Below are 64,662 nucleotides of genomic sequence, written 5' to 3'. Positions count from 1 at the left end.
TCAATAATGCTAAAAGGCATAGTTGATGGTACTGCAGATGAATTAAGCACTTTTTGGATTTCCTGTCTATTACAAATGATCACTGTATTTCCCAGTTATCATCAGAAAACCAAGGGAGGGACAATTCCCTAAACGGAGTTCTTCCTGGAATGGAAAGAAAAATGCATTTTTAAATAAATTGCTAAAAATCTTTATTTTAGCAAATTACACTGAGATAAGAAGAAGCTGGTCACAGCAGTATGAGCAGCATCTTCTTTCCTCAGCCCCCCTAGTATCTTTGGTATTGGATCTATTGGATCATATAAACATGGTGGACAGCAGTGTGAGCAGCCTCTTCGTACCTCAGCACCTCTGCTGTCCAGTATTACATCAATGAGACGGAGGACAGCAGTGTGAGCAGCCTCTTACCTCAGTACTCCTGGTATCTACAGTATAAGATTAGAAAGTAAGAGTGAACAGCAGAGTGATCAACTTTTTATTACTTTAGCACTCCTGGTATCTCCAGTATTGAATCAGAAAGACAGGTTGAACAGCAATGTGAGCAGCCTCTTCTTATCTCAGAACCTCTGGTATTTCCAGTATTAGAAAAGATAAATGGGGTAAACAGCAGTATGAGCAGCCTCTTATTATCTCAGCACCACTGGTGTATCCAGTAATAGATAAGATAGTCCAGATGGACAGCAATGTGGGCAGCCTCTTATTATCTCAGCAAAACAGGTACATTATATCCAGTATTAGATAAGATAGACCAGGTGCACAGCAATGTGAGCAGCCTCTTATTATCTCAGCACCTCTGGTATTTCCAGTATTAGAAAAAAATAGTCTGGATGGACAGCAATGTGAGAAGCCTCTTATTATCTCAGCACTAGAGATGAGCGAACCGGTCGTGGTTCGGCTCGAGTTCGGTTCGCCGAACGGAGGTCTCGGTCGAGTTCGGTTCGGCGAACCGGTTCGGCGAACCACTCGAACCGCATAGGAAACAATGGGAGGCAATCACAAACACATAAAAACACCTAGAAAACACCTTCAAAGGTGTCCAAAAGGTGACAAACAACTCACAACACAAACACATCGGAAAGTGACAAGGACATATACTCATGCGAAAACAAAACAGCGTTACGAGGAAAAAGAGGAGACACAGATATATGAGTATATGCAAGGGAACATCGATGCCATTACTGTGCAACTTGAGTCTTGCTCATTTTAGGCTTCCAATCTGGATAAATTGTCTGAGCTCGACACGTACGCCTTGGGGATCTTGTCGTGTCCTGCAGCCAGCGTTCTCTCGGAACCTGTCTTCAGTGCTGCTGGGGGTCTGCTGGCAGATAAGCACACGTGTCTGTCCACTGACAATGTGGACATGGCTCTCAGAGGACTTTTCTTCCCCTGGGTCAGCCAGGGGAGGCAAAAGGCACGCGTATTTTTGAGAGTGCTTCATGCAAAGCATCTTTTTCATTTTCAAAAGGGGGGTCAACTGATGACAGTCAAGTGGGGTGTGTGTGGCCCAATTAGTGGCAACGAGGGAGACTGTGGTTGGAGTCCCCTCGCTGTTTTTCTAAAAGAACCAAGATGAACAAGTCATAGCTCTCAGAGGACTTTTCTTCCCCTGGGTCATCCAAGGGAGGCGAAAGGCACGCGCATTTTTGAGAGTGCTTCATGCAAAGCATCTTTTTCATTTTCAAAAGGGGGGTCAACTGATGACAGTCAAGTGGGGTGTGTGTGGCCCAATTAGTGGCAACGAGGGAGACTGTGGTTGGAGTCCCCTCGCTGTTTTTACATGATTTTCGAAGTGCATGACATGCCTAAGAGGTTTAGTTTCAGCATCTCAAACTTGTTGGCTACAGAAAGGCTGCCTTTACACCCTTTTGTCACCGAGCATTTTCGAGACCTTATGCCCATTTCAGTGCCCCAAGAGCCGATGGCCATTCGCCACTCCTTCTCCAAGAAAGGGGTGCCCGCGCTAACACAGCAGGTCGCACACAACATCACCGCTTCCTTGAGAAACTCTGTGTGTGACAGGGTGCATTTCACCACAGATACTTGAACCAGTAAGCATGGACAGGGGCGTTACATGTCGCTGACTGGGCACTGGGTAACTATGGTGATAGATGGAGAAGTGTCTGCTGTACAAGTCTTTCCGTCCCCACGAGTTGTGTGTTTCAATCCTTCCTCTGTATGTACAAGTTCCTCCACTGCTTCTGCTTCATCAACCTCGTGTTGTTCCTGCATCTCAGCCCAAACCCTGTGTGGTCAGGCCACCCTTCCTTGTAACTGCGCCCAAGGAATCCCACACACCTCCTTACTATGCTGGCAGCAGAGCTCAAGGCCATCAGGCGGTCAAATGTTTACTTTGAAATGTAGGGGAAATGTGAGACACCGCTGAGGAGTTGTGGACGGTTAGCTCTGTAGCGTGAGACCGAGTTTCATCAATGGTTGTCTCCACTCAACCAGCAGCCAGGGAATGCCAGGTGCGACAATGATGCTAAACAGACTGTGGCCCTTCTTCAGGGAAATGTAACACACGTGCTTTGTATGGCTCACGTGTTGAATCCGAATCTCCAGCAATTTTTAAAACACTATCCCGGCCTACATGTCCTTCTGTCGAGGGCACAGTGTAACGCCAGCCTGGATCGACACACTCAGACGGGCTGTAAGGGATAGGCTAGAGGGAACCCACTCACCAAGCTGGACCCCCCAGAACCCTGAAACCCTTTAACCCCTATACAGTGATTTTGATGGACACAGGGTCCAAGTTGATCAATACCTGTGGAAGACTGCAGTTCCAGAGAATAGTAGTCATGCAGGGTCAAAACATTAATTGAGGAAGAGGAACAGAATGGAAGGGACAGGACTTAATCAGAAAACAAGCAGAGGTGAAATGGAAATCGGCCATGAGGTACCTAAACAGCAAGCAGGAAAAGTAGTCAGGTAACAAGCACACAAACTCATAAAACTAAACTGGGGGTAACAGTAACCAGAGGTTCATAGCTACAGTGCCTACAAGTGGTATTCAACCCCCTGCAGATTTAGCAGGTTTACACATTCGGAATTAACTTGGCATTGTGACATTTGGACTGTAGATCAGCCTGGAAGTGTGAAATGCACTGCAGCAAAAAAGAATGTTATTTCTTTTTTTTTTTTTAAATTGTGAAAAGTTTATTCAGAGGGTCATTTATTATTCAACCCCTCAAACCACCATAATTCTGTTTGGTTCCCGTAAAGTATTAAGAAGTATTTCAGGCACAAAGAACAATGAGCTTCACATGTTTGGATTAATTATCTCTTTTTCCAGCCTTTTCTGACTAATTAAGACCCTCCCCAAACTTGTGAACAGCACTCATACTTGGTCAACATGGGAAAGACAAAGGAGCATTCCAAAGCCATCAGAGACAAGATCGTGGAGGGTCACAAGGCTGGCAAGGGGTACAAAACCCTTACTACTTGTAGGCACTGTATGTCTGGCAGTGGTCTTCAGACAGAAGGGGCCTAAAAAAGGGTGTTGTGTCTTCCCATTGGTTGTAGCTGAATGATGGTACTTCATCTGTGAGATACCCACCACCTGCATTCAGCCATTGGTTCTGCATATGTCAGGGTAACACAGCCCAGTGGGTGAGCATAACCTGCGTCCACCTGCGCCGCTGGCGTCGACTCCTCTCCCATCATCAGCACTATGCACGAAAGGAACACGTCAACTTGCGACAGGAGTACAAATTGACGTAGCGGACTACGGTGGTGACTTAACAGCCATGTGCGGCAATGATGCAAACATGGCAGCGTGCCTTCGTCAGGAAAATGTGACACACGTGACTTGTATGGCTCACGTGTTTAATCTGATTCTCCAGCAATTTTTAAAACAACATCCTGGCCTACATGGCCTTGTGCAGCGGGCACGCTGCTATGTGCTCACTTCCATCGTTCGCACCCAGCAGCTCAACAACTTTCATCGCTCCGGAAGTCTTAAGGTCTGGCGGTTAAACATCTGAAATGCGATGTTCCGACACGCAGGAATTTGAATCTGCACATGTTGCAGCGTCTGTGGCAGCACCGCAGAGCCCAGCTGAAATACGTTATGATGTATACCCTAGGCTAACTTGATCCAGAGGTGATGCAGATCACGCTGCTGGAGTGGTGTCAGATCAAGGACATATGCACCGTTCTACACAGTTTACAAATGTCGACGCAGATGTTTAACACTGGCAATGACATTCTCAGCGTGACAATTTTGATCATCTACATGATGGAGCACACTGTAAGCATTATTCGGAGTCAGGTGTTGGTCCAAGAGGAAGCGAGAAAGTACAGGAGGAGTCATATGCGATGCGGAAGGGATAACAAGATCTACAAGGTCCAGACAGTCAGCGGCACCTAGGCGGCAGTCATGGTACGGTGGGTGAGAGGGATTATCAAGGGCGCATAGTACCAGCAAAACAGTTGAGGAAGGTGCAGGAGCCCATGAAGAAATGGAGGACGAACTGGCGATGGGCATGGAAGACTCAGCAGATGAGTGAGAGCTTGCTCACATTTTGGTTGTGCGAGGTTGTGGGGAGAGGGCAGAGGAAGGAGGCACGATTCTCACCTCTCCGCCACCAACACACCAAGGACTTGGTCCTCCTGGATGCTCAAGACACATAAGCGCCTACTTGCTGCACTACCTACAACATGACCCTCGGATTGTACGAATTCCAAGTCATGCTGACTACTGGGTTGCCACACTCTTAGATCCCCAGTACAACACAAAATTTTGCGAAATAACTCCTGCCATAGAAAGGGACGCACGTATGCAGGAGTATCAGCAGAAGGTGGTACGCAATCTTACATCTGCTTTTCCACTAAACACCAGTGCTGCACAGAGTGAATCTCAACGCTTTTTCATCAATAGGAGGAAATGGACTTTTACTTGTCCACATCTGAGGGACCGAGGGCTGGCTGCTGTGCTGAGACGGCATTGAGTACGGTGTCCCTGCAGAGTTGCACTTTTGGTCAACACAGGGGCCATTGGTTACGCTGTCCGTGTGCGTATGGGACACACCTGTGGACAGCAGGCGCATCAGCAGCAGCAGGCCTGTTAATGTCACTGGGCTGCACAAGCAGGAATTGTAGGACAGGAGCTGTTCTTAAACGTTCTGCGTTACCAACTGTGGTGGCGGCCTGCATCGATGACCTATCCCTGCCTACCTCTGGCCTAAAGCCGCAATGGGTTCAACACATGGAGGTGTGCTCCAGCCCCTTTTATAACCTGTGTCCGCCCCAAACCAGGGTGGACCACAATGCACCTCCTGGAGATAAAAGCAGAGTGACACGTCATGAGTGGCATAACTAGCGTCCTATTTTGAACCGCCACTTGAATGATGACCTCATGGCTGCCACAACCAAAACACCTCAACAGTCATCGTCTGACCAACAACAATGAGGTGACAAGTCATAGGGGCGGGCCTCTGCAAGCCTGTTGGGAGTGGCCTGGCCAAATTGTCAGGACACCTGATGCCCTGTGGTCTATATGGGCCCCCCACATCAGGGCAGGGCCAAAGAGTTCATTACCTGACCTAGCCTCTGATGCAGTAAGTGCCTGAGCATGCTCAGTAGCATGAAATACAGTTTCTGAAAAAAAGACTATCCGCTTCAGCATGCTGTCTAGGCACAACACAGGACTTAGACCCGGCACGGAGTGCAAGTACCTGTGCAAAGAGGCTTTTCTCAGTCAGTGTGAAGCCCCACAGGTGTTATGTTGGTGCATTACCTTCAGGGACTCCACGTGGAGGAAGAGTCTGGTCACACTTAGGTTGCTTCTTTATATGTATTTTCGTGACGCCACTCTCGGTATTGCGGTAAGTGGGGACCACCACTGCAGTGTAAGGGGACACCTGGGACTGATGTTGGGTGCAGTTAGTTTTAGTGGTCTCCCGAGAGTGAGTCAAGCCCCAGGGCCCTCTGTAAGTGTGTTGAGCCGCAGGTCGCAGAATGACTCAGGCACAGTCCAAACGAGCATGCACTGTAGCCCAAAATTAAGACTTTGCCTCAGGAATGACACAGTCAGGCAGAGCATACTCAGTTGGCGAAACACTGGAGTTAGGCTGCGGCTGGGGTAAATCGGCACACAGGAAGAAGCAACTGCGGAAACACTTCGTTCAATTGTGAGGGGAGTCATTTTGGAGTTTGGTGAGGAGTACCGTAACGCCAGTGAGCAGCATCCTGTGCCACAGACCAACATTCTTCCGGTGCTGTCTATACTGTTAACCATGATAGGAGCGTAAAGTCTGTATTTATGGCAACTGGACATCACAGTACCCGGGTACGGTAGGCTGTGCCCAGACAGTAATGCGTGCACGCAACACTTTGTTTTATTATGAAAACACATATCTGTTCTGGGTAGGACGACTATATAGATAATAAGACTTTCTGCCTCTGCACTGTCAAATTGTCACGTACAGTTAAAATCACAGAGGGACAGCGACACATGTTTGCATTGAATGTTGCTTTTCAAGATTTCCATAACTGTGTTGCAGAGCTGTGTGGTTTGCATTCACACTGTTATCATCTGCCTTATCTGTGAGGCTTCAGCTAACAAGGGTATTCAGGGTGGGTGATGTGTTTTGTCTATGTTTAGGTAGATAACTTGTAAGCTCTTGTGATGCGCCACTAGTAAGTTGTCTTCGCACACACACACACACGCACAAACACACAATTACTGCTGCTACGCAGAGGGCTTACCAAGCAGTAGGCAACTGAATAGATTGTTCTATTATTTCAATTTAATGCATGGTTCTTATTGTTTGTTTTGGGAAAGTGAAACAATCATTTATGAACCCAACTGCATACAGTGCTTTTCCTGTTGCCTGGTTTTGCTGCATACTGTGGATCCCACCAAATACAAGACTTAAAATGAAGCATAAGTCGCAAAGGCAATTTCACTGTGCTACAATGCAGCCTAGCGTGCCTGTGCAACCACCGCCTGCCCCATCACGTGCATCTGCATGCTGTTCATCCTCTGTGACTATGGGGACAGCAGTCACACATGCTTTTTCACACTGAACTTCCACCCCGTTACCCGTAAGCGGGAGTGTGATTGGCAGGTCATCACTTGTTTTTTAAGTGCAAACAGATGGTATTGTTGAGCTGTCAGACATCGAGAAAACCAACATTGGATGAAGGAAACATTATATCCGCGCCTGCACCTTCGTCACAGATTGGCTGGACTACCTGCAGTTAATTATTGCGTTCCACAAATGGAAAGGAGTGTAGAATGCACATGTGTTGTACCTTGCTTGGCAGCAAAGGAACAATAAGTTAATATTCCAGACAATTTTAGGATGGCAGAAAAAGTGTCAGCTCTTTGGGCAAATTAAATAGCGTGGCAAAAGTGGGCAGGTGGGTACAGTGGCCGTGTTCTGTGTGTGCCAGGACAGTAAAGGAAGCCTCACTTTCTATCCCTCCTAATGATCAAATGCAGCAAGGAATTCCCTGAGTTTGCTATTAAAATAGCGTAGCTAATTGAGCAGGAAGGTGTCATGCAGAGGTGCTGGAAATAGCTTGGCACCAGTGGGGCACAAATGGAGTACAACAGCCACTTTCTGGATGCCACTAACTGGCAGCATTTTTTGCTATTATTATAGCTTATTAAAAACAAAGCTTGAGTGTGCAATGCAGAGGTACTGGAAATAGCTTGGCACCAGTGGGGCACAAATGGAGTACAACAGCCACTTTTAAGATGCCACTAAGTTTCCTCAGTGTTTGCTATTATAATGGCTTAGTAACAATGAGTTTGAGTGTGCAATGCAGAGGTGCAGCAAATTGCTTTGCACCAGTGGGACACTAATGAAGTCCAACAGCCACTTTTAGGATGGCACTAACTGGCAGCACTCTGCAATTAAAATGGCTTTGCTAAAAAGGGCAGGAGGGTACAGTGGCAGGGTTGTGGGTCAGTGTAGAGGAAAGGAAGCCTCACTTTCTATCCCTCCTAATGGGGAAATGCAGCGAGGAAGTCCCTGAGCTTAGCCACACAGACGCTCTTATCTGTAGCTGTTAAAATCTCTTTCCACTGACCTGACTGTCACCTATGGCTCTGAGCCTGCTGTTATTAGCCCTTACAAGGGCTAATAGAAACTTCTATCCCTATTCTGTATAGCGCTGTGTGTAGAGCGTACACAGTAGTATCGGAGACAGGAGCTGCACCTGCGGTGACTGACACCCAGACGCAGAAGGCAGATAATGGCGTCCAGACGGGCAGATACCCGTTTTTATAATGCAGGGACATGTGACATGGACATCCTATCACACATGCCGTAGCTTCTCTGGCTAAAAGTCCACTTAGCTGTGTGTGTGTCTGGGATTGGCTGACATGCTGGCCCGCCCCACTACACATGCGCTTAGGGAGGGAAGGAAGAACAGAAAAAAAAAATGGCGATCGTCATTATCCCAGCAGCAGTGATCTGAACGCGCAGTCCCCACACACTACACGCTGAAATTTCATAACAGTGTGAGTCACAGAGTGACTTACACTATTACAGCGAAAAGCCAGCTAGTAATTAGCTTGGCTTTTTGCTGCTAGAACCGTTCTCGAACGTAACTAGAACTATCGAGCTTTAGCAAAAAGCTCGAGTTCTAGTTTGATCTAGAACAGCCCCCAAAATCACTCGAACCGCAAACTGGAGAACCACGAACCGCGCTCAACTCTACTGGTATTTCCAGTATTAGATCAGATAGGCAGGGTGGACAGCAGTGTGAGCAGCCTCTTCTTATCTCAGCATACCTGGTGTATCCAGTATTAGATCAGATAGACAAGGAGGACAACACTGTGAGTAGCCTCTTCTTATCTTAGCACCACAGGTATAGTATATCCAGTATAAGATAAGATAGACCGGGTAGACAGCAGTGTGAGCAGCGCCTTATTATCTCAGCACCACTGGTATAGCCAGTATTAGATCAGATAGACAAAGTGGACAGCAGTGTGAGCAGCATCTTCTTACCTCTGCAAAATAAAGAATACTGAAAATATTTTAATTTACACTTAACAAAGCTCAGTACAAAAGCTACCAAATGTAGGTACAGCAAATAAATACCACAGATTCTTTTAATTTCATCCTTAGGCTAGCAAATTTTTCATGCAAGTCACTGTGGGGTGTGCACCAATTTAAAACTTCAGTGATTGTGTTACATTGAAATTCCTCTTCACAAATGGCTTAGGTCAAAGGGTCATTTCTTCTAAACTAAAGCATGGACCCAGTGGAGATGTGATATTTTACTGTTCAGGAGCTGGAGAAGTGTCTGCAGCCTATCGCACAAGTGGTTGACAGTTCCTAGGGGTGTGTTCTGCATGAGGACTACATCTGCTGTAGGAAACTTCACACAGCAAAGACTTCCAAGTCTGACTGCAGAACTTCTTGACATCTCACTGAAGCCGTCTTAAAACCTGAAAATGAGACACTGTCTGGCTGCTTCCTTACAATGGGACATGTTCTCAAATCTTGTATTAATTATATTAACAGCGCACGCTTTCCCCCAGACGGAGATGAAACTTAGTCAAGGTGAGTGCACTTCATTTTTATTTTTCAGGACACTAAATATTACGGTTATATTGTACGATTGCGTCACGTATCATGAATATGGATGTGGTGCATTTGATTTAAGAGGTTGCGCCATTGTGACCTTTACGTTTATTTTATTTTTGTTTAATGCAAATTACTCCTATATATGGGAAGATGTTATTAGGATATTTCCAATCTTCTCCAAAAAGCTGCAAACATTAGTTATATCGGTATAAATCGTTAGTTCCAAAAAATCAAGTGATCCCCATACATAGGATAGAGAATAACTTACTGACCGCTGGGGTGCTGACTGTTGAGACCACCGGCAATCTCATTGTCTATGGACTGCCAGAAAAGATACTCATGGAACCCTGTTTTCGTGATTGCTGGGGGTCCCAGAAATCGGAATCAAAGTAATTAGCAAGTTATCCCCATTTTTCGGTAATTTTTTCTGGCACTTGTGTAACTTCTTTAAAGTTGGAACTGAGTAGAAAAGTTTCAGTGTCTTTATTCTTGCCCCCTCTAAATCACTATCATTTGTTTCACTATCTATATGCAATTAAGACATAACAGAGAAAGGAGGAAACACTGGCACCATTCAGCGAGCTAGCCGCTCAATCTTCCTATTTCAGGTTTATACACGCATTATGTAGCTTGTAAAATTCCTTGCATTCTTGCCACGGTGCTCTTTCCAAAAGACAACAATCCATACAGTCCATGTGAAAAGAGACGGAAGGCACTCACCAAATATGCGGTAAAAAAAAGCTGTTTTATTCGACCATCAGGTCAGGGGGAAAGGCATGAGGGAGGTGGGAACACACAATCCGTCGGACGACGGACGTTTCGCGTCTTTACAACTGACGCTTCCACGAGTCCATGGACTCGTGGAAGCGTCGGTTGTAAAGACGCGAAACGGCCGTCGTCCAACGAATTGTGTGTTCCCACCTCCCTCACTCGTGGAAGCATCAGTTGTCGCTTCAAGCGACAGGAGGGCCATATTCTTTTATGTCAACTGTTTGTTATTTGTGATAAATTATCACATTTTAGTGGAATTATTAAAAGTTAAATTTTAAAGATTTTTTTTCCGGAGTAAGTGAAAAATTTGCTACTTATCATTTGATAAATTGTATCTATACCCAGTGGCTATTTATTTTTTTTTATTTTTTTTGTACGCCTCATTACATTTTCGGTAAAAAGTAGAATGATGTACTTTACTAAAAAGTTCTATCTTGGTCTCATCTGTCCACAAGACGCTTTCCCAGAAGGATTTTGACTTACTTGTATACATTTTGGCAAACTACAGTCTAGCTTTTTTATGTCTCTGTGTCAACAGTGGGGTCCTCCTGGGTCTCCCGCCATAGTGTTTCATTTCTTTCATATGTTGATGGATAGATTGTGCTGACGCTGATGCACCCTGAAGGACAGCTTGGATTTCTTTAGAACTTGATTGAGGCTTATCCACCATCCAAACTCTCCTGCATTGTAAACTTCTTGATTATGTCGCAACGCGGACAAAGAAACATCAAGATTTCTGGAGATGGACTTGTAACCTTGAGAGTGTTGATATTTTTCAACAATTTTGGTTCTTAATTCCTCACACAGTTTTCTTCTCTTCTTTCGATTTTCCATGCTTAGTGTGGCACACACAGACACACAATGCAAAGATTGAGTCAACGTCTCCACTTTTTATCCATCCCGCCTACTTTGTCTGAATTGGGCGAAATTTGTAGATCCAATCCACTCCATATTGAGCATGCTCTGAGCGTGCATATCAGTACTTTCCAAGTACAACAACAACTGCACAAGCTCTATAACCACTAGAGTTTAGACGTGTTGAGAAGTTTTGCTAGGATATTTGCTGGCAAAGATTTGAGGATTTGGGTCTTTCCCAAATTTGTCACCATTTCAATAAGGAATATTGGCAGGGGTGGAGATGACATGATGTCATGTTTCCTCAATCTCGCTGTCACCTATTTATAATGCCTGTGAAATAAACCTAGGGGAGGAAACAAGTCTTCTTGACCTACTTTGCTCAACGCTCCTAAGCCAAGTACTTCCGATTGGCTCAAGACCCCCTAAGCTATAAACATTCACTGCATTGTATGAGGACGGTGCGAATGCCCCCAACAGATATGGCATATAATTGTTGGGGTATATATTCTTGATATACGGTAATTTGAAACTTTAAATTGATATTCCACAGCACTTTAGACTTCTTGATCACTAATGACTTCCTATCAGTATATCTATAGAGAATAATTCGGAGTATCAGATGGAAACCCACCAAACATGGGGAGAACATACAAACGCCTTGTAGATATCCTTGGTGAGCCCTGTGCTGCTCCATCACTATCAGAAAATTATAGCAAATTCACATACCCTTCTACCCTGGCAGGAGAAGATGTCAGGGGGGCAGTGGTAGTGAGGGACATTCCGCAGACGCCTGAGACTGCACGGTGTAGACCCAAATCCAGGACTGTCCACTGTATCCAGGTTGGTTGGTACTATATCTGAGAGGATTGATGCACGGGTTTCTGGTCCAGGCCAGTGGTGTTCGGCGGCTGGATGGGAGGCTGCAAATGTCTTACCTTCCGGCGTCCCCAACCTGGCTTTTGACTATCCAGGGCTGGTGCAACATCATCTGTGCGTCCTGCTCATCTTTTGCTGGGACCTATGGATTTATTTTTTGTTGCTTCATTCATAGTCGTAGCAGCCAGAATGTACTCATTTATGTGTAATTTTCACTGTATCACATTTTGCTTTTTTCTATTACAAAATAAATAAATGAATGAAACAGTAGGGCCCTCAAAACTTTAGTATTAAAGGGAACCTGTCAGGTGCAATATGCACCCAGAAGCACGAGCAGTTCTGAGTGTATATTGCTACTCCCTGCCTAACTGTCCCTGTATCTAGTAGCATAGATAAAGAGATCTTTAGAAGAAGTATTTCTAAAGATCCTTTATGATATGCTAATGAGCACAGGGACTAGTCGCAAAGGCATTATTTCCCTCGACTAGTCTGCCCTCTTAGCATGGTAGTACACCCTCATAGGTTTGCTAACATGCTATTAACGGAAACCTGTCACCAGATTTGGTGACTGTAAGCTGCGGCCACCACCAGTGGCCGCTGTGTAGAACGTAAAAATGACTTTATAATACTTACCTAAACGGTTGGTACGGTGAAGACTGGTCAAATGGGTGGCTCCGTTCTCCAGGTGCGGCGCCTTCTCTTTTGGCCATCTTTGTCCTCCTTCTTCTGAAGCCAGAGTCTCAGGGCAGATTAAAGAATTTTAGTGCACCTGCGCAGGACCTCAGTGTCGGCTAGTATGGATGACATGTCATGTCATGCACCCAGGCTTCAGAAGAAGGAGGACAAAGATGGCCGAAAGAGGAAGCGCCGCACCCGGAGAACAGAGCCAACCATTTCACCACTATGCAAAAAAAGACAGTTTGCACTCTGATAATGCTAAAGTATGGAAACCATGAATGTGTGAACATGGACCTGCATTACCGCTAAGGAAAATCTAAGAATAATGAGATATTTAGCATATATATATTGTAAGTACCCAGTTACGAGATATGCCGTGAAGGGGCAACTGGGCAGTTATACAAATGGCCATTTTTATATGCTAAATATCTCATTTTTCTTAGATTTTCCTTAGCAGTAATGCAGGTCCATGTTCACACATTCATGGTCTCCATATTTTAGCATTATCAGAGTGCAAACTGTCTTTTTTTGTATTTTATGTCATGTTCAGTTATGCACCTGTTCACACCTCAGTTTGGTGAGTGCCGTCAGTCTTTTTGTCTATATTAAGAGGGTCATACCTTCTGACTGTGCACCCCTCCCCCACTTGCCACAAAAAATATTATCCTATATAGCAGGTAAATACTTGCCCATACACAGGAGGTTTTTAACCCAGAGAGAGGCTTCAGCATAGTGTAGGTACCCAGTTACGAGATATGCCATAAAGGGGAAACTGGGCAGATATACAAATGGCCATTTATATATGCTAAATATCTTATTTGTCTTAAATTTTCCTGAGCAGTAATGCAGGTCCATATTCACACATTCATGGTTTCCATACTTTTGCATTATCAGAGTGCAAACTGTCTTTTTTGTATTCTATGTTATGTTCAGTTATGCACCTGTTCACACGTCAGTTTGGAGAGTGCTGTCAGTCTTTTTGTTTATTTCACCACTATGCACCGCCCCGCCCCTTAGTTTACTATTATAAAGTGATTTTTACATTCTACACAGCGGCCTGGACTCTTCTATATAGTATGTTAGAATGCTGTATATAGGAGTCCACTGATCGTGGCCGCAGCTTACAGACCCCAAATCTGGTGACAGGTTCCCTTTAAATGCCCATTGCCCATTGCCCAGCATCATCAATGGTGATGTGTCGCGGGCGGGAAAGGACGCCGCTGCGCTGCGCTCGCTAACGCTCGGTCCAGCGCTGCTGCGATGGCTGCTCGGTGGCTCGAGCGGTGGGCCGGATCCGGAGACTCGAGTGGCGCTCCTTGCCTGTGAGTGAAAGGGGATAGTTTGGTTTGGGGGTTTGGTCCGTGACGCCACCCACGGGTTGTGGTGAAGTTCGGCACCACCGCTGCTGGTGACGGGGATCCCGGGAGCGATGGCAGGGAGCAGCTGGGATGTTGTTTCCCCCCTCCGTGGGTAGGGGTTGGTGGTCCCGGGGCCCGGTGAGGTGATGGGGAGGCAGGGTTGGCAAGGTACAGGGTCGCCTGGACTGCGCAGCGCGGTCTTGGGTGGCACGGTTGTACTCACTCAGCCACAAATGTACACAAAGTCTCTGGTAAACCAAACGGCTGGATGGACGGGTCCCGCAGCCGGCTGCTGTGACTTCTCCCGGACGGTTGGTGGTGGCTGCCTTTCCCTGCACCTTTGTGTATGTTCGGTCCCGATGGATTCCCACCGGTAACCCGCTCCCCAGCGTGTATATGTGCTGGAGGAGCCCTTTTGCCCGCAGGCTCTGGCCCTTGGAACTCTAGCTGTGGCGGTAGCTGTATTTCCTTTTGCTGGTCGGACGGTTGCCTTCAATCGGGTCTTGGCTGTTAGGAAACCCCTGGGGTTCCGGTCACTGACGGATTTGACCTCTAATGGCGGCTCCAAGCCTGGTCGGGGTCCGCAGGCCCTGCCTGTGTGTGCTGGCTTCACTTCGCTCCCCGGTTCGGTACCGGCGGGCCACCGCCCGTCCCCGGTCCTACGGTTCCGTGTTGATCTGCCTCTCCTGCAGACGGCCACCACCGTCTGCCAACCTTGCTCTTAGTGCCTGGGCCACACACCCGGACACGGTCAGTTTGCTCCTCACTTCACTCCTCTCTCTTCCACTTCCCTAACTGATCTCCTCCCAACTCTAACTGACTTCCTTTTCCCGCCTCCAGGGCTGTGAACTCCTCAGTGGGTGGGGCCAACCGCCTGGCTCCACCCCACCTGGTGTGGACATCAGCCCCTGGAGGGAGGCAACAAGGATTTTGTGTCTGGCTGATGTGCCTGTCTTGGGGTGGGGGTGTATGTTGTAGTACATGTGACGACCTGGCTAGTCCAGGGCGCTACATTCCCCCTTGGTTAAATGCAGACCGTCCGCGGGCTGCCCGTCCATCACCGGTTTTATTTTTCTTTTTAACTGCAAAAATATAAAAACATCAACAGTTTATGCATTTTAAATCTTCCCTTACGGGAGGCAGGTCACTTGAACGTTACAAACCACATAAATTTACATTTTTAATAACAACGGACGGACGGCTTCCGCTCTCCCGCCCAAGCAACCTAGCCCTGATGCTGCCCCTAAGAAGTGGGCAGCACCCCTTGACCCCAGTCCAGATCGAAGCTGCCCGAGCGGGAACGGGTACGGTGTCTCGCACCCGGCTGTCATTTCAGGGGACCCCACGTCCATGGGGGACCCCTGACCCCCAGAGGATGGCCACCGGTCCTGGTGGTGGCCGGGCCCCAGCCTCCTCTGCTGCAGGCCCTTCCTCCAATCTGCCTCTCCGGAGGCGGCAACGGAAAACATGCTCCAACTTATTTACAATCCCACTAGTTCGTGGGTGTCCTGCAAGTTCTCAGGCATGTCCATGAAGAGTTCCTCATGCCAACGGTACAAAAAGTCCCTGCAGGGACAACTTGCCGGCAACGGCCGGATCAATCACGGTGTCGATCAGGTTATTTTCTCGGTTGATTCATTCATTTACTCATTTACTTAACAGGTTACGGTACTGGTGGTCCCAACGGGGACAACGGTGCAACGGAGGGACCGCTGCCTTACTTCAAGTCCACACCACAGGCCAGAGGAGGGGACTGGTCCGGCTCTTGGGCCTCCTCTCAGCTTGGCATCAAGGGCGAACCAGCCCCTCTCTCCACAGTGCCGCATGTATGTCACTAGATCGCCTGGGAGCAAGTTACGGCCCGGGTGGCCCTCTGGTAGGTGGGCATTGACATCCCGGCGGGCCACAAATACCTCGGCTTCCAGGCCCGGCTCGAAAATAAATCCATACCCCCGGCGGGGGTCGAATCTTCGCACCTGACCCTCGTATATCGGGCCCCATACCCGAAAGGTGGCTCTGCGGAGGTTCTCCTTTTCCTGAATCGTGCGGGCTATCAGCTCAGCCTCCCGCTTCTCCCTCTCCGCAATTTCCCGCCACAGCTGGCTCGGCTCCCTGTCCCAGTAAGGGGCGTCTGCCTGCCCCTGCGTGCGGGTCGGACCCCGCACGGCCTCCTTCACACTGCCCACTACGGGCGTCCTCTGTGGAAGGTCCTGCGGTATCATGGCCTGGGGTGCTGCCTCACAGCGACGACCCGGCGCAGCCTCAGCCGAGGCGTGGGGTATGGGTACAGGGGTCCTCACCCGCTGAGCCTCCTCCTCCTGAACGGAACGGAGCACCGGAGCCAGAACGGTACTGGCTGTGGTCACTTTCGGTGCCGCCGGTATTTTTTCGCAGGCTGACGCTGCCTTCGGGAGCTTCCACGGAAGCGGTGCGGGTCGTCTGCGGACCTCTTCTGCAGGCTGGTCCACCCGGGCGGACAGGCAGGGTTCCGCTACCGGTTGTAGGGGTAGCGGGCCTAGTGGCGGGGCGGCAGCAGCCAACACGGGCAGCGGAGGAGGCAGCAGGGTGAGCGGGCACAGACCGGGCCCCTCAGCCGCAGTGACCGATCCTGTAGGGACACAGGGGCGTGGGTCGCTTACCCGCTCCTCCAAGTCTTCCTCCACCTCGCGTCTCCGTATGGCCGCCACCACATCCGCCATGTCGGCCTCCCACTCCTCCAGGCGGAGCTGCACTTGTACTTGCAGACGGCTGCTCAGACGGGCGGTCCGGATCTCTACCCACGCTGCGGTGCCGGGCGTGGGCTCGGGGACTGCGGGGCTACCGGACGGACGGTGCATGCTGGCAGCGGTATCTTCCAGGAACCAAATGGTGGCAGAGTCCTGGCGTCCCTGCTTTTATGGCCTCGGCTTACATGTGGCCGGACGCCATCCGTCCCCCCTTGGTCTTTTCTCAGCACCTCCTCTTCAGGGGCGGGGCTTCGGCTTTCGCGCCTCCACTGCTCGAGAAGACGCTCGAGCGGGAAAATCTTCGCGCCCAAGATGGCGGACTCTGAAATTTTTCGGCCGGACACCGCCGGCGGGGCACAAGGCGCACTTCTACCAGCCGGCAGAACGGTAAGATCCTGTTCGTGACGCCAAGTTGTCGCAGGCGGGGAAGGATGCCGCTGCGCTGTGCTCGCTAATGCTCGGGTCCGGCGCTGCTGCGATGGCTGCTCGGTGGCTCGAGCGGTGGGCCGGATCCGGAGACTCGAGCGGCGCTCCTCGCCCGTGAGTGAAAGGGGGTAGTTTGGTTTGGGGGTTTGGTCCGTGACGCCACCCATGGGTTGTGGTGAAGTTCGGCACCACCGCTGCTGGTGACGGGGATCCCGGGAGCGATGGGAGGGAGCAGCTGGGATGTTGTTTCCCCCCTCCGTGGGTAGGGGTTGGTGGTCCCGGGGCCCGGTGAGGTGACGGGGAGGCAGGGTTGGCAAGGTGCAAGGTCGCCTGGACTGCGCAGCGTGGTACCGGGTGGCACGGTTGTACTCACTCAGCCACAAATGTACGCAAAGTCTCTGGTAAACCAAACGGCTGGATGGACGGGTCCCGCAGCCGGCTGCTGTGACTTCTCCCGGACGGTTGGTGGTGGCTGCCTTTCCCTGCACCTTTGTGTATGTTCGGTCCCGATGGATTCCCACCGGTAACCCGCTCCCCAGCGTGTATATGTGCTGGAGGAGCCCTTTTGCCCGCAGGCTCTGGCCCTTGGAACTCTAGCTGTGGCGGTAGCTGTATTTCCTTTTGCTGGTTGGACGGTTGCCTTCAATCGGGTCTTGGCTGTTAGGAAACCCCTGGGGTTCCGGTCACTGACGGATTTGACCTCTAATGGCAGCTCCAAGCCTGGTCGGGGTCCGCAGGCCCTGCCTGTGTGTGCTGGCTTCACTTCGCTCCCCGGTTCGGTACCGGCGGGCCACCGCCCGTCCCCGATCCTACGGTTCCGCGTTGATCTGCCTCTCCTGCAGACGGCCACCACCGTCTTGCCAACCTTGCTCTTAGTGCCTGGGCCACACACCCGGACACGGTCAGTTTGCTCCTCACTTCACTCCTCTCTCTTCCACTTCCCTAACTGATCTCCTCCCAACTCTAACTGACTTCCTTTTCCCGCCTCCAGGACTGTGAACTCCTCAGTGGGTGGGGCCAACCACCTGGCTCCACCCCACCTGGTGTGGACATCAGCCCCTGGAGGGAGGCAACAAGGATTTTGTGTCTGGCTGATGTGCCTGTCTCGGGGTGGGGGTGTATGTTGTAGTACCTGTGACGACCTGGCTAGTCCAGGGCGCCACAGATGCGCGTAACTTTGTCTGTTGTCACCTGAGATGCACTTCCGGTCATGCACACTATGAATCCAGGTGTATGCGTCCCGGCTTCAGAGAGGTCTAGTGCGCATGACTGGAAGTGCTGGGACTACTTGACCAGCTGAGGGAGGATTCTCCGGTCATGATGTCTGTGTAACCAAACCCCCTTATCCTCTAAAATTAAACACACGGACTGCATGCGACTTGGTTCAAATGGCCACAGCAGCCTTTTTATTGCCTATTGTTTTACAGACTAGTACCTTAGGGACGCCGTCCAACGGGCGACCCAAAACAACCACATAACGGTAACAATAGACAATAACATTTACAATACCCCCCGGGGTAGGCCCAGTCCACTACTACTACTCCCCCTGTCCCCGGCCGCAACACACCGACCCAGAGACGAGGTGCCAATCACCCACGGATTGACCCCCACACTTTGGCAGAACCCCGTGCCTGCCACATCCCGGAAACCGAGAGCCACCATACCAAGACAATGACTCCCGGTCCAGCCACCAATCACTTCCAAACCTCTGGACCAGACCTACCCCCACCGCTACTGTGACAAAAGGTATCCCAACTACCCAAAAACATCTCCCACATGACAACACAAAGGGAGGGTGGGCGGGGATCGTTCAGCGTCCGGAAACAGAAGAGGAGGTAACTCCTTCCTCTCCCAGCTAACCCTTTCCCTGCTCCTCCTCTTCCTCCCCGGCTAAAACCATCCCCCAAAGCCATATTAGGCATATACCACTGTCCCTATTAACCCATCACTCCCTACCTCCCCCTTGGTCATGTCGCCCCTCCCCCCAAGTGGGTCCGTGGCTTTCTTGACCAGCTGAGGGAGGATTCTCCGGTCATGATGTCTGTGTAACCAAACCCCCTTATCCTCTAAAATTAAACACACGGACTGCATGCGACTTGGTTCAAATGGCCACAGCAGCCTTTTTATTGCCTATTGTTTTACAGACTAGTACCTTAGGGACGCCGTCCAACGGGCGACCCAAAACAACCACATAACGGTAACAATAGACAATAACATTTACAATACCCCCCGGGGTAGGCCCAGTCCACTACTACTACTCCCCCTATCCCCGGCCGCAACACACCGACCCAGAGACGAGGTGCCAATCACCCACGGATTGACCCCCACACTTTGGCAGAACCCCGTGCCTGCCACATCCCGGAAACCGAGAGCCACCATACCAAGACAATGACTCCCGGTCCAGCCACCAATCACTTCCAAACCTCTGGACCAGACCTACCCCCACCGCCACAGGACAGACCACGTGACACCTTACGTGGCCTGGACCCGCCACACACCAAAAGCACGCTCCACACCATCCTGCAGACCCAACGCCCATAAATCCAGACCGACCTCGTTGAGGTGCACACCATCACCCCTCCGAAATCGCCAATCAGCCGGCTCCAAATCCCTGTGCCGTACCACAATCCCACCATTCCTGGTCACAAACCTAGCCACTACCCTATTCACCTGGGCCCTGGCCTTATTAACCTTCTCCACCGACCGAGCCCCTCTCCATGCCAACCTGGTCACTATGTCAGACCATACGACCAGCAAACCAGGATACCGCTTCCACAACTGCAGTAAATCAATCTTTATGTCTCGGATCAAATCCCGCGACGCCCTGGCACCAAGATCATTACCCCCCACATGCAATACCAGCACATCCGGGGGCCGCTCAACTTTACAATGGAAACGAAATTCCGGGACCACCCTGCCCCACTCCATGCCCCGAACTCCGATCCATCGAACAGTCGCCTGCGCACGATCCAAACCCAGCTGTCGACCATTCGGGCGGACCTCCGCCCGACGGGCACCCCAAAATACGAAGGAGTGCCCCAAGATCCAGATCAGGCACTTCCCTATAACAAATAAAACAAAACGAAAATATCAAAACCAATAACAGCACAACCACCAACACATCAAAAAACACCCCTTTCCTCAAACCTTCCGCACGTAACCAAAGTCCCATGATGCTACAACAACTGCGGTCTCACATACCGCCGAAAACAAGAAGATTCCCATCTACCAATACGCTTTACCACCTCATCTCCAAGCCCCCAACGGGCTGCCTCCGTTGCTGCACCAATTCGGAATGAATGCGACCCGAATTCCTCCGGGCGCTCCCCCGCGTTACGTAGACTTAGCCGCAGCACCGCCACAAACTGAAACCTCGACAAAAACGACCCATTCAAATGCCGCAACAACGGGCCAGGTAAGCCTCCCCTCACGGCCATAAATCTCTCGACTAAACGCACAGGGCACAATTCCTCTCCTGGAACCGCATATAACACCACCAATCTACCACGGCCCAGCTGATCCATTTTTGACCGGCGAATCCGGCACTCCACCTGACTACTGCTCACTTGCACGTCCTCAAACATCAAACCACCACCCGTCACCCTGGACGGGCTCACCAGCTCGCCTATCCGGAACGCCCCATAAAAAGCGAGACCGAAAGCCGTTGTAAATAGAACCGTCTCGTACACAGACTCACAAATGCCGCTCAGGCCACCCACCATCCGTCTCAACAAACCAAACGATACAGGGCGCCTCTTGTCCCTCCCCCGTACGCCACGGCGAAAGCCCCGCAAAGCCTGACGAACCCGAAAATCCTGTGAAACATCACGCTCCCCTCTCATTTTTAACCAAAATGCCACTGCCGACACCCGATGTGCCACAGCCGATGCCGATCGCCCGGCTGAAAAATCCGTACTCACCAATGACAACAAAGCCACCAAGTAATCCACGCTTTCCCCACCAAACATCAGACGCAACAACTCCTCCCATTCAGCCCACACCTTAGCATACCGGCACCAAGTCACCTCGGTCACCGAGTTCCGAATCAAGTCTGAGATCACCGCCTCACCAGATGCCACAAATCCTCGGGGCACTCCACTCCAACTTCGTCCGCCCACGGCAACAGCGCCCGAAACCTGCTGAACTGAAAACGAGACAAAGCATCAGCCACCTCGTTGTCAACACCCGGAACGTGCCTTGCCACTACCTGCACATTCAACTGCAGACATCTCAACACTAAATGCCGCAAATACACCACCACCGGCTCCGACTTAGCAGACAAGTTGTTAATCGCGTGCACCACCGCCTGGTTATCACAATGAAAACACACTTTCCTTCCGGCAAAGTGCGACCCCCATAGCTCCACTGCCACTACAATGGGGAATAGCTCTAACAGAGCCAAATTCCTAACCAAGCCGCTCTCCCGCCACGCCTGTGGCCACTGCCCGACACACCAATGACCTCTGAAGACAGCCCCAAACCCGGCCGACCCCGCCGCATCCGTAAACAGCTGCAACGCCCCGTTAGACGCCACCCTCTCCATCACCAGCGTCCGGCCGTTGAAATGCTGCAAAAATTGATCCCATACTTCCAAATCGTCCCTGATCGCCTTTGTGATCCGCACAAAATGCGCCGGCAACCGTACCCCGGCCGTCGCCGTCGCCAAACGCCTCGCAAACACTCTCCCCATTGACACAATTCTGCAAGCAAAATTCAATTTTCCAAGCAAAGACTGCACCGCCTTAAGCCGCACCTTCTTCGCCGCTTTTACCCCTGACACTGCGGACCTCAAATCACGGACCTTCTCCGCCGGCAACCTGCATTCCATAGCAATGGTGTCAATTTCAATTCCCAGAAAACACATCACCGGCGCCGGGCCTTCCGTCTTATCCGGCGCCAAAGGAATCCCGAAACTGGCCGCAACTTTTTGCAACGCAAATAGCAAACCCGCACAAACCATCGAACCCGCCGGCCCGACACACAGGAAATCATCCAAGTAATGAATGATGGACGTAAGCCCGGACACGTCCCGAACCACCCACTCAACAAACGAACTAAATGCCTCAAAGTACGAACACGAAATGGAACAGCCCATTGGCAAACAACGATCAACATAATAACTGCCATCCCACCAGCAACCCAACAAATGCTGACTATCTGGATGAACCGGTAACAACCGAAACGCTGCTTCCACATCCGCCTTTGCCATCAATGCACCCCGCCCCGCCGCCCTAACCAGGTCCAACGCCTTATCGAACGACACATAATATACCGCCGACAACTCCGGCGCAATGCCATCATTCACCGATAACCCTTCCGGGTAAGACAAATGATGAATCAGCCGAAATTTATTCCGCTCCTTCTTTGGTACCACCCCCAACGGTGACACCACCAAATTCCCGCACGGCGGGGCGACATAAGGGCCGCCCATCCTGCCCAAAGCCACCTCCCTTTCCAGCTTCTCATCCACCACTTCCGGGTGATCCCGAGCGGAACGCAAATTACGATACGGCGGAACCGATGCATTAACAACCGACGGAATATGAAAACCATCCGAAAAACCAGAACTTAACAACGCCGCCGCCTCCTTGTCCGGATACCTATTTAAAAACGGAACCATCACTTCTACCTTCACCGGCGTCGTCCCTCTTACCAGCCCCATCACCAGCCTTTCCTTTTCCTTTTTTAAAACATTTGGACAAGCTATGTCCCCCCCCACATCCGGAGCATTCATGCTTAAAACGGCACGCCGCTCCAAACCTGCACTGCCCTTCATTGTACTGCCAACACAAACCTTTCTTGAAACTTGCCGGGGACCCGGCCCCCCCCGAACCCCCGGCGCCCCCCCGAAAGGGCTGAGCCGGTGCCGACATCAATCGCATCCATAAGGAAATATCCTTATGGTCCCAACGCATATCTGGCCGCAATGCCTTCCGCTGCCTAAATTGCTCGTCGTAGCGCAGCCACGCCAGTCCGCCATAAACTCGATAAGCCTCCCCTATCGCATCCATGTAGCCGAACAAAGCCGAACAATGCTCCGGCTCCTTCTCCCCGACCACGCTCGCCAAAATCGCAAATGCCTGTAGCCAGTTGGCAAAAGTCCGAGGAATAAGCCTATAACGGCGCTTTTCCTCCTCGTCCTTCTCCTTTTTGGAATCACTCGGCTTAACCCTATCCAAATTAAATTTCTCCAGGGGAAGCAGAGAAAATATCTCCACATATTCCCCTTTCCAAATTTTTTCCCGCACCTCCTTCTTTAAATGGGCCCCCAGCGGGCCCTCAAAACAAACATAAACTTCGCTTTTAGCCCTATCATCTAAGCGCACCACCTCATCCTCCTTCTCCTTTTCCTTCTCCTTTTCCTTCTCCTTTTCCTTCTCCTTTCCCCCCCCCGTCTCACTCCCCCCTTCGCCCCCCCCTCTACTCGCACCCGCTCCGTCACCCCCCGTCGCCGCCGAGGCCCCTAAACCGGCTGCACCCACCCACGCCGCCACCGGCGCCTGGGCCCCCTCCCCCCCCGCTCCCGAAGCCGCCGCCAGCCCCTGCAACAGCCCCAACAATTGACTCCACACTGCGAAACCAGCGGGCGCTGCCGTAGCCGCAGCCGCCCCCCCCCCCGAAGCCCCCCGCCAGCGCAGCCCCTGCCGCCTCCGCGGCCGTCTCACCCGACCGCCGCTCGGCGTCTCCCGAGACCGCCGCCTCGCTGTCCTCCGCCTGTCGTCCATCCGACTCCTCCGAACCGAAAGCCTCTTCCCCCTCCTCGCCGCTGGCCTCATCTTCCATCCGACATCCGGGGGGCGCCGCCGCAGCACCCCCCCCACCACGGCCGCCAGACAGGGCCGCCGCGTGGGCAGAGTCATCCCCGCTCCATCTCTTGCCCCGGGGTGACAACCCAGGAGACCGTCCTGTCCCCCGCGCCGGCACCCCGGGCCTCGACCTCTTGCGCCCGCCCCCCTGCCGACTGCAAGGGGCCTCTGGGCGCGGACGACCAGACGCCCGGCTCCGGATCTCAGCCGTCGTCGCCTCTGGCCCTCCTGGGCTATTGCAGGCCTCCATCCGCCGAGTCCTCCCGCTCCCACGGGAGACTGCCACATCCGGGGGCTGCACAGCGGTACTGAGTGACCCGGCGGTTGCCGCAGGGCTCCCGCCGTCACTCCTTCTCTCAGCCGCACCGGGGTCAGGCACCGCAGACCCCCCCCCGGCGCCGGACCTACCGCCACGTGCAGCCCCGCGGTCCCCCCGCCGACTGCAGGGGGATCTGCTGGCCTCTCTCCTGCGCCGAGCGCGCTCCCGGCCTGGAGCCGCTGCAGTCTCAGTAACTCCAGCCCGGAGGCCGGGACCGGAAGCAGGCCCCGTGCTGGCCACTCCCACCTCCCGACCGCCGCGGCTGGAACGAAGATTCCTCCCGCCGGCCTCTGCAGCAGCCAGACGCTGCTGCTGCGCTGCACTCTGCGGAGGGTCCCTGGAGGGGCTCTTACATCTCCTCCTCGCCCCCCCCGCGCCCGGGGAATACCTGCGGGGGGGCCGCGACTGGCGCCCGCCGCTGCTGGGGGGACGAGGGGCAAGCGCCGACGGGTTAACCCCGGCAGCCCTGATGTGGGTCTGCACTGCCAGGGGCCCGTGCGCTGCGACCGCTGCCTGAATCAGACGCTGGAGCTCCTGAAGATCTGCCATGGAGGTGCACGTGCAGATCGTTCAGCGTCCGGAAACAGAAGAGGAGGTAACTCCTTCCTCTCCCAGCTAACCCTTTCCCTGCTCCTCCTCTTCCTCCCCGGCTAAAACCATCCCCCAAAGCCATATTAGGCATATACCACTGTCCCTATTAACCCATCACTCCCTACCTCCCCCTTGGTCATGTCGCCCCTCCCCCCAAGTGGGTCCGTGGCTTTCTGATCATGTGCACTGACCCTAAACCCAGCATCTGAGGTGGTGACAATGGACACAGGAACACACGTCACCTCGATGACTCTGGGCATTGATTAACATGGTACTAATGAGTAATGGCACATCATGGCATCTCCAGACATCAGGCTAAATGATGATCTTTTCATCTGCTCCATCAGTTGGCTGGACAGACCTGAAGTTGAATTTTTTTTCCATGTTTTTTATAAAGCCGAACATAAACTTTAGGGCCAGTTCAACCATTAAACTTTAAACACCTCAATTTTATTCTATTAGGACTAGCTTGTAAAATGAATCACTACAGACGGCAATAAGAGTCACATCCATTCCTGTTACATCTATTTCACAATTAATCAGTGGTTAGCACTGTATGGTGGCTCAGGGTTTAGCACTGTATGGTAGCTCAGTGGTTAGCACTGTATGGTAGCTCAGTGGTTAGCACTGTATGGTAGCTCAGTGGTTAGCACTTTATGGTGGCTCAGGGGTTAGCACTGTATGGTGATTCAGTGATTTGCACTGTATGGTGGCTAAGTGTTTAGTGCTGTAAGGTGGCTCAGGGTTTAGTACTGTATAGTAGTAGCTCAGTGATTAGCACAGTAGCTCAGGGGTTATCACTTTACGGTGGCTCAGGGATTGGCACTGTATGGTAGTTCAGTGGTTTGCCCTGTATGGTGGCTCAGGGCTTAGCACTGTATAGTGGCTCAGTGTTTAGCATTGTATAGTGGCTCAGGGTTTAGCACTGTATGGTGGCTCACTGGTTAGCCCTTTATGCTGGCTCAGTGGTTAGCACTGTATGGTGGCTCAGTGGTTAGAACTGTATAGTGGCTCAGTGGTTTGCACTTTATGCTGGCTCAGTGGTTAGCATCGTATAGTGGCTCAGTGGTTATCACTGTATAGTGGCTCAGTGGTTAGCACTGTACAGTGGCTCAATGGTTAGCACTGTATGGTGGCTCAGTGGTTAGCACTGTATGGTAGCTCAATGGATAGCATTGTATGGTGGCTCAGTGGTTAGCACTGTATGGTGGCTCAGTGGTTAGCACTTTATGCTGTCTCATTGGTTAGCAGTGTATAGTGGCTCAGTGGTTAGCACTTTATGCTGGCTCAGTGGTTAGCACCGTATAGTGGCTCAGTGGTTAGCATTGTATAGTGGCTAAGTGGTTAGCACTGCATAGTGGCTCAGTGGTTAGCACTTTATGTTGGCTCAGTGGTTAGCACCGTATAATGGCTCAGTGTTTAGCATTGTATAGTGGCTCAGTGGTTAGCACTGTTGCTTAGCTCTGGTTTCTTCCCACACTCCAAATACTTAATGAGATAGGGAATTTAGATTGTGAGCCCCAATGGAGACAGTGATGATGATTTTTCTAAAGTGCTGTGGTATTATTGGTGCTATATAAGTAAAAAAAATGGACCAAAACCTTTTTAATATCAGTAAGAATTAAACTTTCAAATTTCATCAGCAAACTTGTATTGAAGCAGGCCCAGTAATAACGAGGCTGTTGATATATTGTCTCTCTGTTTTGCCGCAGCTTTCACGGACGTCACGCAGCCGTACTCCTGTCCTCTGTTTTGGACCGAGTTTAGCGGAAACTGCTACAGATTCTTCCCAATAAATAAGACGTGGGCAGAAGCAGACTTTTACTGTGCGGAGTTCTCACTCGGCAGGACGACTGCCAAATTAGTTTCTATCCACAGGTATTGTATACATCTACTTCACCGCGGGAGACGAAATATGAGGGACGTTTATTACCGTCCGCTTCCAACCGGCAAACAATGTGCATTATAAGAAGCCATCCGCCTTCCAAAGACATAGCGGGAATCAGGAGTCTACATTATGCAGTAGGGTTAGAGGAGCCGAATTTAAAGGAACATTCCAGAGAGACCGGATACAGTGTGTTATACCTAGTATATGGCCTGAGGGATGATTCAGCACATACAACTGTTTTTGTTGGGCTTTGACAGTCCCAGGAGGACTAGCTGTAGCATTCTGTATTGGATTTGCTCGGGGCGTTCTATTATAGGATATGTAGCCTTCAATCACAATCACTGAGTATATTAATATATCCTATATACAGTAAGAAACTTTGTAAATATATATACAGTAATACTTATTTTGTGCTGGTACCAAGTTATAGCCTGGTGGCGCATGGTAGTGCCCGCTCATCACTAGTTACGAGTACTGAGCATGGTAGCCAGGGCTGTATTTTGCCTTCATGCTGCCCTAGGCACTTTAAGTGGTCGCGCCCCTTAGTGACAACTTAAAACTTAGTTTTCGCACACGACATCTGTTTAAGGCAGATCTACTCTGTAAAACACTTTAAAAAGTATCAATGAGAAACGAAGGGCACTAACCCCCCCATGGGGATCACCACAGGCACATCAAAGCATAGCATGAGTATAAAATATTCCCACCACACCGTCCCCACTTATATACTGTGACTGTCACACTGCCCCTAATAAACGACACACTGCCCTCCCTTATAAATTATACCCACCACACCTTCCTCAATTATGAAATATGATCTGTACATTGTGAGGAGGGAGCAGCATGATGTGAGGACAATGTCCCATGCATACTGCCCCCTCCTCACAATGTCCCATGCATGCTGCCCCCTCCTCACAATGTCCCATGCATGCTACCCCCTCTCACAATGTCCCATGCATGCTGCCCCCTCCTCACAATGTCTCATGCATCCTTCCCCCTCCTCACAATGTCCCATGCATGCTGCCCCCTCCTCACAGTGTCCCATGCATGCTACCCCCTCTCACAATGTCCCATGCATGCTGCCCCCTCCTCACAATGTCCCATGCCTGCTGCCCCCTCCTCACAATGTCCCATGCATGCTTCCCCCTCCTCACAATGTCCCATGCATGCTGCCCCCTCCTCACAGTGTCCCATGCATGCTGCCCCCTCCTCACAATGTCCCATGCATGCTGCCCCCTCCTCACAATGTCCCATGCATGCTGCCCCCTCCTCACAATGTCCCATGCATGCTACCCCCTCTCACAATGTCCCATGCATGCTGCCCCCTCCTCACAGTGTCCCATGCATGCTACCCCCTCTCACAATGTCCCATGCATGCTGCCCCCTCTTCACAGTGTCCCATGCATGCTGCCCCCTCCTCACAGTGTCCCATGCATGCTGCCCCCTCCTCACAGTGTCCCATGCATGCTGCCCCCTCTTCACAGTGTCCCATGCATGCTGCCCCCTCCTCACAGTGTCTCATGCATGCTGCCCCCTCCTCACAGTGTCCCATGCATGCTGCCCCTTCCTCACAGTGTCCCATGCATGCTGCCCCCTCCTCACAATGTCCCATGCATGCTGCCCCCCTTCTCACAATATCCCATGCATGCTGCCCCTCTCCATGAGCTCCTAATGCTGCCTTCCTCTTTTCACACCTCTATGTTCACACCTCCCACTCATGCTAAGACCACCACACTAACGTTTATGCTGAGACCCCCCCCCCCACACACACACACACTACTCCACTCTTGATATTGACTCCCCTACATTGCTCCACTCCATACTGATCCCACACATGCTGCCCCTTCTCCATAATGAGCTCCCAATGCTGCCCCCCTCTTATTCTGAGTCCTTACACTCCCCCCACCCAATCGATTTTGTCATTGCACTATGCCTCAACCCTTGTACTCTGTCTCTAGCATTAGCCCCTCACTCCCCCAGCATCAGGCTCTCTCCCCTAGCATCAGGCTCTCTCCCCCAGCATCAGCCTCTCTCTTCCCTCAGCATCAGCCTCTCTCTTCCCTCAGCATCAGCCTCTCTCTTCCCTCAGCTTCACCTTCTCTCCCCAGCCTCCCCAAGCATCAGCCTCTATCATCCCTCAGCATCAGCCTCTCCCCCAGTCTCAGCCTCTGCCTCCCCCCAGCCTCAGCCTGCCCCAGTCTCCACCTCAGCCTCCCCCCAGTCGCTGCCTCAGTCTCCCTCCAGCCTCCCCCCAGTCTCAGCCTCCCTCCAGCCTCCCCCCAGTCTCAGCCTCCCTCCAGCCTCCCCCTCAGTCTCAGCCTCCCCCCCAGTCTCAGCCTCCCCCCAGTCTCAGCCTCCCCCCCAGTCTCAGCCTCCCCCCCAGTCTCAGCCTCAGCCTCCCTCCAGCCTCCCCCCAGTATCAGCCTCTGTCTCCCTCCAGTATCAGCCTCTGCCTCCCTCCAGCCTCCACCCAATATCAGCCTTTGCCTCCCTCCAGCCTCCCCCCAGTATCAGCCTCTGTCTCCCTCCAGCCTCCCCTAGTATCAGCCTCTGTCTCCCTCCAGCCTCCCCCCAGTATCAGCCTCTGCCTCCCTCCAGCCTCCCCCCCAGTATCAGCCTCTGCCTCCCTCCAGCCTCAGCCTGCCCCAGTCTCCGCCTCAGCCTCCCTCCAGCCTCCCCCCAGTCTCTGCCTCAGCCTCCCTCCAGCCTCCCCCCAGTCTCAGCCTCCCTCCAGCCTCCCCCCAGTCTCAGCCTCCCTCCAGCCTCCCCCTCAGTCTCAGCCTCCCCCCAGTCTCAGCCTCCCCCCCAGTCTCAGCCTCCCCCCAGTCTCAGCCTCCCTCCAGCCTCCCCCCAGTTTCAGCCTCCCTGCAGCCTCACCCCAGTCTCAGCCTCCCTCCAGCCTCCCCCCAGTCTCAGCCTCAGCCTCCCTCCAGCCTCCCCCAGTCTCAGCCTCCCTCCAGCCTCCCCCCAGTCTCAGCCTCCTTCCAGCCTCCCCCCAGCCTCAGCCTCCCCCCAGTCTCAGCCTCCCTCCAGCCTCCGCCCAGTCTCAGCCTCAGCCTCCCTCCAGCCTCCTCCCAGTCTCAGCCTCCCTCCAGCCTCCCCCCAGTCTCAGCCTCCCTCCAGCCTCCCCCCAGTCTCAGCCTCCCTCCAGCCTCCCCCCAGTATCAGCCTCTGCCTCCCTCCAGCCTCCCCCCAGTATCAGCCTTTGCCTCCCTCCAGCCTCCCCCCAGTATCAGCCTCTGCCTCCCTCCAGTATCAGCCTCTGCCTCCCTCCAGCCTCCACCCAATATCAGCCTCTGCCTCCCTCCAGCCTCCCCCAGTATCAGCCTCTGCCTCCCTCCAGCCTCCCCCCCAGTATCAGCCTCTGCCTCCCTCCAGCCTCCCCCCCAGTATCAGCCTCTGCCTCCCTCCAGCCTCCCCCCAGTATCAGCCTCTGCCTCCCTCCAGCCTCACCCCCAGTTTCAGCCTCTGCCTCCCTCCAGCCTCCTCCCCCAGTATCAGCCTCTGCCTCCCTCCAGCCTCCCCCCCAGTATCAGCCTCTGCCTCCCTCCAGCCTCCCCCCAGTATCAGCCTCTGCCTCCCTCCAGCCTCCCCCCAGTATCAGCCTCTGCCTCCCTCCAGCCTCCCCCCAGTATCAGCCTCTGCCTCCCCCCAGTATCAGCCTCTGCCTCCCTCCAGCCTCCCCCCAGTATCAGCCTCTGCCTCCGTCCAACCTCTGCCTCCCTCCAGCCTCCCCCCAGTACCAGCCTCTGCCTCCCTCCAGCCTCCCCCCAGTACCAGACTCTGCCTCCCTCCAGCCTCCCCCCAGTATCAGCCTCTGCCTCCCTCCAGCCTCCCCCCAGTATCAGCCTCTGCCTCCCTACAGCCTCCCACCAGTATCAGCCTCTGCCTCCGTCCAACCTCTGCCTCCCTCCAGCCTCCCCCCAGTACCAGCCTCTGCCTCCCCCCAGCCTCCCCCCAGTATCAGCCTCTGCCTCCCTCCAACCTCCCCCCAGTATCAGCCTCTGCCTCGCTCCAGCCTCCCCCCCAGTATCAGCCTCTGCTTCCCTCCAGCCTCCCCCCAGTATAAGCCTCTGCCTCCCCCCCCCGCATGCGCAGATCTCCGGTCTGCATTAGAGACACCCCCACGCTCCTTATGAATCTTCAGCTCTGCGAGCACTTACCGGATCCAGTGCCCGCCGCCATCTTCCTGGCTCACGTGAGTATCCTCTTCTGACACCGGCTTCCATCGCAGCGTCCTGCTGTGAGCTCTGCACGTGATGTCCACACAGCAGTGGACGCAGAACAGAGGAAGGAGCTGATTGGCGCGCGCATGTGACCCCCGGAAGTGCAGGCACCGGCAGTTCCGGGGTCAATCAGCTCCCTGTGCTCGGCGGCTGCAGTTTGTTTGCATTCGCGTCTTAATTGACGCGGACACAAATAAATGGAAATGTGCCTCTTCCCCCCTCCCCCCTGCGAAAACACAGCGGATTTAATCGACTGTCTAACGGAGGGGGAGAGGATCTGTAAAAAAATAAATAAAAAAAAGTAAAAAAAAAAAAAAAAATTTTTTTTTGCTGCCAGAAGGTGCCGCCCCCCGCAACCTGCCGCCCCAGGCACCGGACCACGGGTGCCTAATGGTAAATACGGCCCTGATGGTAGTGCTCACTCATCACTAGTTACGAGTACTGAGCACCCGAGCATGCTAGTGCTCACTCATCACTAGTTATGAGTACCGAGCACCTGAGCATGGTAGTGCTCGCTCATCACTAGCTATGAGTACCAAGCACCCGAGCATGGTCGTGCCCGCTCATCACTAGTTATGAGTACCGAGCACCCGAGTATGGCAGTGCTCATTCATCTCTAGTTACGAGTACTGAGCGCCCGAGCATGGTAGTGCCCGCTCATCACTAGTTATGAGTACTGAGCACCTGAGCATAGTAGTGCCCGCTCATCACTAGTTACGAGTACCGAGCACCCGAGCATGGTAGTGCTCGCTCATCTTCAGTTATGAGTACCGAGCACCCGAGCATGGCAGTGCTCGCTCATCTCTAGTTACGAGTACTGAGCGCCCAAGCATGGTAGTGCCCGCTCATCACTAGTTACGAGTACAGAGCATGGTAGTGCCCGCTCATCTCTAGTTACGAGTACTGAGCACCTGAGCATAGTAGTACTCGCTCATCATTAGTTATGAGTACCGAGCACCCGAGCATGGTAGTGCCCGCTCATCACTAGTTATGAGTACCGAGCACCCAAGCATGGCAGTGCTCATTCATCTCTAGTTACGAGTACTGAGTGCCCGAGCATGGTAGTGCCCGCTCATCACTAGTTATGAGTACTGAGCACCTGAGCATAGTAGTGCCCGCTCATCACTAGTTACGAGTGTGAAGCCCCGCAAACGCTGTGTCGGTGCATTACCTTCAGGGACTCCACGCAGCTGGATCTGGTCACAGGTAGGAGATCTTCTATTTGTCGTGACGCCACTCTCAGAATTGCGGTCAGTGGGGACCGCCACTGCAGATTAAGGGATGCCTGGGGCTGATGGTGGGTGCAGTCGGTTGTAATAGCCTCCTGAGAGTGAGGCAAGCCCCAGGGCCCTGTGTAGGTGTGTAGAACCACAAGGCGCAGAATAACTCCACACAAGCGAAATGTCTTTCAGGGGTTTTACTCACAGAAGGTGGCAGAGTGAGTAACCCGGGCGTAGCTGGGATGAACCAGGCTGGAACCAGGTGTCCTTCAGGCTGACTGATGAGGGTGACTACCGACTCGCCTTCCTTAGCCCTTTGCGTTTTGGGGTAACCCCGACTTTTAGTCCCTATGGGGGTCACCCAGGGAAGTTGCTGAAGCCTCTCTCCCCTTCGTTTGGCCCGTTTGTTTGTAGCCTGGACCAGGACACTCCGGCTGCTTGCCTCCTGTGAACTATGGGCCCTAACTGTGGCTACGTGGCTGCGGACTCTGTAGTGTTGTGGTGTGGGCTTTGAGGGCCCCACACCGGCAGGTTTAGCAAGGAAAGGTGGATCTATCCCCGCACCGGGATCTGCCGCCCGTTTGGGCCTGGTTCTCCCTAGCAGTCTCCTTACTTCCCACTCCGTTGCTCTCTCTTTAGCTGAAGATGGATTTCGGGTAGCACCACTAGGTGACCGTTCTCCCCCGTCAGTAGCCACTGCGCGGACGCTGTCAGACTGCAACAGCCCCAGGGGTCTGCTCCTGCTCTCCCCTGAACTGCACACTGAACCGGCTCACTTGAGGGTCCTGCACTGCTGCTCCTGTCAGAGCTCCACTTCCATGCTCCTCACTCCTCCCCACTCTGCTTCAGACTCCTTTTTCCTCCTTCTCCCTCTTGTGCCTGCCTACGCCACCTAGCAACCAGACTCTCTTACCACACCCCTTGAGTGGAGATGGAGGCTTTTGGCCCCCTCCACTATTCCAGTGGAGGTGAAGGCTTTGCCCCCTCCTGGGATCCCCAGGGGTCCTCTCAAAGGTACATGTGTGAGACCTGATCACTATGCGCCTGTGTAGTCACACCTCGGTCAGCCTTCTAGATTACCTGTATTGTACTGTCCCCAGGATGGGTGCAGTACTCAGTGGTGCCTGACCAGGTCAGGGGCGCCACACGAGTACCGAGCACCCGAGCATGGTAGTGCCCGCCCATCACTAGTTACGAGTACCGAGCACCCGAGCATGGTAGTGCCCGCTCATCACTAGTTATGAGTACTGAGCACCTGAGCATAGTAGTGCCCGCTCATCACTAGTTACGAGTACCGAGCAACCGAGCATGGTAGTGCCCGCCCATCACTAGTTACGAGTATCGAGCACCCGAGCATGGTAGTGCCCGCTCATCACTAGTTATGAGTACTGAGCACCTGAGCATGGTAGTGCCCGCTCACTAGTTACGAGTACCGAGAACCTGAGCATGGTAGTACCCGCTCATCACTAGTTACGAGTACCGAGCACCCGAGCATGGTAGTGCTCACTCATCACTAGTTACGAGTACCGAGCACCCAAGCATGACAGTGCTCGTTCATCTCTAGTTTTGAGTACTGAGCGCCCGAGCATGGTAGTGCCCGCTCATCACTAGTTACGAGTACCGAGCACCTGAGCATGGTAGTGCCCGCTCATCTCTAGTTACGATTACCGAGCACCCGAGCATGGTAGTGCTCACTCATCACTAGTTACGAGTACTGAGCACCCGAGCATGGTAGTGCTCACTCATCACTAGTTACGAGTACCGAGCACTTGAGCATGGTAGTGCTCACTCATCACTAGTTTAGTTTGATACATAACTGTTCTTGTCTTATGTATTACATGAATGTTTAGATAAACTGTAGATAATGAAACATAACGGTATAAAATATCACCACCAGTTCTTTTTAGTAAGAGAGATTACATAGAAAACATTTTTAGTTTGTGCATTAAAGTGAACCTGTCAGGCGCAATATGCACCCAGAACCACGAGCAGTTCTGGGTGTGCATTTCTAATCCCTGCCTAATTGTCCCTGTATACACTAGCATAGATAAAGAGATCTATAGAAAAAGTATTTCTAAAGATTCTTTATGATATGCTAATGAGGCCAGGGACTAGTCGTGAGGGCGTTACTTCCGCCGACTAGTCCGCCCTCTTAGCATGTTAGCACACCCACAGGGATGTGCTAACATGCTGTTCAATGCAGCGTCTCCGGGGGTGATGCGCGGTACACAGGGGTGATGCGCGGTACACAGGGGTGATGCGTGGTACACAGGGGTGATACACAGGTACTGTGTTTGCGGTGAACGCTGAGCTGAATGTCCGGCACTTCCAGTGCACAGTAGACCTCTCTAAAGCCGGGACGTGTGCACCCAGCTTCATACTGCGCATGATCGGAAGTGTGGGGCATTCAGCTCTGCATTCACCGCGGACTTAACATTACCCCGTTCTCAGATTAGGAGGCAAAAGCCTGATGACAGATCCAATTTAAGTCTAAAATGCTAGGGAAAACCATATGTGGGAGCTACATGAAGATGTCAGCAATGCAGGCTTATCCCATGATACATGCCTATCTGACCATCTTGCATTATCTTTTTCTCTTTAGCTGGGAGGAAAACATTTTCGTGTTTGATCTTGTAAACAGTCAAGTCCCAGGAATACCCACCGATTTATGGACAGGATTAAGTGACAGACGGCAGGTAAGGATCATATTAGACTGGTATCGGTCATTGTGTTTGGAATTTCCACAATTCATCCAAAACAATTAGTAATATATATAGAACTGTTACTTTCAGACATTTCATAAAAGTCAGGCCGACTGGGAGATATAGAAACCTACTTTAGTAAGATAAACTAATAACTTCTATTCATGTTGGACTCCACTGATTGGACTGTTATGATGTACACCGTGTGCAGAATTATTAGGCAAGTTGTATTTTAGAGGATTTGTTTTATTATTGATCAACAACTATGTTCTCAATCAACCCAAAAGACTCATAAATATCAAAGCTTAATATTTTTGGAAGTTGGAGTGGTTTTTTTTTTTAGATTTGGCTATCTTAGGAGGATATCTGTTTGTGCAGGTAACTATTACTGTGCAGAATTATAAACTTAATAAAAACCAAATATATTCCCATCTCACTTGTTTATTTTCACCAGGTAAACCAATATAACTGCAAGAAATTTAGAAATAAACATTTCTGACATGCAAAAACAAAACCCCCAAAAATTAGTGGCCAATATAGCCACCTTTCTTTATGATGACACTCAACAGCCTACTATCCATAGAGTCTATCATTGCTTGATCTTTTTACGATCAACATTGCGTGCAGCAGCCACCACAGCCTCCAGACACTGTTCCGAGAGGTGTACTGTTTTCCCTCCCTGTAGCTCTCACATTTTATGAGGGACCACAGGTTCTCTATGGGGTTCAGATCAGGTGAACAAGGGGGCCATGTCATTAGTTTTTCATCTTTTAGACCTTTACTGAACAGCCACGCTGTGAAGTAGTTGGATGCATGTGATGGAGCATTGTCCTGCATGAAAATCATGTTTATCATGAATGATACCGACTTCTTCCTGTACCACTGCTTGAAGAAGTTGTCTTCCAGAAACTGGCAGTAGGTCTGAGAGTTGAGCTTCACTCCATCCTCAACCCAAAAAGGTCCCACAAGTTCATCTTTGATGATACCAGCCCATACCAGTACCCCACCTCCACCTTGCAGGCATCTGAGTCGGATTGGAGCTCTCTGTCCTTTACTGATCCAGCCTCTGGCCCATCCATCTGGCCCATCAAGAGTCACTCTCATTTCATCAGTCCATAAAACCTTTGAAAAATCAGTCTTAAGATATTTCTTGGCCCAGTCTTGATGTTATCTTATGTTTTTATGTTTCTTGTTCAAAGGTGATGGTTTTTCAGCCTTCCTTACCTTGGCCATGTCCCCGAGTATGGCACACCTTGTGCTTTTTGATACTCCAGTAACGTTGCAGCTCTGAAATATGGCCAAACTGGTGGCAAATGGCATCTTGGCAGATTTACGCTTGACTTTCCTCAATTCATGGGCAGTTATTTTGCGCCTTTTTTGCCCAACACGCTTCTTCTGACCCTGTTGGCTATTTGCCATGAAACGCTTGATTGTTCGGTGATCATGCTTCAAAAGTTTGGCAATTTCAAGACTGCTGCATCCCTCTGCAAGACATCTCACAATTTTGGACTTTTCAGAGCCCATCAAATCTCTCTTCTGACCTATTTTGCCAAAGGAAATGAAGTTGCCTAATAAATAAGCACACCTTATATAGGATGTTGATGTCATTACACCGCACCCCTCCTCATTACAGAGATGCACATCACCTGATTTACTTAATTGGTAGTTGGCTCTCAAGCCTATACAGCTTGGAGTAGGACAACAAGTATAAAAAGTATCATGAAATCAAAATACTCATTTGCCTAATAATTCTGCACACAGTGTATTAACATGTCTTAAGATTGACAAATTCAAAAAGAATTTTAAAAAATACAAAACTGGTAAATAATCAATGTAGGAAATGGTTTGGGTATGAAACTTCCACAGTTAAAACTACAGTGGAACCTCGCTTAACGAGTAACCCACTTAAGGAGAATTTTGCTTAACAAGCAAAGCTTTCTGTAAATTTGTAACTCTGTTTACGAGAAAATCCTCACTTGCATCGGCAACCATAGCAATGAAGCAGGAAGTTCCCCTGTCAGACGCTACTCAAAGGCAGCGCTCTGGCCAATCAGAGGCAAGCAACTCCTGCCTTTGACGTCAGCGCTCTGGCAGTGGAAGTTCCTCCCTCGTCGTTATGGTAACCCGATACACAGCCCGTATTGGTGAACAGCAAGTCCCAGGAGACCGGCTATGGAACGGAAGGTAAGGTGAGCATAATATGTGCGTGTGCGTGCATTCCCCCTTGGTTGAATACAGACCGTTCGCGGGCTGTCCGAGCACCACCATTTATTTTTAACCGGAACTAGAAAATAGAAAAAAACATAAATACAAGTATAATAACAGTAAACAATTTCTTCCCTGACGGGAGGCACAGATCTTAAACGTTGCACATTTAAACGGAATGGGACCGACCGGGCCACGTTCTTGTTGCTCCCACCCAAACAACCTGTTCCCTGGTGCCACCGCTAAACACTGGTGCACACCCCTTTGCCCAATTCCAGGAACGGGTCCGGGTGACGCCCACACAGGCCGGGCAAAAAGTTCCTTACCAGGCAGTCCTTGTTACTGGTTCCCAAGTCCGGGGACCCCTGGCCTGGAGGTTAGTCATCGGTTTTGGTAGTGACTGGGCCTCGGCCGACTCTACCGCAGGCCCTTCCTCCAATCAGCCTCTCCAGTGGCTGCCATGATCAAGAAAGGTTGCCGTGAATTATTTACAAGGTCCAAAAGTTTTTGGGTTGGCTTCCCGGTCCAAAGCCGTGGTCCATAAAACTGCAAACGGTAACGGGGTTCAACTTTAACTGGGGTAGCCAGGAACATAAAACCTTAACAATCTTCCTTGCTTGAAGATGGCGGAGGGGGTGGGGGCACACTTGCTCATCCAGCTTCTCCCACTTCTTTACGTCGAGGGCGAACCACCTCCTCTCTCCGCAATGCCGGGTATAGGAGACCAGCTTTCCTGGCTCCAGGTCACGATCCGGGTGACCCGTAGGCAAATGAGCGGCCACATCCCTCCTGGATACAAAAATCTCGGCCTCCAGGTACGGTTCATAAATAAAGCCCCATCTCTTTTGGGGGTTAACGTGCCGGACCTGTCCTTGGAACGTCGGCCCCGCACCCGGAAAGTTGCCTGCCAGAGGTTTTCCTTCTCCCGGTATGTTCTATTCAGTACTTCGGCCTTCCGCTTCTCCCTGGCCGCGATCTCCGTCTTCAGCTGCTGCTGCTGCCGCTCCCGATACAGAGTACGGGTTCCGCACTCTGCTTCCTCCTGCTCCGGGGCTTGGACCATCCAGACGCCCTCACTGCCGGCTATGACCGGGCTCACGTGAAATGGAAGAGGGCTCCGTTGATCCGCGGCCTGCTCTGCCGCCCTGCAGGTGCATCCCAGTTGCGCCTCAGCCGGGACCGGGTACTGAGGAGCGGCCGGCGTCTTTGCTGACTTCCAGTCGGGCGTCGCCTCTGCTGCGGCCGGGCGGATTGCCGGGGCCGACGTCATCGAGTGCGCTGCCTTCTCCAGGATCAGGGATGATGACATCTCTGGTACGGCCGGGCTTGGGGCCGGAGGGGATGTCTTCCGAGCTTTGGTCTTTCGCGGGGCTGTTAGGGGTGTCGGAGCGGTGGCGTACTCATGGCCCGATGGCTCCATTGCCGGGTCCTCGCAGGCAGATGGAACGGGTACCGCTGCCGTGACTTATAGCAGCGGACTGAGCGAGGCGCCAGATACAGGTACGGGCAGCAAGGGAGGCGGCGTGGCGGACGGGGACAGACCGAGCTCCTCAACCTGTTGGGCCGGTCCCGGTGGGACATAGGGGCGTGGGTCGCTTACCCGCTCCTCCGAGGTCATCTCCCACTTCGCGGGCTCGGACAGCTGCAGCCAGTTTCTGCATCTCGGCCATCCATCTCTTTAGTAGAAAGTTGGCCTGGGCTTGGATTTTTCGGCACATCCGTTCTGTCTGGGCTTCCACCCAGTCGGCAGTCCCGGGGGCAAATCCTTCCATCTTCGGGTTGCCGGACCGGTCAGACATCCTCTCAAGGTGGTGTCCAGGAACGGAAGATGGCAGAGTCTTGGTGTCCCTGCCTCTTATTTCCTCGGATCACATGCCACTATTCTTGCCCGCCCCCCTGGTTTTTCGGGAGCAGTCCTCTGATGCAGCTTGCTAGTTTCGACTTCGGCCTCAGGGTTTTCCTTCCAGCCTTGTTCCCAGGGGGCGGGGCTTCAGCTTTGCGCCCTTTTCTCGGGGAAGAAGACGCTGAGCTGTTGTTCTTTGCGCCCAAAAATGGCGGCAAAGATGGCGGTTTTCAAAAATTTTGCAGCGGAGCACCGCTGACAGTCCAGAACAAGGCACACTTTCACTGGGTAAGTGAATTGGTAAGAATCCTTTTCGTGACGCCAAGTTTCGGGGTGTGCCGCCCCCGTGTCAGCAGCTGGTGCTGCTTGGATCCAGATCTACGGTACGGCTCGAGGGGTTCTCCGGACCCGGGGGTCGCGCGGAGACTTTGAATAAAGGGGGACGTATTTATATGGGATTGGTTGTAAAATGTCAGTGACGCCACCCACGGTGTGTGGTGAGATGCAGCACCACCGCTGCCGTTGCGGGGCTCCCGGGGACGTTGGGATGGCAGCTGGATGTTAACCCCTCCATGGGTAGGGATGGATGTCCCGGAGCCCAGTGTCTCTATGCTGAGGATGGTGATTGCAGGGGCCGGCGCACCCGGCCAGGCTGGGGGTGTTACTCACGGTCGAATAAAGCACACAAGTCTTGTGGTAAACCAAGGTGATGGTGGCCACAAACGGGTGTATCTGATCCCACACCCGGGCTGGTAGTCAAATCGCTCTCCTCTGCACTCAGTGTGTTGTAGGTAGGACTTCCCGGTTTGAAACACGGGAGTCCGCTCCCTGTCCTTTGGTTGGGAGCCGCGCCCGTCTGACGCTGACCCTTGGGATCTACGGGCCCTGGCAGTTGGCCTATCCCTCTTGGTGGGTGGTTGTCTACTTTTCGAGGCTTAGGTTGGAACAGGACCTAAAATCCTGCCCTCAATTGGTTAATTAGCTAGGCCGTTGGTGCCGGTCCTGGCTTCAGGGTCCAAGTACCCCCTGTGTGCACACTGTTTCCTAACCGCCTGGTCCAGCCCACTGATGTGTCTGTCCTTCCCTGGTGGGGTGACTAGGGTTTCAGGTCGGTTGATTTAACCCTTTGTGGGATAGGTGTTATGCGGGGGCCTATGTGTACATCTACCTGGTTTTCCAGGGCGTTACACGTACCCTTTGCCCCCCTCTAGCTACGCTACTCGTGTAGACCAAAGAAAGGGTTAAACGCTGTTCTGCAGTTAAAAAAAATCTAAGACCAAATGAATAGAAATTGTGATCTTTATTTGTCTACACGTTTCAGAGATTATTCTCCTTCTTCAGGACCATCCCTCAATTTGTTTAGAGCTGCTGCCAGAGAAGTCTGACAACAGTTAATTTTCCAACCAAACAAATTATTGGTCCTTGAAATTTAACAAGCCGAATCCTTCTTTCCCCTATCTGTCAGAGGCAAGTCGGTAAGCGCCATCCCATACAGTTAGGTCCAGAAATATTTGGACAGTGACACAATTTTCGCGAGTTGGGCTCTGCATGCCACCACATTGGTTTTGAAATGAAACCTCTACAACAGAATTCAAGTGCAGATTGTAACGTTTAATTTGAAGGTTTGAACAAAAATATCTGATAGAAATTGTAGGAATTGTACACATTTCTTTACAAACACTCCACAGTTTAGGAGGTCAAAAGTAATTGGACAAATAAACCAAACCCAAACAAAATATTTTTATTTTCAATATTTTGTTGCGAATCCTTTGGAGGCAATCACTGCCTTAAGTCTGGAACCCATGGACATCACCAAACGCTGGGTTTCCTCCTTCTTAATGCTTTGCCAGGCCTTTACAGCCGCAGCCTTCAGTTCTTGCTTGTTTGTGGGTCTTTCCGTCTTAAGTCTGGATTTGAGCAAGTGAAATGCATGCTCAATTGGGTTAAGATCTGGTGATTGACTTGGCCATTGCAGAATGCTCCACTTTTTTGCACTCATGAACTCCTGGGTAGCTTTGGCTGTATGCTTGGGGTCATTGTCCATCTGTACTATGAAGCGCCGTCCGATCAACTTTGCGGCATTTGGCTGAATCTGGGCTGAAAGTATATCCCTGTACACTTCAGAATTCATCCGGCTACTCTTGTCTGCTGTTATGTCATCAATAAACACAAGTGACCCAGTGCCATTGAAAGCCATGCATGCCCATGCCATCACGTTGCCTCCACCATGTCTTACAGAGGATGTGGTGTGCCTTGGATCATGTGCCGTTCCCTTTCTTCTCCAAACTTTTTTCTTCCCATCATTCTGGTACAGGTTGATCTTTGTCTCATCTGTCCATAGAATACTTTTCCAGAACTGAGCTGGCTTCATGAGGTGTTTTTCAGCAAATTTAACTCTGGCCTGTCTATTTTTGGAATTGATGAATGGTTTGCATCTAGATGTGAACCCTTAGTATTTACTTTCATGGAGTCTTCTCTTTACTGTTGACTTAGGGACAGATACACCTACTTCACTGAGAGTGTTCTGGACTTCAGTTGATGTTGTGAACGGGTTCTTCTTCACCAAAGAAAGTATGCGGCGATCATCCACCACTGTTGTCATCCGTGGACGCCCAGGCCTTTTTGAGTTCCCCAGCTCACCAGTCAATTCCTTTTTTCTCAGAATGTACCCAACTGTTGATTTTGCTACTCCAAGCATGTCTGCTATCTCTCTGATGGATTTTTTCTTTTTTTTCAGCCTCAGGATGTTCTGCTTCACCTCAATTGAGACTTCCTTAGACCGCATGTTGTCTAGTCACAGCAACAGCTTCCAAATGCAAAACCACACACCTGTAATCAACCCCAGACCTTTTAACTACTTCATTGATTACAGGTTAACGAGGGAGATGCCTTCAGAGTTAATTGCAGCCCTTAGAGTCCCTTGTCCAATTACTTTTGGTCCCTTGAAAAAGAGGAGGCTATGCATTACAGAGCTATGATTCCTAAACCCTTTCTCCGATTTGGATGTGAAAACTCTCATATTGCAGCTGGGAGTGTGCACTTTCAGCCCATATTATATATATAATTGTATTTCTGAACATGTTTTTGTAAACAGCTAAAATAACAAAACTTGTGTCACTGTCCAAATATTTCTGGCCCTGACTGTACATATTATGTTGTTGACAAATTCAGCCAAATTAAGTCAAATTACTGTAGAGACTTCTTACATTATTTTATAATTACAAAAAGACTTTTCAGCAGTCTCGTTATCATCACATACATGATTACAATGAACAGGAACACCTTTGTAGATCCAGAAGATCCACCATTTACAATAGGTGATGGCCACAACTCAACTCCTCCCCCTCTATAATAATAACTTTTGGCTTAATGGAAGTATACTCAGATTAGACGCTCAGAAGGTTTGCATATAAAACATAAAAGTACATTTCACTCAAAAATCTGATTTAAACATAGGTCATTTTCTGATGACACCTCCCCCTTTAAATCTCTTTATCTTTGGCACTGCAAGTGTGGCGCCCCTGAGGCTTCAGTCGCCACAGGATACTGCACCTCACTTAAGGTGCGGAACTCATCCTGGATCCAGAGGAGGTTGGTACCGGTTCCACAACACACCAATTGAAACACACCAATAGGTTACCTTCCCCAATGGGGACCGGGCTAGGGTTGGGTCTTAAGGCAGTCCCCAAACATGGGGGGCGGCCACCCACTAGTGACAGGGAACTGGGGGAGGAGCAGCCACCAGGGGGAGATAGGAGCCAACACAACAGTTAGATTTCTCCAGCAGACGGGTTTACCGATGGCTCGGTGGGACGCAGGAGTCAATACGGTCACCGAGAGGAGAGCTTAATTGCTCCCTCGGTCGGGACCGACGCAGTGCAGGGTGCAGAATCCTAGGGTGGAACAGACTTCAAGTTGTATCACTAAAATCTACAGGAGAGGGGAATTGTATGTCCCCTCTGGCCACCACAGTTTCCGGACCACAGTTCTACTTAGGGTCCGGAGTCATGATCTAAGTCAGGGCCCACCACGGACCCGCGGCACCTGCATACGGGACAGGAGTTCAGTTTTCAAGAACCGGGGTCGCCAAGGAGCTTCAGTCCACGGGAATCCATCTTTAAAGGCGCAAGGAGGAAGGGCCCACCGTCCACTGTACCGGTTCTGACCTCCACGGATCCAGGATTGACTGGCGTCACGAAACAAACTATCCCCATCATCCTCATCCTCCTTCCCTTTTATTGTATGCCTCAGAGCCACGAAGCTGGGCAGGGCCACCCGTGACATCCCCAGACCTGACATCACTGGCCTGGCAACGAGTAACAGTTAACCCCTTGCCCCATGGGTGCTACACAAGCAAATTGAACATTTACTGACATGTCCTTCTAGATCACTGTGGGTCCCAAAAAACCAAATATGATCTAATTATTTTCATAGAATACCTGTATGAAAAAAATATTATAAAAAGCAGAAAAAAATCCATTATTACTCAATTTGTTCAATTTGTTGCTTTTATATCAATGTATTTTATGTAAAGGAAGGTCAGTTTGAGTGGACGGATGGCACCACACATGACTACAGTTACTGGGATGGAAATCAACCAGATGATGCCACCAACAGTTCCCCAGAAGATGAGGATTGTGTACAGATATGGTACAGATACTACAGCGGTATGTAAAATGTGGGGCCAGAAATGTCATTACTTTTGAACATAAATACTAGTGCTATAATATTAGTGATATTCAATCTCTTGATTGCAATTGTTATATGTCAGTATTGTGTTAGCTTTAGTAGCATCAGAGTTGGTTAAACTTGATACTCGCCCACTATTTCCATTAAATATGGTGACATGCTGGAGAAGCGGACAAATCTATGTCCTCAGTTTCTGATGTTCCAGTGCCCAATATCCTATAGTTCCATTATAACGGGGGCTGGACATGTGTACATTGAGAGAGGTCTGACAATTAACGGGAGAGAGTAAAAGCCAGCCGGGTGCCATACCAGACTAGCCCTGTCTCTCCTCTCCAAGTAGTCCTCACCCAGCTCAGCCAGGTGCCATGCCAGACTAGCCCTATCTCTCCTCTCCAATTAGTCCTCTCGCAGCTCGGCCGGGTGCCATACCGGACTAGTCATGTTTCTCTTCTCTTAGAAGACCTCGTTTGGCTCGGCTGGGTGCAGTACCAGACTAACCATGTTTATCTTTTTCTAGTACTCCTCGTTCAGCTCCTCCGGTGCCGTAATGGACTAGTCATAGCTCTCTTCTATTAGTAGACCTTCGTCAGGTCGGCTGGGTGCTGTACCAGACTAGCCATGTTTATCCTTTTCTAGTAGTCCTCACTCAGCTCCTCCATTGCCGTGCCGGACTAGTCATGTCTCTCCTCTCTTAGAAGACCTTGCTTGGCTCGGCTGGGTGCAGTACCAGAGTAGCCATGTTTATCCTTTTCCTTTTCTAGTAGTCCTCACTCGGCTCCTCCAAGTACCATACCAAACCAGTCATATTTCTCCTCTCTTAGTAGACCTCACTCGGCTGGGTTCCGTACCAGACCAGCCATGTCTCTCCTCAACTGATAGTTCTCCTCAGCTTTTCAAATTATGTTATTTCTGAATCACAGCAGTGTTTCAGAGTGAGATATACCTGACAGGATCATATTCATGCTGCTCCTGACTCAGGCACCATTAATCTCGAGACAGGTTCCCTTTAAAAACAGTGTTGACGAGGGATGCTCCATGCATAAATAATGTTTGCTACAAATCATTCTAGCTATGCAGCAAGTACAAGTGATGTGCAATTGGTCACATTGCACCATGTGAACCCAGAGAGATATAACGGAGTGCTCTGTGGTGAATGATTTGAGAGCAAGGGGTCTCAATCAGTGGCATAACTAGAGTCCAATGGGCCTCTGTGCAAAGTTTGGGCCTGGGACTCTCCCCATATTAGTCAGATGTAGGGGCTCTTGCAGTATTCTAAAACCTAAAGAGACGTACAAGTTGCCCCCCATCCCCCTTCATTATGTAGTAATGTTCCCCATTCTGTACTAATGTCCCCAATCCTTGGTCACTTCCTGTTAAATATGTTCCTCATTCTGGTAAATATGTTCTTCATCCTGGTATATTTTACTTCATCCTGGTATATATGTCCCCCATCCTGGTATAAATGTCTCCATCCTGGTATATGTCTCCTATTCTGGCATATATGTCCCCCCTTCCTAAGCCCCATCTGGGAAATATGTCCCCATGCTGGTATATATGTTCCCCCTAGGCCCCATCCTGGTATATATGTTCCCCATCCTGGTATTTATGTCCCCCATTCTGGTATATATATCCCTTATCCTGGTATATATGTTCTCATCCTGGGCCTATCCTGGTATGTATATCCCCACCCTGGTATATATGTCCTCATCAAGGGCCCACCCTGGTATCTATGTACTCATCCTGGTATATATGTCCTCTATCTGGGCCCATCCTAGTAAGATATGTCCACCAACCTGGTATATATGTCCTCATCCTGTTATATCTGTCCCCCATCCTGGTATATATGCCCTCATCCTGGGATCCTAAGTCCATCCTGGTATATATGTCTCCATCCAGGTATATATGTGGCCCATACTGGTATATATGTCCTAATCCTGGGCCCCTTCCTGGTGTATACAGTCCCTGTTCTGTCTCTAACGTATAAAAAAAAAACAAAAAAAAGCAAACATTTTACTCACTTCCCACTGCTCCACACTGTGCTTCGTCCTCTGTAGCCAGCGTTCAGTGGCTGGCAGCTGACATAGGCATGTGCGCCATGGCCCATGACATCACTGTCATGCACCCCCAGTCACGTATATGCCGGCGTCAGTTTCCGGCCACTATTTGATAGGTAGCTTGTTTTCCAGCGCAGGGATCCAACGGGTCTCTGTACTGCAATGCATTTCAGCTGGATGTGCACCTTTAGACATTGGGTCATTGGGCCCCCTGTATTCCAAGGCCGAGTCGCGGACACGATATCTGTGACTGCGATTTTTATGCTCCCGGAATACATGATCAGTGATGAACATTTAGGCAGCAAATTATTAGTTCTTTATATGTTTATATCTGCATGTAAAGATCATAATAGGAAATCTACTGGGTTGAAGCTATCAGTGATGGATCACTTTTATTAGAACAGATTTGCTGCACTAGGAGACAATGTCACACATCAATGACTATTTCACTGAATACAACAGTCACTCTTGTTAGTTATTTGGAGAACAAGGAATCACAAGAGCAGTAATGTGGCATCCACTACCAATATGCCCTGACGGTATCATTAGTACCTTTTTTAGGTAGTTTTACAGCCCAAAATATTCATAGTCACAGCTGCCGTCCAGATGTGTTAGTGTCTTCTGGATAGACCTAGTTCATGTTACTCTGTTATCTGCACAGAAGTTCATTCATATCATCAATAATTGGACTTTACAGGGGTCTGACATGGTTCATGCGTATTTTCAAGCATCATTGAAAAATAATTCAATATGACTACAGGCACTAAATGGACAGGTCACAGTCAGCTACAGTGTTATATATATTATTATTATATCATGCTTTAGCGGTTGCCTAGTTAAGAAAAATACTTTTTAAACACTTTATTATATGATTCTGAATTATTTGTTTGTTACAAAGACAACCGATCAATGTAAATATTAAAAGTGTAATGCTTTATTTCCCAAGTGGGGGTGCTGCAGGGGAAATTGTTCCTTGATTCTTCCATATATTACAGCTAATTGCCAGGGGTTCTTACGATCACTAAAGGCTGCTTTACACACAACAACATCGCTAACAAGATGTCATTGGGGTCACGAAATTCGTGACGCACATCCGGCCTCGTTAGCGTCGTTGTTGCATGTGAAACGCAGGAACGATCAAAATTACTCACCTTATCGTTGATCGTTGACCAGTCGTTCCTTTCCCGAATATCGTTGCTGTTGCAGGACGCAGGTTGTTCGTCGTTCCTGCGGCAGCACACATGGCTATGTGTGGCACCGCAGGAATGAGGAACTACATCGTACCTGCGGCCGCCAGCAATGAGGAAGGAAGGAGGTGGGCGGGATATTCTGCCCGCTCATCTCCGCCCCTCCGCTTCTATTGGACGGCTGCCGTGTGACGTCGCTGTGATGCCGCACAAACTGCCCCCTTAGAAAGGAGGCGGTTCGCTGGCCACAGCGACGTCGCAGGGAAGGTAAGTCCGTGTGACGGGTGTTAGCGATGTTGTGCGCCAGGGGCAGCGATTTGCCCGTGAAGCACAACCGACGGGGGCGGGTGCTTTCACCAGCGACATTGCTAGCGATGTCGCTGTGTGTAAAGTGGGCTTTATGGTAAGGGGAAAAATGGACAACCTCCCCTAACCATCCTTATTAACAAACCATCTACTTGTGCCACATCAAGCCCTTTATGGTGTATTTATTTACCTGACACAGAAGTTTTGGCTGCATTTTGAGCCTATTTTTTTAGATCTAAATGTGTATTAATTTTTGGGGTTGAGGACTGCATTAATTTTAGATCTTGTCTGGGATCTGGATTAATTTAGAAGTCATTGGTTTGGGATCCCCTCTACTTTTAATAACCAGCAAAGGTAAAGCAGACAGCTGAGGGCTGCAGCCCCCAGCTGTCTGCTTTACCTGCACTGGTTACCATAAATAGGGGGGACCCATGTCATTTATTTTCACAGCAGTGTACGGACATCTTCCCTGTACCGAAAAGCTTGGTGACTGACTGTGCTGCAGCCTTTCAACAAACTTTATTAGCCTATGCACAGCACCTGAACTCCAGACACAGACGTCCATGAAAAGTCTGTCTTCCAGTTCAAACCCCAGAAACCAGAATTTTGCATTTTGGGTTCGCTCACCCCTAGTCATAATTTACTTTTGGGTCTTGTTTGAGGTTTGATCACTCATGATCTCATCCTGCGTTTTCGACTTCTGTGGTTGATGCATATGGAACAATCTTTCCAGGATGCTCTGATTATTTGTCCGGTTGAATTGTGAGTTGCAAATTAATGCGATTCATGGCAAGTCCGATCTGTGTAGACTTATCTAACAGTAACACTTCCTTCACTTGTACGAAACTTAGTGCTGGGCTAAATGGATGTTATTAGGAAGTAGGCTAAAGACAGGAGGGAGGTTGACTGCAAGATCTGACTACCATTCACCAAGTCTAAGAGCGTTACGCTCGAAACGCGTCTGTGTGAGTCTTAAATCTCCTATGGACCTGCTATATTACTCATATTTTCTTGCGATATTTTCTTGAATGATTTTAAAGAAATTACCAATAAAGGTGAATTCTATTATAAAGGAAAAAAATCTGGAAGCTGGATCATTTCTTCTTGACTCACTTGTACCTGACGCTGAAGCAGCAGCGGGATCCTTTGCTTTCTATTACCGAAGGAACTGAGCGGTCTCCAGGATGATCTGGATTCTTTATCTTCAAACTGCAAGATCTGACTACACAGAGTTTGTTTAGTCTGTTACTATAGAAACACACAGGTCTGAATAGGACATACTCTCCAAAACTTTCAAGTAGGCCTCCCAGCCTCCAGAATGAGTTGCCTAATTCCCAGAGTGCAAACAAAGGTACCCCAAACCTTCAAGAAGTAGGAATTTTAGAAAGATTTCTTGTATATAATGCATACTTGCCAATTCTCCCAGATCATTTTGTCTCTTCTTGGAAAGGAGCCTCCAATAATCCTGATGAATTTAGGAAATCTCCAGAAAATGGGTTTTCCATTGTCCCTTCCCTCTTGGTGGTAGTAAATAGAACATGGACAGGCAGAGAACAGGTGTGAGGAGAGGTGGGAACCTAGTTGAGGTAGCTACAGCCAAAATTTGCCTGTGGATTGGATTCTTCTCTTGGATGCTACCAGTGAAAAGTTCGAAACTATGGAGTGTGAGCGAAATCCACTCCTTTTATCCCATCGGAACTCCAAATTAATAAGACTTTTTTTTACAAGTGCTTGAGAGATCAATATAGCACAAACGCTTTGTGGTGCACTGAAAGTTTCTGTTTTATTACATCATGTGACTAGTTTATATAGTATCCTAAACAAAGAACTAACTCCTCAGAACTGTGTGTAGTGCCCCTGAGCCGCTCAGGGCACTACAAGGAACTGCACCCTCTTGGGGATAAAACAAAAAGCCAGCACTAAATGTGCACTTCAGCACTAAACATTCCAAACTGTACTTATTATAAAAATTTTGAGATTTTTGGCAAAAAAATTGCAATTTCTTGAGCTGCCTCGCCACGTCACGGCAAATCTCATTTGAGGCAGTCCTACACTAAAATATTTTTATAAAATGTGCCATACGGCCTCACATATGAATAGTAGAACTGCTCTTAGCAGCACTCACCTGGTCTATTTCAATCCCGTACGCATGACTGAGTCATGGCTGTGGGCGGGACAGGTCCAAGCAAATGCTGCATGAAGTAAATAGCCTGTGGACAAAGCCTGATGACTTAATGTGAACAGTCACCAACCGCCAAAATCTAGACAGATGGAATACATCCCAAATTGGGGTGCATAGCAAGGTGGAGGTCAACCACCGACCAATTCAATGAAGAAAAAACAAAAAGCCAGCACCAAATGTGCACTTTAGCACTAAACATTCCAAACTGTACTTATTATAAAAATTTTGAGATTTTTGGCAAAAAATTGCAATTTCTTGAGCTGCCTCGCCACGTCACGGCAAATCTCATTTGAGGCAGTCCTACACTAAAATATTTTTATAAAATGTGCCATACGGCCTCACATATGAATAGTAGAACTGCTCTTAGCAGCACTCACCTGGTCTATTTCAATCCCGTACCCATGACTGAGTCATGGCTGTGGGCGGGACAGGTCCAAGCAAATGCTGCATGAAGTAAATAGCCTGTGGACAAAGCCTGATGACTTAATGTGAACAGTCACCAACCGCCAAAATCTAGACAGATGGAATACATCCCAAATTGGGGTGCATAGCAAGGTGGAGGTCAACCACCGACCAATTCAATGAAGAAAAAACAAAAAGCCAGCACCAAATGTGCACTTTAGCACTAAACATTCCAAACTGTATTTTAGATATATATATTTTGGCGGTTGGTGACTGTTCACATTGTCATCAGGCCTTGTCCACAGGCTATTTACTTCATGCAGCATTTGCTTGGACCTGTCCCGCCCACAGCCATGACTCAGTCATGGGTACGGGATTGAAATAGAGCAGGTGAGTGCTGCTAAGAGCTGTTCTACTATTCATATGTGAGGCCGTATGGCACATTTTATAAAAATATTTTAGTGTAGGACTGCCTCAAATGAGATTTGCCGTGACGTGGCGAGGCAGCTCAAGAAATTGCAATTTTTTGCCAAAAATCTCAAAATTTTTTATAATAAGTACTGTTTGGAATGTTTAGTGCTGAAGTGCACATTTAGTGCTGGCTTTTTGTTTTTCTTCATCCTCTTGGGGATGCAGGACCTCCCCACTGGGACCTGGAGTACCAGTGCCAATACCACCAAAGCACAACCAAAATCCTAGTTCTCCACTCCACACCAGGACTAAAGGGTTAATCAAGTAAGGGGATGGTCGCCTAGAGGTAGGAACGAGTCCAGGGATTAGCCAGCCTGGTGGGAGGGGACAGGGAGAACAGTGGCACACAGAGAGGTGTGTGGACATGCTCGAGCTGGGTCCGTGCGACGGTGACCTGGGGGCACAGGAGAGAGGTCACCAGGGCAGGTACGGACAAGTACCGCTGGAACTGGTGCATGTACGGGGCACAGGGCCCTAGATAAGGCGCCAGTTCTACACGGCTTTATAATAACCCGCATGGTGAGGACACCTTCATGGACTTCATCCAACCAAATAATCAGGGGGCATCAGCAGTAAACTACGATCAGGGTTCGGACACTTACCTCCCCACAGGGTCCGCACTGCCCGCCGTACAGAGAAGGAGACTGGTACCCCAAAAGGGACAGTTGGGCCCTAAACGTTCTATGCTACGGGGACCCAACCAACAGAGAGTACCGGGGACAGAGCAACCTGGGTCACTACATTGGCACTGATACTCCATGGGACCTGAACCAGTCATCCCTGGGTCGGAGTAAGTAGTGACTGTTCATTATAATAATAGTAATATTTATTCATTTATATAGCGCTGTTAATTCCACAGCGCTTTACATACAATGGTAACACTGTCCCCATTGGGGCTCACAATCTAGACTCCCTGTCTGTATGTGTTTGGAGTGTGGGAGGAAACCGGAGTACCCGGAGGAAACCCACGCAAACACGGGGAGAACATACTTCATACTTCACAACATACAATCCTTGCAGATAGTGTCCTTGGCGGGATTTGAACCCAGGACCCCAGCGCTGCAAGGTTGCAGTGCTAACCACTGAGACACCATGCTACCCTGCGTTACAACTTTGTGTGGTCTCTGTTATTGCCCTTCACATCTCCCAGGCACGGTTCTACCTGTGGAGGGCCCAACATAATTGCTGCAACCACCACCAGCCCTGGGAGTACCCACATTCAGCAGCGGCAGTTCTACACTCTTAACCGCAACCAGCAGGTGGCATCATGTACACTAACTTTCACCCCTACTTTAATTCCCCTTTTACAAGAGAAGCCCCAGAGCACGGGACCAAGGAACGACCACCAGAGTGACATTTCCAATTGCAACCGCCCGGGACCGAGTACCCCCTTCCCTGGGCGACACATATGCACCAATAAGAGCCGCAGGGGTGTGTGTAGAAATGTGAAACTTCCCCGCTCATCAGTGTTAGCTGAGCCCTATGACATCATTCAGTTATAAGACAAGATGGTTTCTATAAGAACAAAATGGCTTGTCTTCTCTCACAGCAGTAATGCCAGGATCAGACAGAGCCCCAGCATTTAATTGCACTTTCAGGAACTGGGAAGTTGGTCATGTCGGAAGTATGGAAGTGATGTGCCTTGTAAAAGAGGTCAATAGAAAAAATTTAATTAAAGATATTCTCAGAAATCTCTAAAACATGAAAGGAGATTTTTATTAGAACCAATATCTAATTATTTTTGCATTTCAAATGCTTTGGAGCCAGTGTCGGATTGAGCTATCAAGCCCCACCAGTAACACTGACTATGGGGGGGGTCACTGTTCAGCTACATGCAAATATTACATTAGCTTCATTTACATATTTATCTGTACGTCTATGGAATAATGCACTGGGTAAATGTTGAGTGAATGATGAGATGCTCCTTTTTTCTGTACATCGTGAATAATGTAAAGGGGTCGAATCCTGCTCTGTCCACTCCATCAGAGGGGCCCACCTGGGAATTCTCCTGCTCTCCGGTGGGCCAGTCCGAGCCAGTTTGGAGCATCAAAAAAACTGGTAGTGAAAGTAGACATGACCTGTAATGAGCTAGAATTTCTAGTGAAGTTTAATTTAATTTTCATGACTTCTGAGTTAAATCAACGTCTCGTCTACCGGCAGACCTAGATGCGTTAAAACATAAGTGGTGTAAATGCCGTTCGTCCCCTGTAAAGCAACATCTGTCTTAGTTTACCACCGATAAATCTTAATGCAGAAAATGTCACTTGTCAACCTAATAGCAGGTCATGCAGTCTGCACATATGTAATCAATGTACACCTAAAGCAGTCCACCCTCCCCACCCCACCGCACCGCAGTGAGCGTTTATTAACCCTTCCCCTACAGAGCAGAGGAAGGATGCGTTCTCATTGTGGAGGATGACAGCAATAGATCATTATCTGGCGGGCTGTCTTCCCCTTCTGCATTGTGTGCCACTGGATGATATTCTATAACACTACAGCCGTCAGCTTTCTAATCCTGTTATTGTAGAGGGTGACATTATGTGTCTGTGCCAGTGCAATCTGCATCTGAGGGTGGATGTATGACACTTCCCAATTAGCATATTTCATCTAAAGGTTACTCATTTGCATACCTCTCGTCAGATTCCTGGAATGGTGTCCATTTTTATTTTTTTTTTTACTCATTCATACAAGCTCTATTAAGAGAGTGATATTAATTTGTCATAGCCAGGCTTGTGGTATTCTGGTGTCTTCAGCATAGCAGAAGGTTAGAGAAGGACCGTAATGATCAGATCACGGCATCATGGAATTTAATTGCTCTTTTCAGGTGAAAATAATTATTTTTTAAAAGGAATCTGTCAGCAGGTTTTTGCTATGTAATCTGAAAGCAGCATGATGTAGGGGTAGAGACCATGATTGCAGCCATGTATCACTTAGTTTACTGTTTGTAGCAGATATGATAGAATCATAGCAGGGCTCAGAATTCTGAGCTGTGTATAACCCCGACCATACCACTGATTAGCAGCTACAATACACATTGGCAGAAAACTGTTAATCAGTGGTGGAGATATGGTTGGACCATGAAACACGAGCCAGCTAGTTCATTAGTGATAATTTCTGATTTATTGAAACAGCAAATCACAGATTAGTAAGTGACACAGCTTTGGAATTAGGGTTTCAGCACCTACATCATGCTGATCTCAGATTACATATAAAAAACCTGCTGACAGATTCCCTTTAATGATTAGAAACAATATAGATATCGGTTTTATAACATCAAGTTATAAGTAGTGATGGGCGGACCCAGACTGTAAAAGTCTGGACCCGCACGGGTTCAAAGGTACCCGAGTGCCAAGCCTGGGCCTGGAATTCTCAGGGAATTCTGGGTAATGATCCGGATCTGGCACTCAGGTAATATAAAAAAGTAAAAATAAAGAAAAAACAATAAAATGAGCACGCTATACTTATTGAGACTCTGGCACGGCTGTAACTGCTCTCGCTGTAAATCATTTACTTTCGGGGCTGTTCATTACCTTCATTGTATATGTGCTGCTTTTCCCACCCACCAGCGTCTGTGATTGGTTGCAGCTAGACACACCCCCACCCTGAGTGACAGCATGTCTAACGCTTCCAATCACAAACCCTGTCTGCGGGTCTATATCGTACAGTAAAAATAAATAAAAAATAATTGGCTTAGCAGCCTCGTATATTATGAAACCCAGCACAGATAAAGCATATGGCTACATTCTGAATCCCCCAGGTGTGCGCTTATCTTGGCTGAGTATAAAAATAGGAGAAACTGCATGCTGCTTTTGTTTTAAATTATTTAAATAAATAATTTAAAAAACTGGAGCTCGGTCCTCCCCAATTTTGATGGCCAGCCATGATAAAGCCCGACAGCTAGGGGCTGGTATTCTCAGGCTGGGGAGACCAATGCTTATTGGGCCACCCCAGCCAAAAAATAGCAGCCTGCAGTCGTCTGGAATTGCGGCATCCATTAGATGTGACAGTCCCAGCACCTTAACCGGCTCTTCCCGATAGCCCTAGTGTGGCGGCAATTGGGGTTATAAAGGGTTAATCGCAGCTCACAGCTGCCAATAAGTCCCAGATTATAGATAGATTACAGATAGATAGGAGGCATCTATGAGACCCCACATTACTAATCTATAAGTGAAAGTAAATAAACATAAACAACAACAAAATGCTTTATGCGAAATAAAATACAAAAAAACACCTCAGGTGGGGTCACTGAGTTTAATGAAATACCCTGAGGTCAAGTGGAGCTTGTCAATTCATGTCAATTGCAGCTCAAATTCTGAGCTGCAATACCAGACACTACTAATAGGACGGGTGATGGGACTAAAGCAGATGCAGTATGTATTACTAATTCTTTTAACTTAAAAGGGTTTCCCAGTTTTAGAAAACACTGCTTCCATAGCTAGAATTTGTTTTTTATAAATAAACAAATTGTGCTTTGCTCACCCTCCCCGGGTCCAGTATTGAGTCTTTGCCCCTGCTTCCGATGTCTGTTATTGTCTGCATTGCTGATGTCACGTCAATAATGCTGCAGACAATGACTCACATTTATTAGGTCATGTCAGATTATGTTTGCATAAGGACAGTCCTTTAGAAGTTGGACTAAATATGTTGAAACCCATGTGTCACTGGAGTTTTTGTTACTATTCAAACAATAAAGACCATTATTAGGTTACATAAGTATGTCATTTTTCATGTATCAGTTGATTTTTATGTCTTCATTTTCATTTCTAAAAAAAAGCCCCCCAAAATATAAAACCATATCGGCATTGTCCAAACAAAAGCTTTTTCTCGCAAATGATTCTAATTTTGACATCTATAACATCTTTGCAATTCACTTCCATTGTCAAAATAGTTCCCGTTTTGCTTTTCCAACAACTTTATGTAATTAGGGATGTTATGATTTTCCCCCTAATGAGATTCTGTATATTGATTACAAGTTACATCGTTTTAAAGTTGAAAGTAGACATGAGTCCATGTTGATCTAAAAGAAGACAAAAATCCCATGAGGTAGTTGTGAATTGTCCCATATTAGAGGAAAAATTCCTTCGCTCCTCCATGTACATTAATCATACTAATTCCCTGGATCAATGTCCCATCAGAGAATCTAATATCAAGAACCTATGATATTATATTTTTCAAGAAAGAAATTCTAACCTTCGTTGATTTTTTTTGTGAATCAACCATTAAAACATAATGCGGCAGACAGTTACATAGTCTGAAAGCTCAAAAGAGATATACGAAATGTTGAATAATCAAATTACAATCTTTGTGCAGTGATTCGGACCGCTATGTACGGTATTGTTCTTATAGCATAAATCAGTAGTACTTGTGGACATATTTTTTGTGATATAACTTAGATGGAGAAAGTTTCATCTTTTTCACTTTCCTATACCTTTTAGTTCAACGGGCTCTCTATAAATGTTCAGAAACCTTGTTAGGCTACTTTCACACATCCGGCTTGAGCTCTGCGGCTCAATCCGGCTGTGAAGCCTATGCAACGGATGCGGTGAAAACACCGCATCCTTTGCATAAGTTTTTTACATGCGGCCGGTCCGGTTTTTGCCGCTTGCGGCATGCTACTGAGCATGCGCAGTGGCAAAAACCGCATGCGGCGGCCGGATGCGGTTTTTGCCGCATCGCGCCGCATCCGGCATCCATAGGGATGCATTGGGAAAAGCGCCGCATCGGCTGGATGCGGCGCGATGCGGTTTTTTTTGCCGGAGCAAAAAACGTGCCAGGGAACGTTCCATCCGGCCGCCGCATCGGCTAAATCTGCCGCATGCGGCAAAAGCCGGACCGAACGCAAGCCCATGCGGCACAATGCGGCACTAATTAAAGTCTATGCAGGAAAACCGCAACCGGCAGCAAAAAAAAACAGTTGCGGTTTTCCTGCAAAGTGCCGGATTGTGCCGCATTGCAAAAGCCGGATGTGTGAAAGCAGCCTTAGTCACCAAATATCTCACCTAGTGCAAAACAGTAAATAGAAGTCCGATTCACTTGTGATACACAACGTACAGGTTAGTTTACAAATCCTTCCTAAAAGTATCCCCTTGGGGTTCTCAGCAATTTCTACCCCCCCCCCCCCCCGATCAAGACAAACAAGTACTCTCTCTCTGAGATTCCCTTCAGAGGCATAACAACCTCCACACACTGACCATGTATCAAGCAAACAGACACCATTACATCAAATGAGACACACCCAAAGGTGAATGTATATGGAAATCCAGACACACCTTAATGAGGCTCATAGTACTACAGATCTAAGTTTGTAAAAAAGTAACAGCACTTTCAGAAAATCCTTTGACAAGTAATAATGTCCTAAACTTTCAATTGAGCCCATTTTTAGCTAATCCTGCCATTCCGAGATATTTCCTCTTAAAATTATTGATTGGTGAATGTCTTAGCAACCCCACCTATCAAACATTTTGCTACTTTGCTGCTATGACATGTTAAAAGTGTTTCCATTTTTTTTTTGGGGGGGGGGATAATACGCTGTGCAAAGGAAAGAGCAAGGGGTAATGAGTGGACTGCGAGTCATGAATGTGGCATGGCCTGATTTGATCTTGAAGGGATCTAGGATCAGAAGGTCACAGCACATTGTGAATCACAAATCTATTCAGTGCCACTTACCATTTACCCTGTGTTGGAGAATATTTAATCCCATCCGGCACTGAAGGGGTAAGGTTCATGTCTATCCTGCAGTGATATAAAAGGTAGTTGTAACTTCACCTGCAGCCTCTCCCTTCTGCTATAAATATTTACTCCTCACTCCTCCCTATGCCGGCTATAGTTCATACTTATGCTGACCAAGATCAAGGAGATTGTCGCTGCACAGTTGTGGTGTTGTTTCTATTGCAGCTGTGAAGTTTCTTACTAAGGAAACCTAGAAGATCTTGTTGTTGTGTCTTTTCACACCTAGTGATCTTTTGTCTTACCTACTTTGTGTTGTCTTATTGTAGCAGTGAGGCTAGTATCTCCTTGGCCTTCACTAACCAGGGGGAGTTCAGCCTCAGGGGAGTGCTAGGTAGTGACTCTCCTCCCCTCTCCTTAGTGTGAGGGCCCACCTGTGTATAGTTTTCTTTGTGTACCCTTTGTGTTACGTCACTCGCCGGGGGTCCTCCCCTCACCCGGCATGACACTACTCTGGTGTTCCTGCTGTTTTGTGCCGCTCGTTGGGAGTCCTCCCATGGCCAGGCACATCATTATACTGCACTGCCACATAATTATAAATATTAGGATTAAGCAAATTAATGCTAATTTCTAATAATGTTTTTGAGAACATAACTGGGGTTGCGAGGCGACTTTGAGGGCACCAACAGGCCACTCTAACTTGGCTAGAATATTTAAAGAGTACCTGTCAATTCCCATAATTTTTTTTTTTACATAGTCTAAATGCCACTGTTCTTCTGAATTTGTTGTTGTTTATTGGTCCTGAGATTTTCCACCTTTAAGGTATAGTTTCCTATTCCCTATAACTATATGTGGTCTTGTTAGCCAAGTGGGCATGATCCTCAACACACGGATCTCGAACACGTTCCCTTGGTACTAATAAACGACGTACAATCAAGGAAGAAGAAGCCAGTTTTAGAAATGAAAAGGTGCAAGAATAAGAAAAAATAAACCAAAAAAAGGCCAAAATTAAGGGAACAGCGGCACTTAAGACTAGATAAATCAAGGACTTATTAATGGTATGTTATGAAGAGAAAACCAGTATTACTGCTCCTTTAAAAGTACATGGAGCAGTTAAGGAAAGTTCTGATTGAATGAAGATAGAGACCTGGGATATCATTAGTCGGCGATGAAGATAGCATGACTGGGATATCATTAGTCGGCGATGAAGATAGCATGACTGGGATATCATTAGTCGGCGATTGAAAAGGAAGCTGCCAGCAGTGGATCTTGATGATATCCTGGTCAAGTTCATTCATTGTGGTAGAACATTTCTCAGACAACCAATAATGACCTCATTAATAGCAACCAAGGTGAGTAAGTGGCGGGATTTCTCAATGTTCTCATACTCAATACTGAATATATTGAGATGTTTTGAAAATGTTGCTTACCCCAAGTCATAGCTTTAAAGAGAACCTGTCACTTGCCATTAATAAAGATAGAGACCTCTGCACCAAAAAGGACGACAAAGAAAGGATCTAGATGAAGTAAGTGAAGTTTTACTTTGATCCGGCAAGAAAAGGTCCAATGTTTCGATCAACAATGGTGTTTATCAAGGACCTAATGGTTATACAACCCATGACCCGGCTCTCCTACACCCCCAATTATCCTTTTGATAATTTTGCTGGCTTTCTATGCTAATCTGATTATTATGCCCTTGACAAACACCGCTATTGATCAAAATGTTGTACCTTTTCTTGCCGTATCAAAATAAAAATTCACTTATTGCATCAAGATCCTTTCTTTATCATCCTTTCAGTGCAGAGGTCTCTATCTTTATTAATGGTAAGTGACAGGTTCTCTTTAAAGCTAGGACTTGGGGTAAGCAACATTATCAAAACATCTCAATATATTCAGTATTGAATATGAGAACATTGAGAAATCCCAGCACTTACTCACCTTGGTTGCTATTAATGAGATCATTATTGGTTGTCGGAGGAATGGTCTGCCACAATGAATGAACTTGGCCAGAATATAATCAAGATCCACTGCTGGCAGCTTCCTTTTCAATCACCGACTAATGATATCCCAGTCGTGCTTAATGGGAGACAAGTCCAGAGACGCCGTAGGCCATGGTAGTATGTTTAGGTGACACAGGCTGCTCACAGGAGCATGAACAACATACTTGGCTATGTCATGTTGAAAAATGGCTCCAATGTGAACCAAATATCCAGCTACAGGTTTCCTTTGACCTCATGCTACCACCTCACTACAGATTAATCTGGAGATCACGTGGACAATGCCATGAATAGTCCTTCATGAGGGAAGGTCAGACCAGTCCCTCTCCTGAGATTATGGTGTGAGGTGTCAATGTACGGTAGCCGGACCTCTCTAGTCTTCCTTCCAGGTACACTAATAGCTCGGCGAAACATTGATTTGTTCATCGAACCAGTGGTACGACCATTTCCCCAGAGTGTCACAGGTCCCATTTTTCAACACAAGAACGCAAAGCCGCATGTTGCTAATTCTACTATGAGCAGTGTGTGCGCTCAGCAGCATCTCCGGACTTATCTCCCATTGAGCACATCTGGGACATCATTGGTTGGCAAATGCAAAGGGAGCTGCTAGCAGTGGATCTTGATGATTTGCCCAAATGCATTCAGCGGCAGAACGTTCCTCAGACATTCATTAATAACCTCAGTGCGGGGATTTCAATGCTCATAAACGATACTGAATAAATTAAGATGGGAAAATGTTGTTTCCATCATTTACATATCAATAAGATATCTATCTATCCAGTGATCTCCATAATACCACAACTTGTGTGTAGCACAATATGTCTTATAATATTAAAAAATATACTTTACATCATTTTTTAATCATATTATCTGTTTTTCTTCACCAGCTTTACGTTCATGGAATGACAACAGCTGCAACCGTGAATTTCCTTTTGTCTGCAAGATCCCTTCATTGACCCATATGTGACAACGTGGTGAAGATTTGTACAAATGTTTATATCTGGGAAGTGGTACATGATATAACATTCTATGATTGAAAGGAAAGAAAGCAATACAGAATATCTATATATTAGCTCATAAAAATTCAGATAACGTCACAACATTTCCTTGAAAATCATCTCCAAAGCCAATTCAGGAAGGACACTTATAAATGTGTCGCTATATCAAAAGATGTGGCAAAGGTTTTGTAATGTGACGTTCCTATTATTGCAAACATCCTACTCTTTTTCTCATATTTGTGGAATTGATTAAAAAAGAACAAAACTGTTGGGATCGTGCAAGTCATATTTATAAAGAGACAGAAGCAGAGTTATTTTTGTATGTGAGATAGGGAGCTATATGTATGTACACACATGCAGACAAATATTTTCTTTAATTAAAATGGTTATCCTTAAAGGGGTTGTCCGTGACTTTTACATTGATGTCCTATTCTTACGATAGGTCATTTAAGTGAAATACACTCCTTTTATGCCTCTTGAGCTCCAAATTAATAAGACTTGTTTTACGAGCGCTCGGGGAAATCAATACAGCACACACGGTTAGTATGATGTACTCAAGAATTCTCTTTTATTAGTGCACTAGCTGTAGTACCCGGGCGTTACCCGGGATAGTAACTATCTCTCTTCGAGTTTCTATCGGTCTCTGTCTGTCTGTCTCTGTGTGTCTGTCTCTGTCTGTATCATTTTCTCTGTCTGTCTCTGTATCTGTCTGTCTGTCTATCTCTGTGTCTCTATCTCTGTGTCTCTCTCTTTCTCTGTGTCTGTCTGTGTCTCTCTGTCTGTCTCATTCCCCATCTGTCTCCTTCCAGGGCTGTCTCTTTCCCCGTCTGTCTCTTTCCCCGTATGTCTCTTTCCCCGTATGTCTCTTTGCCCGTATGTCTCTTTGTCCGGCTGTCTCTTTGCCCGGCTGTCTCTTTGCCCGGCTGTCTCTTTGCCGGGCTGTCTCTTTCCAGGGCTGTCTCTTTGCCCGGCTGTCTCTTTCCCCATCTGTCTCTTTCCCCGCCTGTCTGTCTCTATCTCTCTGTCTCTTTCCCCGTCTGTCTCTGTCTGTGTCTCTGTCTGTCTGTCTCTTTTTCTGTCTCTCTCTCTATCCGTCTCCCCATCTTATTACCTTACACATTGGCTTTTTTACTAACAGTTTATTTTGTTCCTATAGCAACCACTGACAGTTGCTATTAATAGCCACTAGCTCCCACCTCCATTCAGATTAATGGAGGCAGGATTTTGGAGACTAACTGTAAAGTGCGGGGTTAAATTTTCCCGTCCAAACATAGTCTCTGACGTTACCTGTGCAAAATTTCGTGATTGTAAATGCAATGGTGCGGATTCCTTTAGCGGACATACACACATACATACACACATACACTCAGCTTTATATATTAGATGTGACCAGTTTATATAGTGTTACAGACAAAGGCTAAGGTCCCTCTGAATTATGCATCAATAAGAGCGGTAGGAGTGACTCGCACACCCCAGGGCTATGGGACACCCGGTGCCGGGCCGGACTAGTCCGGGGGTCGTCAGTGGTGGCGGGGCCCGACTCCGTGACCCTGGCGGGAGTCAATTAATATGGCTTCAGTGTTGGGGGTGATTAAAGTTTATATTCGTGACGCCGGGGTTGATGGAATGGCAGCTTGGGTGGTCCTGCTCCCCACAGGTGGAGCGGTGCCCCGGGGCAACAGTTGGTGCTTGTAAGTGTCGATGTAGTGATGGAAGTCTATGCAGTGAAATAACAGAGACAACAGCAGGGGGTGCAGTTTCAAGATGTTTACTCACGATGGTTGTTTAACACGGCAGCTGTCCGGTTGCCCACTGGTGTGCTGGAATCCCCTGTCAGGGACCTCCACTGATCCCGGGTAGATCTGGGAATAAAAGCCGGTGCACCCCTCTATTGTGTTCCTTTCTTCAGCTGACTTCTAAGCCTTGCCTTTGCTGGATGAACCTGGCTTGGCCTCCACTACAGCCTCCGGGCCAGGGGCTTGCCTAGTGGGTATTCTACCCCCTTTCCAGAGGTTCTGCTGTGGGCTGTGGCCCTGGGCGCTTGCAGCCACCCTGGACCTTGATTTTTACCTTTGGAATTGACTTCTCTTCCTCCAGTTTCTAGGGACCGTCCCCTGTGTGCAGCTTGATCCCTCCACTTGATTGTTCTGTGGAACAGGCCCTGTGCTTGAAAGCGGTTCAGTGGCCCTGGAATCCCTTCTGTATTTCTCGGCCGTGGTGTCACCTGGACCTAGCTGGGTCCCAGGGTCTTCACCAGGAAGCGTCACTTTCTTCTTCTTGCTCCTGATTGACTAGAGCACTACTCTTCTCTCTTCTCTCAGCTCTCCAACTTCTCACTCCCTCCTCTCTCTGCAAACTCTATCTGACTAAACTTGACCTTCCTCTTTCTACTCTACTCTCGGCTGCCTCCTCCCACCTACCCAGTTGCTAAGCTCTACCCTATGGGAGCAGGGATTGGTCTTACGGCCCCTCCAGCATGCAGCATGGGGGGTGGCTGCCACTATCCCCGGTCCCTGTGTGTACCTAACAATGGGTGTAGTGCAAATGTACCTATGGACCGGCATTTACTCCTTTCCTTACCCAGGATGGGACATCACACCTCTGGCTGGGGTGCAATGTTCCTGTGGCGACGGAAGCCTCAGGGGCGCCACAGGAGCATGAACAGAAATGTGAAACTTTCCTGCCCATCAGTGTTAGATGAACCCTATTGTTTTGATCGCCAAAGAGTGGCTAGCGTCCGGGAGTGGACCCACTGGGCCACACACTGGACTCCCCTAGAGGAGCTAACCTCAACTTAACCCATATTCAGAAACTGTCAGGCAAAGCCCCAGGGAGCCTAAATGCACAACTGCCAGGATCAGTGGTATCGGCTCATATGGATAGGAATCACTGATGAGGCAACAGGACGTGGTATCCTGGATGTGGTAGAATGAAGGTGGTGGCTCATATGTGGCGGCACAGAGGTGGTGACTCAGATGTGGCAGCATGGAGGTGGTGATAGTATCAGGCTCTAGGGAGAGACACATTAGCTGGTACAAGAAATTGGTACTAGGACAGGAGAAGTGGTACTAGACACAGTAACAGGTACAGGACCTGAGAACTAGCAACACACTACGGATAGACAAAGTTGTTCAGGTCCCTCCCATACTTTGCAGGTTCCTCTCATAATGTGAGAGTTCTTTAAATACCCTTATGGTGATTGCTGACCTCAGAGGTGACTTCTGGGAAAATAGGATGCCAATCCTTTAAGAAAGGGATTGTGACCACACTCACATCCTATGGGCACTCCCAGAAGGTCTGCGCAAGACCTGGGAGCAGGATGATGCTGTAGCAGACCTCGGAGCAGGAATGGGACGCACGGACCCGCAGGTGAGGTGGGGAGAATGGCGCCCTCGCTGAGGCATGAGAACGTGGGGATGCGGGGACACTCACCGGGACAGGGTGCCACACCTATGACATCATTAGTTATAAGACAAGATGCACATAATGAGAACAAAATGGAGTTTATTCTCTCACAGTCATCAATGTCTTATCGGCCTGGGTCCAACATCCGGCACCCCCGCCGACCAGCTGCTTATGGTGCTGGCAGCGGCAGCAGGCAGCCAGAAATGCTCAGTTTCCGAGCTACTCCGTCTTTTAATAGCACGCCACCGCCAGGTACTGCACATCTGCCTCCTATTGATTTGAATGGGAGGCAGATGTGCAGTACCCATCTGCGCCTGCTATCAGAGGATGAGGCAGTTGATCAGTGTCGGAGCTCTGCCCATAAGACATTGATGACCTATCCTATGGATAGCCCATGAATGTAAAAGTAGTGGCCAACCTCTTGAAGCCATGGCACAAGTCCAAGAAAAAGTATTTGATTAAGAAAATACAGCAACCCATACATCACAACAGAGATAGTGAACCCATCCAAAAAAACATGCAATAGATCCCCTAATAAAAAAAACAACTGACCCTCACTCATAAAAGAAAAAAAAATGCATCATTTGTGCCAAATCTTTAGTGTTCTTAGTTCAACTGCGCCACTCCCTATTTATCATATATCGTTTATTTGGTGCAATATATGCTAGTAGAAATGTTCAAGTATGGTAATAGACATCCCAATATTGTGTAAGAGTTGGAGACCTATGAGTTAAATGCTGCACGACAATGCTGAATTTCTCATACAAGATAATTGGTCCAGGTTGTTAAGGTCTGTAACGTGTCGACAAAATACTTATAAAGCGAAGGTACTTAGTGCACAATTTGGCCATTTTGTGTGTGCTCTCCAGCCATAACAAAGTGACCTTTTATTTGATGGGACTTTAACCTATTTTATTAGACATTTTTGTTTCTTTGTAGGATACATTTAAGGGGGCTTTACACGGTAGCGATATCGCTAGCAATATGTAGCGATAGCGAGCGTGTAAGTACCCGCCCCTGTCGCGCATGCGATTGTTTGTGATCGCTGCCGTAGCGAACATTATCGCTACGGCAGCGTCACACATACTTACCTGGTCGGCGGCGGCGCTGTGACTGCCGAACAATCCCTGCTTCAAGGGGGAGGGACGTTCGGCATCACAGAGACGTCACCGCAACGTCACTAAGCGGCCGGCCAATCAAAGCGGAGGGGCGGAGATGAGCAGGACGTAACATCCCACCCACCTCCTTCCTTCCTCATTGCAGCCGG

At 49.1% G+C, this 64,662-nt stretch overlaps 1 protein-coding gene across 1 annotated transcript; it reads left to right on the top strand.

Moving 5' to 3' along the window:
* The first annotated feature begins 9,379 nt into the window (after positions 1–9,379).
* Positions 9,380–61,872, top strand: CLEC19A (C-type lectin domain containing 19A). The gene is made up of 5 exons (XM_075319127.1): positions 9,380–9,521; positions 26,667–26,832; positions 34,891–34,984; positions 43,573–43,705; positions 59,880–61,872. Exons 1-5 carry the CDS (start codon positions 9,413–9,415, stop codon positions 59,957–59,959), a joined length of 582 nt encoding a protein of 193 aa, XP_075175242.1. The 5' UTR covers positions 9,380–9,412; the 3' UTR covers positions 59,960–61,872.
* The last annotated feature ends 2,790 nt before the right edge of the window (positions 61,873–64,662 follow it).

Source organism: Anomaloglossus baeobatrachus, chromosome 7, assembly GCF_048569485.1.
Source record: "Anomaloglossus baeobatrachus isolate aAnoBae1 chromosome 7, aAnoBae1.hap1, whole genome shotgun sequence".
NCBI classification, from domain to species: domain Eukaryota; kingdom Metazoa; phylum Chordata; class Amphibia; order Anura; family Aromobatidae; genus Anomaloglossus; species Anomaloglossus baeobatrachus.
This window is presented reverse-complemented; position numbering and strand designations above follow the sequence as displayed.

Coding starts and splice junctions, on each gene's coding strand:
- CLEC19A (XM_075319127.1), top strand. CDS start 9,413: ATGAGACACTGTCTGGCTGCTTCCTTACAATGGGACATGTTCTCAAAT. Junction 34,985..43,572: donor GATTAAGTGACAGACGGCAG/GTAAGGATCATA, acceptor TTTTATGTAAAG/GAAGGTCAGTTTGAGTGGAC. Junction 43,706..59,879: donor ATGGTACAGATACTACAGCG/GTATGTAAAATG, acceptor TTTCTTCACCAG/CTTTACGTTCATGGAATGAC.